Source organism: Stegodyphus dumicola, chromosome 6, assembly GCF_044657685.1.
Source record: "Stegodyphus dumicola isolate Sdum_Otavi_A_Nest chromosome 6, ASM4465768v1".
Classification (NCBI taxonomy): domain Eukaryota; kingdom Metazoa; phylum Arthropoda; class Arachnida; order Araneae; family Eresidae; genus Stegodyphus; species Stegodyphus dumicola.
Genome location: NC_140773.1, coordinates 93,581,382 through 93,653,470, shown reverse-complemented (window position 1 = coordinate 93,653,470; position 72,089 = coordinate 93,581,382).

The following is a 72,089-nucleotide window of genomic DNA, read 5'->3' as shown; positions in this document are numbered from 1 at the left end:
GATTAAAACTCGAAATTAAGTGGTGCAAAAGTAAATTCCATAATTATTTGTTGTATAATGGAAATGATCCAAATAAAGCTGAAAAGCAAAGCCCAGTTGACGCAATTTTAAGTGACTCAGAAAACAATGCAGTGTAATTCTCCCTCCAGCATCAAAAAACAGTATATTGTTGCTGACATGCTCAGTTATGGCCAGTTCAGTAAATCAGTCAAATATTTCAAAAACTGCATGTATTTTGTTAGATAATGGATCTGAACATTTTTGTAGTACCAAACGTTTAGCTCATTCCTTAAAATTAAAGCCTATAAGAAAGGAATGATTATCAGTTTATTCTTTTGGTTCATCAAAAGCAACCGAGAAATTATATGACGTAATTTAAAATAAAATTAAAGAGCAGGTACAGCTCAGATACATTCATTGAAATCGAGGCATTAATTACTGATACAATTACGGCCGCGCCAATTGCTATTCCAGATGATAAAATACACAGTTTTTTGGAAAGCCCGAGTATTATTTTAGCTGGTGAAGGTAAAAATGATGATCACTCGGTAACCATATTAATTGAGGAGGCATAATTTGGAATATTACTGAGAGTTCTGGGTTTCGAAAAATATTGTTACGAAATGTAAAGGCGCGGTGAGATGGCTTCCCCGCAAAGCAGTTTTAGGGTTGCCATAATATAGCAAAAAGGACAGGGTTGCCACATTTGGCGAAAAATGGCCCATTTGGTGACATTTGGCGACAAAATTGGTGGACGGTTGGACGGTTGGAGAACTTTCTGGAACGAATTCTTACCGGTTTAGTCGAGAACGTTCCCGAACACAAGCCGAAAGCTATATAAACCCTGCTGGTCCGAAGTCAGTGAGTGTGCTTCATCGAGAGGGAGAGTGTGTCTCTCATCGAGCGTGTGTGTGCCTCGTCTAGCGAGTCAATCCCTGCGGAGTCGATCGAGTTGACAGCCGGGCACCGAGTGCCGAGTGAGTCGTCGAGTCCACTGAAGGAGTCTGTTAGTGTATCGTGGTTAGTGCATCGTCGAGAGAGCGTGTTGAGCTCCGGAAAAGACTGAACCGAGGAGTCAAGAGCTGTGCTCGTGTGTCGTCGAGTGCATCGCGAGTTGTAGCGTGGAGAGTCTCGAGAGTCGGCAACTGTACTCCGGAAAGTAGAGTCGGCTGCTTTGCAGGAAGCTGTCTCCACCGTGATAGCCTGATAACCTGAAGGATGTGTCGCTGATCGTGTCAGCGTGTTTATAGTAGTTCATCGACGACTGTAAAACGTGTTTTGGAGCTTTCTTGAAAATACTGGCAAATAAAGTGTGTTTCGATACTTCATAAAGTGTCGTCGTTATTCACTCCAAATACGCGAACCCCGTACATTCGTGAACGAAGAAAATAACGCAACAACTGGTGTCAGAAGAATTAAAGGAAAAACGTAACAATATGTAAAACTCTTAATTGCAAATTTGTAATAAAGACCTTTTTTCTTCTTTATCATTATCTTTTTTAGATGCGTTGTCTTTGTTTGTCTTTGTTCGGTGCCTGCCGTTGTTTGTGGAAGGAGTGGGAGGACCCAGTTATGACCATACGGTCACATTTGTGGCTAGGAAGGTCAGGTCGCCTCAGCATATTAACTGATAATTTTTGGTTTTACTCTGCAGGGAATTCATCAGGCGTGCAATAAATCTAGTTGTGTAAATATAGTATCTTGTAACTTGAGTATAGGAAGTGATGTTCAAGTTTTGTGGGAATTTGAAAGCTAAGGCATAAAAGATAGGGATGGATTATCTGTTACTGACAAGTGTTTAATTGAACAATTCGAAAATAATCTGAGATTGGTTTTTGGTCGATATGAAACTAAACTGTTATGGAAAACATTGCCTTCAGAATTAGAAAATAATTTTTTCATAGCAAAAAGACGGTTCGACGATTTGCGACAGCGTTTGAAACAAAACTTGAGTGGATTGCGAATAAGCAAATATTTTGCTACCAAGAGAATAAAGGAATTACCGAAGAATGTGGGAGGGATTGTAATGAATATTTTATGCCACACCGAGCAGTTTTAAACAGAAACAAGGCTACTACGAAAGTTCTCGTTGTATACAGTTGTAGCTCGAAAACTAAGAAAGCTAGATCATTGAATAATTGTTTCTTTTATTGTTCATAAATAAAAGGGTTAGGGTAAATAAAGTTACAAAGGCATTGTTTGTTGAAGTATGTGAATCGTCAGGATGCCGAACATGAATTGCACGCATTTTGTGATGCGTCTCCAAATGCTTATGGAGCCGTTGCTAATTTTAGTTATCAGGATAGTTGAGGTAATATAAAAGTGTCATTTGTTATGTCAAAAAATAAAGCTGCTTCTTTGAAGAAAACTACATTACCTCATTTAGAATAAATAGCAGTTTTAAACGGTGCTCGAGTTGGAAAGTATATTTTCAGTCTTTTGGGGGATTTGATCACTAACCAGGTATATTGGACTGACTCGGAAATAGCTTTATATTGGGTCAAGAGAAGTGCCATATGTTGGAAACAGTTTGTCGCTAATTCTGTTTTGGAAGTTCAGGAAAAAAAACAGGTCCTAAAAGTTGATTTCACTGCAGATCTGAAGATAAAATGGCAGATTTAGTGACAAGAGGTATATCAGTTGTAGGTTTGATTTCGAGTGAAAAGTGGTTTTACGGACCTTATTGGTTACCCAAAAGTAAGGAATGTTGGCATACGCAATTGAAGGAACCTCTGTTAGATAAGGCTATTGTGGAAAAGGGGATTATAATTAAGAGTATGGTGATAAGAATTTCGACATTTCTGGAATCAATTGCTTAGGGTTATAGCCCTATGTTTGAGGTTTATTTGTAATGCCAGGAAATCTGAAATTCTGACATTCTACCTAGAAGTATCAGAACTTAATCAGGCTCACAAAATTATAATTATGGCTGAAAGTTCTGAATCTCGCGATGAAATTGCTAAGTTAGAAAACCATAATTCCATGTATATCTCAAATAACGTATATCACTTAAGCCCTTTTTTGGATGAAGACGGACTTGTGAGAGTTGGGGGAAGATTAAAAAATGCAAATTTGCTAGAATAAACTAAATATCCAATTATTCTACCAAAAATCAATCATGTAATGAACTTACTTATAAATCATTATCATTTGAATTATCAATACTGAGGTTTCCAGCTGACACATTCTGCAATTTCTCAAAATTATTGGATTATTGGAGCATGATCACTAATTTGTTGAATTATAAGAAACTGTATAATGTGCATTCGTCATCGCGGGGAACAGTCTTTGCAACTTATTAGTGACCTTCCTGCATCTAAAGTAAATGTAGAGAGAACATTTTCACGGACAGAGACCGATTTTTCAGCCCCATTTCAAGTTTGCTATAAACGTGTACACGAAATGAATTGAAAATGTGGACTTTAAAAACCGTTGGGGATTTCTTAGCAGATGAAAAGATTGAATGGAAACTTAATGCTCCTTCCGCCCCTAATTTCGTGTGCCTCTGGGAGGCTACAATAAAAAACATGAAATTCCATATGAAAAGCGTGATTAGCTCACAGATATGAACCATCGAAGAGTAAATATGTATAATTTAATACATATCTTGCCGAAACAGAGGCAGTGATGAACTCCCGACCCCTCATTTAAGCATCCGACGATCCTGATGATCTATCCGTACTCGCTCTAGCACATTTCATCATTGGTACTGAAATAAAGCGATTTCCTGAACCTAATGTTATAGATGAAGAAATTACCATGCGCGAGCGACGGAAGCTGGTTACACAGCTTTCGCAAGCCTTTTGGGAAAAGGGGCTAAGGAATATCTAACGCAGTTACAATTGAGAAATAAATGGGAAAAAGCCATGACTAACATGAAAATTAAAGATTTAATGTTGATTAAGGAGGACAACCTGCCTCCCTTAAAGTGGAGAATGGCTCGAATGATACACATTATCCTGGCAGTAATGAAAAGATTCGAGTTGTCAAATTAAAAACTGCCAGCGGTGAACTAATTAGACCAATACACAAACTGGTACTACTAATTTCTGAGAACTCAGCTATATATATATATATTACTTCCTTTCTTTATTACGATTTGAATTAAGTTTTGTTTTGTTTTGCAGTTTAGATTATTTCTACATTACTGATTTATGTGGAAAACGCTCATTTACTATGCTAATTTTGTATAAATGTTATATTTGGTGTTTTGTAAAACTACATAGGTATGTACATTTTATTTGTGTAATGCTACAATATATTATGTCCTAAAAGACCATCGGGCTCCAGTATGTTTATTTTATGCTCAATGATAACGATGTTTATTTTATGCTCACGCCAAATCCGGCGCTATTTGGTGTCCATAAGATTCGAAGCTGAGTAAGTCCAAGTATTTGTACAAATTGTTGATTCCGTGCGCTGTTGTTCAGTATTCTGTGCCGTCAGTTATTGTGGTCTTATGTTCATGCGTGTCTGCCACCAATTTTTCCCTGGTCCTAAGTAACACTTGTGAATGAAATATTCTTATGTCATAACATCCGTGGAAATCGCTTGAGAATCAGTTCCATTTGAAACTAAAAACGATATCCTAATTAACTTCATAGTAGTATTTATCAGAATACCACACCTACTACATCATTTTTGATATCTGAAAGAACTGGTATACTGTATGTTCAGGTATTTGCCTTAGATCGATCATCGTGCCATTTTTAATTTGAATTGTCTAAAGGGATCGACTCCGTAGAACTCTCTTGATTGAGAAAGAATAACGGTGTGAGAGGATGAGAAGTCTGATGAATAAAGTAACTGCGGCTTTAGAAAATTCTGCTTGAAATCTAAAATGCCCATCCTTCTTTACGGAAACACCCGTTACTCAAAATATAGTTTGCGCCAAATAATCGAAGTTATTCAAAACGCTCTGACAGGCAAGGCCGTATATATGCTGCCTAGGATATTTTGAATATTTTATGTGTCGTCGTTAATAAAGTTTACATACGTTAACTGTGAAATAGGTACAAGAACTTAAGACTATACATTAAAAGTAGGTAAATCCAGGTGTAAAATACTAGAGGTATTTTGGCATTTAAATCAAGAAAATACCTCATTCTCACGGCAGTTTTGGGAAATCTGGCCTTTTTAAGTTAAATCCCTCGCCATATATAAGGCTGATTTATCTGAATCATATCTGAAGAAAATCATAAGCCAAGGAAAATATCATTTTACAATTTCTTTCTTAAGCTGCAGGTTTACACCATGTCTCCATCAAGAATATAAATTCAAACAGCTAGTAGAAATAACAAAATGTGCACCAAAATAGCGAAAACACGCTTTGAATAAACTTTCACTGTTTTAGTTTATATATACTCTTGTTTACCTTAACTTATTTACATATCGGCAAGGAAACACAAGAGAAACAAGAAGTGATATTAAAGGCTATGAAAATTAAAATAACTATTAGGAAAAATAATATAAACCATTATAATCTCTGATCGTTTAAAACAAAATGATCAGAAAAATTATGGCTATTCCGGATTCGTTTTAACTATTAATGCCCGGATGCGCATTTTCTAAGTTTTAAAGCGGAAATTTTTTTAACTACTTTATTTATTTATTATTTTCATTTTTAAATCGAGACAATCGACGGCACTGCATACTATATTTAAGACATGCACACGAGTTAGAGATTCAAATACTTCTGTGTAGTATCCTTCAAATCAGTTTATATTGCTTTTAATACTAATAAATAAGCTGAGCTCTATCTCGTAAAAGAAATGTAAGGCTTGAGCGAAGAGTTGTACATATTCAAGTTTTCTTAGAAAAAGATAGATTTTCCACCTAGACAACTAATTAGTTCCTAAGGGAATATTGCACATTTTTTACCAATAATATTGAAAAGAAATTTCAAATTTTAAGGCAAGAAAGGTTTTTAAAAGCTTATCAAACCATTTGAGATAATTTTTTGAGTTGGTAGAGGCTGTTTTAATTATGTCAAAAGTCAAAAGGAACTAAATATTTCATAAATTGATGCTCAGGATAGCAGAGTGTTTATATTTTAAAATCCTGTTACATCTTGGAAGATTACTTTATTAAAATATATAATAAAGCTGAGAGCTGTATCCACATATACCATACGTTGCAAATAAAGTAAAATTTAGTTAAGCTAATTTCCAAAATGTACAAAAGTGTGTGTTAGACAGAAACTATTTTCGCAATCTCAGTTGTTCCCAAGATTAAGTTTTTCGCAAGACAGTTTCATTGTCTGAGTATAATTATATACGTGTATCAATTTCATTTTGAGTCATGGTATATAATGCAGGTTTTTTCATTTCATACAGTTCATTTTAAACGCTGCTGAAGCATCTGCGGCAGAACTATTTTGCGTCGGACTGGTGCTGGTTAAACTTACTGGCGGTATTTCTATGAGTGGTATGTAAAATTCTCGGAAACGTTTATGATTTACTGCATCTAACTCATTCTGAAATTAATTTAATGTGCTCTTGTTAAAGAAAATTTTGTAAAATATCTCATTTGCTTAAAGTTGCTCATTTACATTAAAGTTAGACTTTAATTACATTCTTTGAATTCACATTATACTTTCGTTTATATTAGTTTACTAAAACAAATTCTGTAATAAATTAAGAACACAGAGTGTATAAAATTTTTCTGATTTTTAAGGAATCTGTGATCATAAAATGTTTTTTCAAAGTGTACTTAATTGTTTCATATGCATTGCTAAACAGATTACAATTTTATTTGAACATACATAATTAGAAACATTCAGCTTGCTCTAAGAGGTGATTTCAAATGCAACGACGTGATATGAATTTTTATAGAAATGAATGTGCAATTTGCATCAAAGGTACATTACTTTGAACGCGAGAGCTGTTTCAGACGTCTTAGAAATGCTTAAGCTTAGTGCCTTTTAAAGAATAAAATTTAATGTGTTCCTTTCATGTCAAGTGCATTTTTCAGCAAGTCTTCACTCTTTATAGCTGAATTATTTCCACCTATTTCATAACAATTTTGCTTAATGCTTTAACCAGCGGTGAAAGATATGTAAGGGTTCTGAGAATCTCAAATCAATGCCTTCCTGACCCTACTAGACAGACAAGAGAGTGAACTCTTTGGTCTGAAGCAAATGACAAAATCTTACGATGGTTAAAATAACCTTCCGATTATCACTTGAAATTTAATAGAAGGCACTAGTGGTGATGCAAAATGGAATTCTTCCGATTGAAGGTATTTGAAGTAAAATAAACTGTAATTCAAATTCAAATAACGTAGTTGGAGACTATACACAAAATAGCCTAATCAAGTTGGCTTAAGTAATTAAAGGAGCGCTTTTAATATCGGCTAGCAAAATGGCTAAAGTCGAAACTTCAACAAGTACGTAACTAAACATTCTCACCCTCAACTGAAATACCCTACAACTAAAATTTGAATTCTGGTGAGGACTACTAAACGAGGAAGTAAAATAAAACTTCAAATCTTAACAACCTGATCAGAACAGCTTCCAAATAGGGTGCTTCATTTACTATTTCTTTTAACTGTAAATTGAGAACACATTATTTCACCAGTCTTATTCATGTATGTAAAGAAGTTCAGAAAGGTTGTGTTTGTTGTAACGTAAATTTTATGTGACAATTTCTAAACGCTTTAAGTTCCGTTACATGCATTCTATTTCACTGATAATTTGCTGTAATTACACTCCAGCATTTGTTCGAAAGCTATCTTGCCTATCTGTTTACCATTCTGACAGACACTTCTGTTAACATATAAATGTTGTATGCAGAGATTCAATCTATAAAGCTGTATTTTTTCTGTTATATCATCTTTCATTTTCAGCAGTTTTTCAAGCTCTTCATATATATTTTCCTTTACACAAGTTCTTAGGTTTGAAACCTTTCAGAATTGAATTATTAGTTTGTAATTATAATTAGTATTCCGTATTTCCTTTTTTTACATTTCGTATGATTAAATTAGTTATTGTATTTATTAAAAATAATTAATTACTATTCAAAATTAATTTATCCTTTAATAACTAACCTTTATATTGATCGAAGCGTATAAATTAAAAATTTCAGACATTTGCAATGAAGATATTTGTAACAAGGTTTCTCTATATTTATTAATTGGAATATAAGTCTATTATAGATTTAAGAAACAATATAAAAAATAGTGCGCTTCATTCGTCTGGATTTATCTGAGACTGTGGGAATTTCCCTTTTTTGTTATTTGATGTATGGTCGGAAACCTCCTCTGGTTCGCCTGGAATTTCACGCATTAGTCTGGCTCGTCATCCATCGGTCGTTTGCGGTATAAATTCTGGCTTCCTTGTCATGTCCTTTTCCTGTAGTGGTAAACCTCTATCGTAGCTGGCCTCTTCACTCGTTGACTTCCCCAACAGTTGATGCTGTTTACTCGGTCATTTCTGTCTCCTTGGCCGATCTCCGTAGCTTTGCTTTGTGCAGACTCTTCTAACTTAGGATTTTTTTTCTTTTCTTTTTCAGGACGCACCAGCGGCCGAGCGGTAAAGTCGCTGAACATTGGTAGTTGGGTCCGAGGTTCGAATCCTTCGAAAGTGCTGGCTGCATGGGCGTTTTCGTGGTTTTCCCCATGAATAACGTGTATACGAGCCAGTTTCCTTTAGAAAGTCCTCCACGAAGGCATCCCTCCCCTTAGGCAGATAGCCCTCGAGGCTTTGCCATAATCACACATCTTGAACCTCCACCTCTTTTCGTTTTCACCATTTCCGGTCTCCTTCCTTTTCCTTTGAGAAACTTGTATTTCTAATGTTGATGCAGTATCTACCGCATACCTAGATAGCCTTTCGTTGCTCACAATTTGGTGATTCTCCCGAAACATCTCGCAGCCTGTGGCTGAATCGGGAAGGGCCAAATCGCACTAAGCTCATATACATACAAACAAGACTTACGTGTGAAACAAATCCCCACCTTGCGTTTTCGATTAGCAATCAGCCTCCACTAATCAGCATGTTGCCCAAGATGGTAGTTCCACTTAATGAAGTTTAATTTAGGTTTCAATTACTATCTGTAACAGAATGTTTATCAATAGTACGATACTGTTAATATTTCAAGATAATTGCTGCAGCAAATAACTGCGCTTGATTATAATTCATTTTCATTTTGATATATTCTAAAATCGTGTTTGATCTAATAGTTTAGACGTTGATTTATCTTTGCATAGAAGGGCCCAGTTGAAGACCTCTACCTTCACCATGCTAAACAAATTGTTGAGTGACTATTTGGGGATTGTTCTGCCACTGGATTGGTTTTAGTAAATTATATAATTTAGTGTCTTGTTTCTTAGTTTGTAAAGTCATAAATGATCGTTTTGCCAGTTTCTTTTCGATTAAAAGTATTTTTTGTGGTATAATTCACCTTAAATTTGGGTAAATATATAACCCAGTTTAAAAACTGAATAAAACGGATTGTAATTTAAACATAAAAATGATATTGTTAAGAAAAGGACGGAGAATGTTTGAGATTAAAATATATCTTAACACTTTCACAGAAAAATGTGTTTGATTCTTAACTGGAAAATGCCAGAAACAAACAAAACTTTGGGATCAAATTCCCACAATAAAGAATCGTAATGTAATTGCTACAGAAGGTAATCTACAAGTAAGACTTCAGATAGTTCCTTTAAAACATAATATTTTGTTGTGCTTTGCACAAAATAAAAGATCACAATAGCAGTAGTAAATAATAATAACTCTGTTCTAGAAAAGAACCATTTTTTTGTTTAATTGAATTCTGTTATAAAGTTGGCATATGTGAAATAGACAGACATCCTCGTGTGCTTTGTCTTGATCAATTTATCAATCAGCATACTAACGTATTACAAAGGAACGCTTCTGTTCAATACTTAGAAATATTCAGTAGCTCCGTGTTTATTGATTTAACGAAAGGGTGCTAATAGAGGAGGTTTAAGAAAGAATGAACTGAAATGATAAGTGTACCATTCGTAGAGAATTTCTATGTTTGTTCTGTCTAGAATCCAACCAACAGGTCTGCACCCTGTTTTTCTTTTCTTTCCTGTTTTGTTAATAGCAACTTCACAATATACAACCTTATTCTTCTTACTCCATTGAAGAATGCAGAAAATAATTGATAAAGGTTTCTAAGTCCAGATAAGTTAGATAAAAATGGCAAATTAAAATGTCGTCCAGAAATCCAGTAAAACGCAATAATTAACAATTGGCATTCGAAAATATCGAACTTAGTATCTCGATGAAAACATGTCTATAAATCAGGATTATACAGCTTATATTATACAGTTCTGTGTGAGAGACGAGCGCATAGGATTCTTTTGCTCAAGGGTCAAAGAATTTAGAACCTTGATTCTTGAGACTCGACTGTTTCAGCTATAATTGATGAAAACTACAGTCAACTATAGTTAAATTTATAATAGGTGCAAATATAATTCGACTCAGAAAAAGCTGTAAGTTTCTATTTAAATTAAAGTTACTTTTGTTGGCTGGAACTTTGCTTGAACTGTGAAGCAACTATTCGCTTAGTTGAACTGTATCAGTAAGAAAACGTGCAAAGGGTGAAAACTCAAGAACATTTTTACAGTCGGCACTCCGGTTGCTTACAAATCTATGCCAATACTTCTGGCTGAAACTCAAAACAGAAATGTGAAATTTAAAATTAAGCTTAAATGAAATAATCAGCCGAAGCTGCACAGAGATATTTAACGCGTAGTTGACTCTTGGCCCTACCACTAGGCATAGACTAACCGGCAATTGATATGGAGGGCCGTAATAGCAAACCTAAATAACAAAGAAACATCATCGCGGAAAGGCAGAGCACGCTCTGTCTGAAGTAACTGAGACACCAGCTTAAATAATACCTTTCTACCCTACTTTGAATAAATAACACGCAAAACTGAAATCTTATTCTGGCAAGAAAGCGTGGGTTGACCACACGAGCATTAGGAAGGGTTGCTTCAAAATAAAGTTAACTGTTATAAATCCCCGGAAAATTAACATAAATTAGGTAATATAGTTAATAAGTATTTAAATTTAAATTTTTGAAAATTCAAAGAAATAGTCCCATTGAAGTAAACTTTAAAAGTAAAATCTGATTATCATGCTTTTCACAAACTTTAAAAACTTTAGAAAGGTTTCTAATCAGAGAAATGCATTTTATTTTCAGCACTTCAATAAGCCATATTCCTTCTCTCTTATTTTATCAAATTTTGGTGTCGTATTTGAAGATTTAGCATTTGATTACAACTTCAAATACAGTATTCAATTTTGTAAGCCAAGTTATCTTAGCTGTAAATTAATATTAACATTAATTTAGATCAGCTGGTAAGCACCATCTATTAAATCTTTGATTTCAACAAGAAATGAGGTTTAAACCAACTTTACTTGAACTTTGCCTGCATTATTAATTGCGTTTATTCGTAACACCGTTAAGTTAAACGAAAGACGTTTTTCTTACATCTTTCTTTCATCATTAAATGACGTTCATTGGACTATAATTTTCTTTTTTATTAGAATCATATGCTGCAAATTTTCAAACATAGTAATTTGATTTCAGTATTTTCACAAGACATACTTAAATGAAAACAAGCATACTGTTTATTTCATTTGAAAGTTAAAGACATTCAGATGGCTTAAATGTGACAATCTCGGTATGATTAGTTTTATTTAAATAGCAGAGAGCACAAATTGTATCACACGTGTATTTATGTTAAACAAGCCTGCTGTAGACGAATTCCTACCATATTTATTGAAGGAAATAAAAGGTAGCTTTATATTTAAATGAGTACCATTCTTACTAAAATTTCCCATATACTTTAATGGGAAATTTCTTGCTAAAATTTCCCATATACTAATAATTCATTAGCTTCTCTCATCCTCATACTCAGGATTTAAACGGTTAAGATGTATACGCAAACAAGCTTCTAGAAAACCCGAACATCTAAACACAGCAAATGAGAGCATATTTCTACACTACATAGGTTCTTGGCCTTGGGAACACAGTTTATAAACGTTTTATCGACTGAATATGGGCCAGAAGTAAGACGCTGGATAAATCGGTGTAATGAGAATCTGCGGCATTACCGTTAAAGTCGTAATAAACCATTAGCGTCCCGTTAAACTAGTGCAAATGAGTAAGTGTCTCATCAGAAGCTACGAGATGATTTGCGTTTTCCGTGTTGAAAGTGCAGTTGATTACAGAGTAGATGGTAAATAAAACTTCCAATTTAACAACTAGACAATCGGGTTATTTTACGAAGTTAATTCATTATAAATACATAGATCAAAGAACATGTATATATTCTTTGCACGTCTTAACGTGTATAATATATTTTGGACTATGTTAGTTTACAGTGCGAGAAGGGAATACTTTATGTGACAGAAATATTACCAAACGTGCCAGAACTTCGTCTCTATATTATAGGAAAGCATTCGATCATCAGAAGCAACTACTGACATTCTTAAATGAAAACAATTTAAATGTTACTGAACAAACTGGACTTTTCATTTTATACCTCTTTACTGCAAATCTAGATTGATTATTTCCTCAAAATGTTTGTAATCACTTACTTTTACTTCTTTTTTACAAGACTTAGACCTAATGTATACCGATTAGGATCATTCATCGTGAAATAAAAATATACTGATAGCCTGCCTTGCATATAGTTAACATTTTTGGAAACATTAATGCACATTTTTTTTTTTTTTTTTTTTTTTTTTTTTGTGTTTTCATGAAAGTTTTATGTGACTAATGGTTCACAGCTTTTCTATAGTTCTAGGAGAAAGAAGATAGGGGCATGGACGGTTCAGAATCTCGACGGAGTTGGAGATGTAGATTTTGTAGTATTGGCGACTTTAGCGACATATTACAACAGTTTGAACATTTATCGCTTATTCATTAAATTGTAGAGACATTAGGTAATTTGGAAGTACGCAAGACGAAAAATGAGCAACAGCCTTCGCCGGGAATCGAAACGCGGACCTCTGGAATACGCGCCCAGCATGCAGACCACCACACCACGAAGGCATGCCAAGAAGGCGGGAGAAGTACATTATATACTTCCCCTTTTAAAGGGGGACTGGGGTTTTAGGGGACCAAATCGCCAAATCTCGGGTAGGGAGAATCATTATCCACCACCCTTTTAGTTCGGGCGCCACTGTAGGGACATTAGGTAATTTGGAAGCAGGAAAGATGAAAAATGAGCAACCGCCTACGCCGGAAATTGAACCGCGGGCCTTTGGAATACGCACCCATCGTGCTGACCAACACGCCATGAAGACATGCCAGGAGGGCGGGAGAAATACCTTATAAAATAGCATTATAATACATTGATCTGAATTATGAAATTCTCCCTTTACTTCATAGGTAACGAAATGTAAGGTGAGCCAAATACGACACAAGTTATTTTTTCTTTAAAAATACATTTAAATATACGCATTTATGCCCGAAATGAGAAACTTTCATTGTAGTAAGTAAGTGCTTTTTAAATCTAATATATGTTACCCATAAATATTAATACTATGATTGAGAGGCTAATGCTCTTTTTTTTTTTTCAGAACAATTAGTAAGCATCGTTTATTCTTTAATTAAATGTAGCGTCTGTGTTTACTGTATATGATATGCATTGTCGTTTTGCTTGATAATATAAAAATATTGATAAAACGCAGTAAACAAAACTTATTTTTAAGACATTTTTGTCGTTAAATATAACTTAAATTTCAAACTTCTAATTTAGGATAAATCTTAAAACTTAAAATTCGCTTTAGTTTAAGATTGAATTTTACGTAAAGAAGAAAGCTTCAAGAAGAAGACAAAGAAAAATTTTTATGTGCAGATAATACAAGAGGATGAATGAATACATGAATGGATACAATTTGAAGTGATTTATTTTCATATCCTAACCTATTTGTAGGATAAAAATCTTAAATGTATTAAAGTATATACTTATTTAATTTAAAACAGGAGACCAACATAAAAGGGGAAGTAATAAGTAGCAATTTCATGGCTTGCAGAAATAGTAATAACTATTATTACAACAAAACTTTTGAATGGAGTAGACAGTCATGGGAAATAACACATTTACTTCCCGACTATCTATAAAGTAATGTAACACAAAAAATCTTTTCATTGTACACATCTAAGAAACTTTTCTGTTAACGAAACACTTTGGCAATTAGTAATCAGGAAACTATTGATGAAGGTAAATTCACAAAGTTTGAAAGTGAAACGTGCGTAATTTGAAAGGATTGAACTACTATACTCCATTGAATATGGAGTGTATAGAAGCGCATAGTACAAATTAGAAATTTTAAAGAAAATTCTAAGGGCAAGTCTAAAGGAAGTTTTAAACCTTAGGAAAAGTAATTAAGTACGCTGAAAGGCAGAATATAATGGACCATATAATCCGCAAATCAATAGATTTTATATTTAAAAGAATACGTCAATCCTTTGTCCCATTCAAATTAAAAAACCTGCTATCTTGTTAGAATCGTCTTTCAAAATGTCTGATAACTTATCTAAAGATAAGATTGGACAAATGTTACATAAAGCACATTACTTTTTGACAACGATCTTGTTTCTGGATCGAATAGTTACTCGAAATATGCTTTAGGTATAAAAATGATAAATGTGCTATAAATTACGGAAGATATTATTTTCATTTTTTTCTTTTATGTTTTTGAAGATTTTTTTTGAAAACTTATAAAGAATATTCTCCTTTCTTTAAATGCGATACACAAATTCTATAAAATTATCGGAAATTTTTGGTAAACTTGTGCGAAGTACAAAAATGATTTATTGTTAAAACTTTTAACGAATAGTTCTGATATCGCTTGAAATAATTTAAGTAAAAATAACTTCATTACACATTTTAAGAATTTTAACAGAAAACCGTACAAATGAAAATTATAAATGTACCTTTCTTCAATGTCTTTTGTACCAATTAATTGCATCTGAATACAATATTTGAATTTAATTAATTTATCGCACTTTTCTCTTCTATACTCTGAAATTCCTAGATAATACTACTTTGAATTCTAATAGTATTAAAATTCTAAACACCTCATATGCATCATGGTATTTAGGGAACGCTATTAAGTTATAAAAAATATATTCTCAGGAAGTCTTAAAACATCTATGAGATATTCACATAGCATATCCACGAGAGCACTACCGTATATTATGGAAAATCTCAAAAACATTATTCTTTAGTACGCATAATACATGTAAGAAATATAAAAGAGATTTTAAAATTTTAAGAAAGGTGTTTTAAATATACTCTATGGAGCTTATTTTTATATTCTTGAATTTAAATGCCAATAACTTTTGTTTGAACCAGGTATTATATTCACTTTAAGTGTGTTTGAAAATATATTACGAATTTAATGGTTGGACATGTTTAGCACATACAATTATTCATAAAAAACTGCTAAGTTAAAAGAAAAAGATATGATTGTAAAAATATATAGTGTCGGTATTGAACAGTTTTGAATCTATTCACATTTCTCTTTGAAAACAATGAAATCGATAAATTCCGAGAAAATAATTTCTGCTTTATTACTCTGTTCATTTTGTCAGTAAAGTAATGGTTTTCACTAAAACGTAATAGCAGTCATTTGTATTTCTTCGCAAAGTAGTTATCTAAATGGGCTCTCATTTATTTTTTTAATTATGGATGGTGAAGGGTTACGTAAATTTGGGAGTTTCAAAAAGGATTCATTTGAAGAATGGATTTAATAATATCAATAAACATTTTTAGCTAAGTTTGCTTCAAACAATTTGCAATATTACCTTAACAATGTGTACAAATATTATCATCTGAATAAATGGGAACAATTCTTAATATTAATTAAGATTTATTCCTAATAGGATTTGGTGATTAATTATATTTTAATCATCAAATGACTACGGATTGCTGCATAATTCGCTTGTCATTCTTCTTACTAATTTCTCATTAATATACGAATTCACTCTGAACATGAAACTGCTAAATGCAATCTCAGGTTTGAAATAGTAACTAATTCATACTTCTGAAAAGCGAAGGATATTTTCGTTTGCTTTGACAATTTCTCAGTTATTCCTTAATTAATCCAAACTTTCGGGTTCCATTAATATCCGTGCTTATTCCATTGAGGTCAATTTCTCTGAGAACAGTTTCAACAAAGTGTGTTTAGAATCTCATGGGAAATCGGAGGATTAAAATTTAATTAGAGAGCTTCTCTATCTTTTCTCTGATAGTATTGTAAATAATCTGAGAATAAATCTTGAATGCATTTGCACTTTATATACACGGAATGTTGGAAATGCTTATATAATGTTACTTATTAAAGCGTTTATTGTTTTTTCTACTTCACTTATGGGGTTCCTTGTCATGGACAAAATGCCGTTTTATCTGATAATTTAGGTTATTGAGAAACGATTTTGTACACACAGTGGTTTTGGGTGACAATAGAATATTGATAGAGATCTATTCAAAAGTCTATTTCCTTTTTTTATTTAATTAATGTTGGGACGAGTTTTCTCACATATTTTCGTTTTATGAGTAAACTGCATATCACAGTATTTCGGAATTTGCGCCATTGGATAGCCAGGAAAAAATGGTCTTTTATATGTAATTTATACGAAACTTTTCAACATAATTTCTGACTCTTTGTTGGCGAATTTCCGACTGTTCAGCGTCTATAATTTCGATTTTACAGCCTCTAAAAATGTATCAAATACAGACTTTTGGAATTTTTATAGGTTATAAAATACTTCGCCCTCTAATAAATTAGTGATAAAAATCAGAAATTTTAAATCTATCGGAAAATATATTTTAATTTTAAATCTATCGGAAAGTTTAAAGAACTTCTGTTTTTAAATGTTTTTAGTCCAAAGGAGCATTGGCCTAAATGCTCTCGAAAATTTTTTTTTCAATCACGTTGAAATGCTTTTTTGAATGTATCTTCGATTAATGAATAAACTAAAATTTTCGAAATTTTATTGTTTGAATTATTGAGCAGAGCATAAACAATCCTTTAAATGAAATGTATACGACTTTTCTAACTTAACTTCTGTTTCTTTACCCAAATTTCTATATTTGCGAGGCGCGTAACTGAAGAAATCTATTTATTGAATTAAATTGTCAGAAGTATAAGCTATCATGTTTATAAATTTATGAAGGATGCCCCACGCTTTTATCATTCATGATATAAAATTGAAGATGTATGTTGTAAAGAGAATTATTTATTATTATGTGTCATTAAACTATAAGATAAATCATATTTTTACTTTTAGAAAATGATTTATATTACGAGTTTTAATGTAAAGGTTATTTCATAAAAATTTTAACTTCTTTTCTTTTTTTAGACAAAATACAAATTTTATTAGAATATCTTACTAGTATACGAAAGATAATAATAACTTCCTGTCACCTTTTAATTTGTATTTACCAGTGGCCAAAGGAATAAGCTCACGAAATAGTGATTTGCTCGAACTAAGTTGAATGCTGAGCAGTGGGATTTACATTTGGCTACGTGAAAATTATGAAGTTTATAGTCATAGGAAAAGTGAACATGAACAAAATTGCTTTAGACAGTACAGCACTTAAGTTTTTTTTTTTTTTTTTTTTTTTTTTTTTTTTCAGAAGATATAATTTGCTCGCTTTGCCAACAACTTTATTTGGCAAGAATTAATAACTAAGCTACTATGAAAAAAATTATAGAATGTTAAATGTATCATTTTATATAAAAGTGCCAGTATTTGCACATCATATTTGAAGCTGGGTTTTCTCTCAAAAGGCTTTTGTTTTGACATCTCCTTCGCTCTTCTTAGACTTGAACTGAAACGAAAAATGAAATCACGAAATTAAAATCCTGTACCCATCTATAATGATTACAGCATTGCCATTAAAATGTTGAAACATTTTTAATTTGCCAAGGATTTGTTTGTAAGTATTGAAATGGCTTGCGAATGTTACCACATGTAACGTACAACACATCACCCCTTAGAAAACTTACTCTTATCTGCAAAGGAATACCTCGCCTCCACTGATCCATGAAATAATCCCCCACCTTAAGTAACGGCCTTAAATATGAGGCCATAAAATAAGATATTAAATTATTTGATTGAAAAACAAGACAAACAGAAATAACTTTTAGCTATATTGTTCATCTATACAAACATTATTTTCAAGATTTTTCAGACGAATTGTGTTCAATTCCCAGATAAATACGACATTTCAAATAATACTAATCGGGTTTCAAATTATAATTATTCTAACAAAACAAGATTTTAGCTTATTTAATTAAAGAAGAAACCGGAAAATTTGGTAAAAGCTTGCATCGTTAGCGAGTTTATAACACTTTTACAACATATTCTTAATAACACTGAAAGCTGTGCTGCGAGCAGAGCCTGAAAGAAAAATTCCACTGTCTACGAATAAGCGCACTAATTCACCATAGTAGTCAGTGGAATGTACTTCATAATATCTGCCTTTAAATATAAATGCCCGGTTGTCTGCTTGCACTTATTTTTATTTGTTGTTGAATAGTGGTGTCCGCTATATTGCAGCTCTTGGCTCACTATTGGTTTTACGTCCAGTTCATACGGTACTTCGACTAGAATTCAAGCCGAGTTACTAATATTTTATCATATCCTTACCTCATCTTTTTTTATTTTATTTCCAGAATTATCCATGTTTTCACGGAAGTTTTATTATTTGTTTAGAAATCCGTGAATGCCTGTATAAATTACGAAAGTCAAGTGCTAATCCTTTATTTTATATAAATTAGATTTTATAATAAAAATTAATAATAATAAACTAAGGCGCTAATGCCAATCATACTGATTAAAAAAATGAATATAAATGAATATGAATTACTTGTAACAAACAAACAACAAAAATTTTATATAAATTACTTGTTAATTAATATAAATTATTTGTAAAACAAAAATAAAATTAATATAGATTACTTGCACAATGTGTAACCAAAAATTATATCATGTTACTCACCCGCAATTTTCTTATAAAATGAGAAAACATTACTTTGTTTTTAGTGATTGTTTTATTCTTTTTAATACAGTTAATTACAAATGTAATAATTTTCATAAAATATAATTCTGTACCAGTTACTTGTAAATTCTTCTACAATTATTTCGTTCTGTTTGGTAAAATACAGCAGTAAAACTTGTGCCGGCTTTGCTTCTCAGTATAACAGGTTCGAATTAAGGCACTTAATATGTTTCGGCGTCTTGGACAGAGGACTTCTGCTGCGCCCTTTCACTTTATGTTATAGAAGTTACCTACTTATTCTCTTAGATTGTCTAAAGAACACAATGGAAATAGAGATAAATAATAATGATTGATAAACGTGGATTTTAGATTGATTAATTATAAGTAACATAATAATTAGAAAAAAAAGACATATTGTTGTTTACATCAAAAGCAAAAATCGCAGTCTGATAAAAATCACGCTATTATTATTATTTTAGGAAAAAAACGAGCAAAAAGCAATGGTATACAAAATTATAATTATTAATGGGATACAAAGTCATTATTAATTTTATTAAAATATAGAGTTTAACAACAAAATGTTAAAATATTAATAAATACAATACATCACTTAATAAAGTTTGGAATTTAAACTTTAAAACATATATTTGTATTTGATAACTCTTAGACAAAACATTATTCTCAAAGAGTATGTGGGGCTAGAAATGCTTCGTTTCATACTGATTCATAAAAATGTATGGTATAGAAGACGCTAGACATTTTAAACTACAATTTTTTAACTACAACTTTTCCATTAGTTAAAATTACAGGAGAATGCAAGATATTGTTTATATATGTTTTATCTCAGATATATCGCTAATGCATTCTTTGAACTCATAAACAAATAATATTTTATACACTTTCTTTATTTAAAACGTATTATCTGCTTTTAAATAGATAACCAACTCTTTGGCTTGCCTTAAAACACCCAAAAATTTATTTAATTGAAAACGATCAGAAGAACTTACATCATTTGTTTATACCTTTTACGTAAGTTATGTATTCGAAACAATGCATCATAACAAACAAGCAACTCTAAAAGACAAATCTCATGATAAATCTTATTAACTGTTATTGGCACAGCTCAAGATGCTGAACATAATGCAGTGTTAATGCGAAGAAATGTAATGCTTGAGAGAAAGAACTCACAGAGTTCGAGCAACTGGTTGTACGAGGAACAGCTGTAAGGCAAACGAAAAGGCTCTGAATACATTTTCACATATCCAAAAATGTGTGTAAACGTGTTTCCTTACTTTCTGCTGCCATCCGTACCTTAGAATTTACCTCTACGACTATCCACATTACCTCTATTATAGTGCAAATTGAAATTCGACGAAAACGTATTTTTAGTCTCCTTGCTGATTTCATCAATTATCTGATATGCTACGAAATATTCGTTTTTACATAAACTGCTTGAGATGAGTGTACAAATCTGTACTTAAACAGTAGTAATCCCTTATAACTGGCATTAGATATATACCTAAGAATAATGAGAAAATGTTATTTTTTCTTTGGCCCATAGGGACACTTTGTTCAGGGCTATTTAATTTCGTCTTAATATTTTTCGTTGATTCACTATAAACGAGGAATCATTCTGAAGGATATCTGCTGCCTCTGCTTTCAGCCTTAGCTTGGAAATCCCATCCATTAGCGTCCGCCACTATAAAAAATTGTGTTTTGAACACTTATCAGGAGGTCTTTCCATCATATGTGGATAACTTCAAATAGGGATGAGAAGGCTTGGATAAAAATGTATAACGATCAGAATTGCTTTCTGCAGTCGCTATGCATTTCTTTTAAGGCGCCAACGTCTTTGGCGACAGCAGAAGAAAGTCTGACTTCAATTTGTTGTTCGATTTGTCTTTGAACGGTAGAAACTCTTCCTTCAGTTTCCCCAACTCTGTTTTCCACCTTGTCTATTTTGTCGCCCATACCTTCAGAAAATTTGCTTTCTATTATGGCAGTAATTTTTCAGTAATAATTTATTATGGCAGTAAATAGAACACTTCAGAGATGTGGAACTTTCCACAAAGATAGTCGTACAACTCTTTACAGTATCACAGAGAGCAATCAGTAGTTACACATCAAATTATTATGTACGTTAAATACAACGCTATGCAAAGCGTAGCTACAGAGAAAGCTATCGGGAGTTACCTTAGTACTGTGAACTCATGCTGAGCTAACAGCTAACAACAACAACTGAGAACAGATGCTCTCTTCGGCATCACATAATTTTTACCCAGCAGTACTTTCTGCTTCTCGAAATTACTGGAAGGCAATATGAGGGTCAAATTACGATTACAGCTAATATAGTGATAAATTACACTTATTTAATTACAGTACTATTACTGTGAGAGCGGTACCCGACCCAAATGTCGCCAAATGGTGGCGAAGTTTAGCGACCTTTGCAATTTCTTTTTGCGAATTTGCGACCGAATTTTGCTACATAGTTTTACCCAGCGCTACTTTCTGCTTCTCGAAATTACTGGAAGGCAATATTAGGGTCGAATTACGATTACAGCTAATATAGTGATAAATTACACTTATGTAATTACAGTACTATTACTGTGATAGCGGTACCCGACCCAAATGTCGCCAAATGGTGGCGAAGTTTAGCGACCTTTGCAATTTCTTTTTGCGAATTTGCGACTTTGCCACAAAAATTAGTTGCCAAAACCACTGCCAGAGAGCGATATCTAGCCAAATTACAGAAATACCGATTTCCTCTATGTTAGATAGACTTGCCCCTGTATTCCTAATTTTCTGGCATAGCTTGTCTCTATACAAAAGACATCTCTCTCATGTTACTCTATACAAAAGAAATACAACAGTATAATCGTATCATATAATTGCACAGAAATCGCCTATGTACAAAATTTGTAACATTATGTATCTTATTTCTCATATCATCAAACTATTTTACATAGGGGCATTTTTAAATCAATAAATATAATAAAAATAAAAGAAAATGTATGTGTGTGTAAAATACTTCATTGGTTTTATTTGTTTTTAACATTAACACATTTCACTGAACACCAGCGGATCTTTAAACAGAAAGAGAGAGCCTCCCGTTGATTTTCTTTTTTTCTGGCTCTAAAATGACAATATAAATTGTAGTGTATCAACAAAGGCAACTGTCAAAATTCGCATTCAGTACCAAAGACCAGAGTAGTGTGCATATGAAGTTAAATCCTGTCATTAAAAATTTGTTTATTTATAAAAGTTCTAATAATATGATTAAAATAACGAAACCTGTTTTAACATGTTCCTTAATATTCTGTTAACAATTATATATTCAGATTTGATAATTATATTATTCAAGGTAAAGAAATAACATGTTAGAAGATTAAATTTAATGTGGATATTTTCAATTAAAATTTGAATTATGCATTAAATTTTCTGTTTCAAAAATATATACAAAATCTCAGTATATCCATTTAGTGAAATACAGATGGTGTGCTTGAAAAAGTCTTGAAAGCACAATGAAGGGAAATTCAATATAGTTCTTCAGCATATCACCAAATATCAATAGTAGATAATTTCGTTATTTCCGGAATAAATTGCAGGTCAGATAAAAAGTTTTCGAAAGGAACTACTTATTCCGTGTGAAGCAGCATACTCTTTACCCAAACCCCTGAATGCCATCACTTTCTAAATTTAATTTCAAACTTTCTAGGAAGGAAATTACACCTAAAGGTTATTCTTCTGGGAGTTAAGTTAATAAGATTTTCAACGTGTTATCGAGAAAATGTATTCATCGCTATTTCCGTAAAAGTATGAAGGTCAAGCATATAATCCTTTAACAGGGAAGAGAATCGAAATCCGGTATCATCCAATCAACTACAACCGAGAATTCATCCCTCAGGGTGCGGAAGCACAACAACTTCCACTAGAATGCGGTGTACTTGATTATCTCTTGCCTTTCTCATTGCGGAGTAGTTCGAGCGAATACCGTTAAATTCTCAGACACGTGTTACCCTCTCCATTGAAAATGGAGCAGCCTTACCGTATTTGGCTACCTAACCGAGAACCAACTTGAAATTCATCGGCATCCTCTAGTAATTACGTTTTGGCTCATGTGATTATAAATGGATCATTATTTTCATAAGAGGGAAAGGATATGAGATTTTAAACCAATTATTTATTGTTGATATGAAGATATAAATCTTATTATTAAGAAGTATATCTCGTCTTTGTTTGAGCTCTTTAAAACATAATAAAAGTTTGCAGATTGATCTTCCCTTAACAGCTCTTCTGTATATTTCGAAGGAAGATACATTTATCGTCAGAATTCACTGTGAAGAAAAAGACAAGAGTTTCCACTCGATTCGCTATAATTAAGTGCTTGCAAGCTACTGCTTCAAAGCTATCAAAAGACGAAATTCTACAGGGATTGAAATATTAATGCTAGAGCGATGAGAAAGCTTTCAGACAATATTTAATTCAAGGATAATTTAATTTTTCGTTTGAGTCCGGATGTTCCACCAAAAACTTTTTTCCGTTACAAATATCTCCTTTTGTTTAAAGAAATATCAGCATGATTCTCGATTTGACCTGAAAATGCAAAAGTAGTTTAGCAATTAGACAAATTTGGTTTTCTCCTGGGGAAAAAAAAAACAAAATTCCAGAATTAATGTTTAGTATTTTTATTAAATTTATTTGAAATCTGCCATTAAGTGTTATTTTAACCAATCTTTTTCTCATTCTTAGCAGAACGCTATGGGCTTCTGTTACATATTCTTCCTTTATACGAATAGAAAATTTTGTAATGAAGTTTTCTCCAAGAAACCTATTTCGTTCAATAGTTATTACAATTAAAGTATATATAGTAAAGCTAAATTTGTTCGTCAATACTGGAAAAATTCTTAGTTTCCTTCTATTCAGAGAAAAAATAGTTTTAGACAAGTTTAGAACAAATTTAGATAGATAGACAATTTTATAATATATGAAATAATCAAGAAATAACTAATAGTAAGTTCATTTAAAATTGTTATGAATTCATTTAAATTTGAAGATTAATTATTTGAATATAATTTTCAAAATGAAATATCAACATACATATCATATTGACATATTCTGTTATTAATAAAATATTATTATATAATAACCCTTACTCTAAAATTATTACACTCATAACCTCTTTTATAGTATACACCAGGGATGTCAATCTCATAGGTACATTTGGGCCAAGCAAACAAGGTTTAACTTTAGGCGGGCGAAAAAAAAAAAAAAATCGAATAATACAATAATAAACATATATATATATATATATAGAAAAGAACAAGAAAAATTTAATGTTTACGTCCTGATACTTGACATCTCTTCTCTGCTATTATCTTTACTTTCGGGAGAAATTTTGTTTGCAGGGATAACTTTCAACGCTGACCCAAGATGAGCATCATTAATACGGTTTCTAATAGGAGACTAATTACCTTTCATGACTGAAAATAACTGCTCGCACCGATAAGTGCTACCAAACATGGAAATAATTTCATATGCGAATTTTCGAGTATTTTCAAACCTGGCTGGTAAATATTTGTAAAATTCAGGCACGCCCACTTCAATGAATTTTGCTTTCAAATTTAAGTTGCATTGAATCTCGATCACCTCCATTTGCATATGGCTGGGGTACTGCCTCGTTTCAAAATGTAGAGAATTTGTCTGATAGCGTTATAAAAACTAGGTGAATGATTTTCTGATTTATGGAAATCTTAATTTTATTTGATTCTGAATTATTTATTTTAATGCTTTAATTTTGGGGAAAAACAGATGCTTCTGGGAATATTATTTAGTTTAAAAGAATATTATTTATTTTTCTTTTATTTGCAATTTTTGTACAAGCTTTAATTCATTGTGAAAAGAAGCAGGGAAAGGGAGGCAATTTTGCTAAGTCATGATTTCGCGCGCTTTGTCCTTTAGAATGTTCTAGAAGAAATTTCATTGTGCAGTTGACCTTAGGACAGGAAGTACGTGACAGAAGGGTCACAGGTTGCCACTTGACTTTCGATGTAAGTCATTCAGGTTTTGGCGAGTGTGGGTCCGGTTGTTGGCTAAGTGGAGAAAGGCGCGCATGCGCGATCACCCTTATTTCCGCATTCAGGGGTTGAAAACGCAAATTTTGCCATAATTAAGGGGGCGATAATTGAAGCCATAGTGGGAGCCCGCGTTTGTGGAGGACAGGAAGAAAATTCGAGTTTTAACCACTTTTTCGTGGGAGACTTGCTTGCGGAGCTTACTTTGGACGTCATTCTTGAAACTTGCTTTGGGGTTGAGCTTTCTAAACGATGTAATTTACGAAGAGAGATGCTCACCGGCCGCGTTTTGACTAAGAGGCCAGAGACTTTACTCACTTACTCTTCTTACTCTTGGAATCACTTACTGGGTGGACTTGCTTACTTTTGGCCTAAGACTGTAACTTCGAGCTTGCTCTTGGGATGAGCAAGAAAAGGCGAGCCGTAATTGCCTTGAGAGACGTTTCCGGCCGGGAGCGGCAAACATGCTCCCCTGCCGCGTTCTGGTTAAAAGGCGAAATTGAACCGGGCGAGTGACTTAAGACTTTCAAGACCAGGCGGACAGCCGTGCTGGGCAGCAGTGCTCCTGTTTCTGTTTTCCAGAGTAAAAATAGCTTCGTCGTTATGAAAACCAGTTACCTGCGTGTGTGTTCGCCAATAGTGCCAGGACAGGACGATGTCTTCTGAAACTTCCATTTGTGACCGTAAAAATCAGCCCCGCCCACGTCAACGCTTATTAGGATACGAGTCCTCCACTTCAAGACGTCCTTACAAGATAAGTTCTATTTTTTGTGTTTGAACTTTAAGTAAGGTTTCAACGACTTCCTTGGAATGTAAAATAACAACGTCGAATCTTAAATTAATTCTCAGGCTTTCAATTGTTTCCCTTTCCCCTTCTAAATTACCGAGACAAACCTTAAGGTTTTTATATGAATTAGGATGTAATAATTTAAGTTGTTTGTGTAATCTTCCTTAGAACAGATGTGAATTGCAAATAATATGTTTTCCTTAACCTCTTAGAAATTATAGAACGGCTACCCGTTAAATTAAAAGAGTCATGTAATAGATTTGCAAATCATGAATTTAAATGTAACAAAAAGTAAATGACAAATTGAAGAATTCCCCTGTGTCTAAAATAAGTAAATTAAAGGTAACACAAATAAGAAATTAGACTCTCTGATGAGGATAAGATTTAATTTTTATTGTGAGGAATTTGAATAAACTGATATTTAATCTGGAAACCTATTACTTATGTGTTCTTTATATCTGTTATGTGTTTTTCTTATATATATATTGATTTTACATGTTGTTTATTCCATCCTCTCACAGCGCGGTCCCGGATGCATTTTCACAACGCATTGCATTAAAAATTCACTTATACGATCACTAAAAGTTTGATAATTAGCAAACTCTTAAGAGTTTAGTTTCGCAGTTGATATTTAGATAGTTACGGCTTCACCTGTCTGTTTCTGCATTAGTTTCCTCCCTAAGAGGAAGTAGTAACAAGGCATTGGTGCCCATGATTTTTCGGCAATGTATAGAAACAAAACATAGGTTTCTCTCTCAGAAACAGAACATTGGTGTAGTAGCTATTTAACACTACGTTTTACTGATATTCCATGGCTGACGCGTCACCCAATTTAATAATGTTTTGTTTCTTCCTCTGAGGCTGCCTGAAAATAAGAATTTACAGAACTGGTTGTAGTCCGGGAAGGAATGATACAATACTTCAGGCCGTTTGTAGAGAGATACAGTTGTACTTCATTGTTAAATTTCAAGACTGCACATGAAATGAAAAGCAATGATAAAAGCATCAACACCGTTTTAAAGCTTTTTTAATAACAGTATAAAATAGTGCTCACATTATGTATAATAGCGTTTCATACTAGTGTATTTCTTCAACACATTGATAATTAATAACTTACCCATCTCACTGTATAACGATAAAGAATTATTTTAAAATAATGATTACTTCACAGGGGAATGATAAGAAACCCTTAAAACATGTATGCCACTTTATTTCAGTGATAATGAATAATGAAATGAGCAATGCGAAACTGTGAGTTCTATACTGCTAAAAATTAAATATAATGGAATTCGCATTTCTCATTTAGAAATAATTTTCTAATTTATGCTTACATTCTTAATAAAGTCTTCTTAAAAAGGTGTTGAAATATACCAAACGTTTTATGTTTACTACAGTTACATATGTAGTATGTTTTATGTATATGTAGTGCTATGTTTTATTTATATGTAGTAGTATGCTTTATGCATATGTAGTAGTATGTTTTATGTATATGTAGTAGTATGTTTTATGTATATGTAGTAGTATGTTTTATGTATATGTAGTAGTATGTTTTATGTATATGTAGTAGTATGTTTTATGTATATGTAGTAGTATGTTTTATGTTTATTATGGATAATTATGGATTTGTAGTAAAGGAAAGGGATTAGAAAATCATAATTATTAAATTTATAATACTCTCTGTGGTACACTAGACTATGCTAGTTCATTGCATCTACCCCAATTCACGGTAATCGGTTAATATCGGTCTACAATTAATGATATATCTTCGATAACGATTCTGAGAATCAGACGGCTAAATGAACCATGGGTTCGAATATTCCGATGAATGCTTCAGACAAAACTCTCCGACCATGTACAAAGAAAATATAAATAAAATAGTGTCATTAGTAATAATAATAATAATAATAATAATAATAATAATAATAATAATAATACAGTTTGTAGGAAATAGTCTGCAAACAAATAATATAACTGAAATTGATAAAGATTTTGTCTATTAAATAAACCCTTGCATTAATAAAAGAAAAATATTAACAGAGAATTCGAATTAAATAAATAAACGTGAAAGCTTATCAAGTATTTTGCATCTACATACTTTTTACGAAGTCTTTTAGTTTAGTTTTCGCTAGTAAGTTAAATCCTATATCATGCAACTCTCTTGAATAAACATATATTATAGAATTGGAATTTTACGTTTGAGTGCGTAAAATGAGCCTTATTTTAAAGAATGGCATATTGCATACTTTCATTGTTTAGTAATTTATTTTCATTTCCTCAGTAAAATTTTTGCGCTCAGAGACTTTTATATCGTACACGCAAAATGATCACAAAAATATGTAAACATTCTTAAAGAGATAGAAACCACTCTCATCTATTTGCATTCTCGGAAATAATACCTTGCTTTTATATCTTAAGTTAACTTGGAAAGTATGTTTTTTTTTTATTGTTGCGCTAACTTCCATTTTGAATATTTCAATTTTCAAGTTTATTTACTCTAATCTAAAGTTTGCATAGATGTTAAAAAAAACAACTTTCTTCCTTAAATTTAAGTTACGTTACGCAAGTTTCTTCCTTAAGCATAAGGGAATGCAAGTGCAAAGATACTCAATTTTAATTCAGTAACTCAGAAAATTATAAATGTCTATAATAGCCTTAAATTGTGAAAAGTAGCAGTTTAAAAGTTAGAAAATGTTTGCTTGAAATAGTTTTAGTTCACAATTATCAAGATAGTTTCAGTTCACAATCATATATTATAGAATTGGAATTTTACGTTTGAGTGCGTAAAATGAGCCTTATTTTAAAGAATGGCATATTGCATACTTTCATTGTTTAGTAATTTCTTTTCATTTCCTCAGTAAAATTTTTGCGCTCAGAGACCTTTTATATCGTACACGCAAAATGATCACAAAAATATGTAAACATTCTTAAAGAGATAGAAACCACTCTCATCTATTTGCATCCTCGGAAATAATACCTTGCTTTTACATCTTAAGATAATAGTTTTAGTTCACAATTATCAAGATATTTAATTTTTTTAATTACCCGATACCTAAAATTTAAGATCATGCATTCATATAATTAATTCTATTGCTGTATTCCCAAGAAATAAATATCCCAGTTAACTTTTATAAAATCAGTATATGTTTTTCGCAAGACTCAGTAGTACATATCAAATAGATTTCTGAGCTGCACTGATAATAGATAATACGACTTAAGCTAAAATTGCAATATGAAATATAAAAATCAAACAATTTTCCCCTCTTTCAAGCTACAGCTGTACCCAGTCAATTTATGAAAATCTTTTTGGTATTAAAGAAAACTGAGAATATCTTCTACCAACATCAATCTATTCAGACGTTTTATTTGGAGAACTCCAGTCCTACACCAGAGAATCTACAATATTGCTAACATTGCTAACATGCTACAGAATTGGATACTGTGGTTACGAACTGTATAAGATCTCTCAAAATTCTTCATAGAACACATCAGCTTGGAAATTACTGTCTAGGAAATCTTGAGAGCATATATCTCTTAACCAAAGCACTTTTTATGCCCCTGAGAATTGTTCTTACTGTTCTCATAAGATGGAACCACTAGATGGACATTAAAATTACTTAAGAACACTTTATTTTTATAGGAAACCTTCGAGCATCGACAAATGATGGGTAGCCACAGGATACTTCAAAGATACTTATTATTAATGATTTGCAACACTGAAAGTTTCAAATACGAGTACAGGTCTAGTTTGCTTACACATATTCCCAGTGTCCCATAAATAGGACCTTAATTAACTCATCAAAAATGGCAATCGTGATCACTTTGCCATCTAAAGTGTATTTTTAGCTTTCATATTAAGCGATATAAGTTCATTAATAAAGAATAAAATTGCCAAAACAAACTTGAGCATAAACGGGTTAAGGGTATTAAAGCATTATTTAACGTCTGAATACTATGCATATAAGTATTAATATTCAGGAATTAATATTTTTGTTAGCATACGGGTTCTTAATAGATTGAATGCACTAGTCTGATAGTAGGTTAATAATATCAAAAGAAATATCTCAGAACTCTGGAATTTTCCTCAGACATATTCATACAAATCTTCAAAATATCACGCAGTATAATCAGTAATTATACTTTAAACTACTAAAATTGCTAACCACAACGCAATGCAAAGTGCATTTAAAGAGAAAGCTAACTCGAATACGTCAGTTCACGCGGAACTAAACAACTCGCAACAAGAATAACTAAGCAACTGAGGGCAGATGCTCTCTCTTCGGCGATAAATAGTTTTCATGCGGCCGTGAGATTTCTAGTACTTCGTGCTTCTGGAAATTACGGTAAAGCTATAAGAGAGTGAAATTACAGTTACAGCTAACAAAATAGGCAGTTACATTTAGTCAATTTTAATATATATTAAGGTGATACAGAGGCCAGACCAAAATAGCTCCAAAACCGTTGTCAGCTAGGCGATATCTCGCCAAACTATCGAGTTACCCATTTATGCAATGTTAAATGCTCTTGCCCCTGTATTCTTACTTTTTTCTGCATAGCATTCTCTTAAAATTTGTCTCGTGCTATATTACACAGAAAAATGCAACAAGTTTAAATATAATTCTACTAAAATTATCTAATTACAAAATTCGGAACAATACATGTACGCATTCAATGTAAACTATGATACTCAAGTATTTTACGTATCGAAGAATTAATGTATATATGTATATAAGTGTTACCAAACTCCTATACCACATATGTTACACCATATATAACGTTGTATGTTAACGTAATCCTTTATCTATTGTGTCAACGTACTTTACTCAAATAACACAGGTTCTCCAACAATTAATGTAAATAGGTTTAATATATTCAATTTTGTCAAATCCATTTTAGCAACTGAAAAATTCATTGTTCAAATCACAGTGAGAGTAATGTTAAACTTTCACAATTCCAGGACCTAATCATTAGTTGCTCACTGGGTAAACCGCTAAGTAGCTTGACTTACGGTCATATTCCCTTGATAGTTTGGCTACAAGGGTTTTTTCGGAGTCTTTTCCGTGGGTACCTTGAATAGTTTCTATTACAAGGTCCTCCACGTTTGCTTAGGCACCTTAAGCAAATATCTAATAATTCATGTTATGTGATCGAAAATGTCTAATAAACGCTGCATATAGATAAGAATTAAATACAGAATAAGTAGAAAATAAATTTCAGGCAAAGAAAACAGTAATTCTGTATTACACTGAGCAGTAATTCTATGCTAATTTTGTACAGGGTACTATAGGCTTTTAATAATAGAATTTTCTGGAATTTCTGTGAGAAAACAGAGTAAGTAAATAAATTAAACATCTACGTAAGAGAGTTTTACATTGCCCGGGAAATCAGTTTCAGTCAATCATAGCTGAATATTTTTACTTACTGAACTCTTATCATTGATACATCTATGCAGTAATGCCATATTTGAGGTGGAAAAAAGAATTTAATTCTATTTGGTGTGGAAAAAAAATTTAATTCTGTTGTTAGAATGATAAATATAGAAGAAATACCAGTATCATTCGCATGGATAATTTTTTTTCGATTCTCTGCTAAAACTTAGCCAATAAGTTTCCAATAAAAAAGGGGAAGATAAAAAGTAGTTGACGAAGCAAAGCTTTTAAAAAGAGAGAGCATTCAAAGATTCTTTCAAGAAAAATCCGGATATTAATTGGGGGCGGATTTAGGCACGGGTTTGGTAATTCGATTGGTAGAAGCTTAGCAAAAACGTTTCCTCCCTCATGCTAAAGGGAGCAGTTAATTTGATTTAAAAACTGCGAATAATTTTATTATTAATATCAAGTTGTCACAAAATCCGCATCGGAAAATTGAGAGGTTACCTTCATGGTATGACTAGATAACCGCGTTTGTCATATAACACCCTTTCTCAATGAAAGGTGTTATATGACAAACAAAACATTGTATGAGATGGGACAAATATTATTATAATGCCGTGAAAGATGCTTTTTAATGGCATCAGGTGTATAAATTCGTGCTGCATGAATCGCCTGAGTAGATTTAAGGGTTCTTTATGGTTAATTATCAAGCTATCAAAAACAGTTTCTTATTTTCCGACTAGTACCAACTAGGAAGCATTCAGGTCTGAAGTATTTAATCTTTTCGATGAATTCTTCTTATCAAACTTAATACAGAGGGAGAAACTCTTCAGTTATACATATTGATGATGCAGAGGCAGTCGAAGGTCACTGCTGAAATTAACTATTATATAACTAGCTGAAATTAAATATGACTAACGTTTTGAAAGAAGGGTCTTACGATAATGTGTGAAGTTTAGAAACCCATCATTAATCTCTCCTAAGGTTGGTTTCCTGAAGAAAATAATTGATACTTTTATTTCAACGACGTGCAGAGACAGTAACATTTTGATGGATCAATAACTCTCTACTGAAGACATGTATAAGTGCCGAAGCCTGGGTATGCGAAATGACATACTTGGCATACAATTTTAGCACAAATGAAAGAAACTAATCTATTATTGTAAAGAGGTAATGCCATAATTGTGTATAAAAACATCGAAACATCTTCTTTCAAAAGGAACATGAGATGGGAATGCATAGAGAAGAAGTTATTGATTACTACCCTCTCACAAAAAGCTTCTTGAAAGACATCAGAATTTAAGAAAGTTTACAAAACAATATTCATAAGGACTCGAAGTAAGCAAATAAGACTTGTTTACATATTATTCTCCAACAGGTTAAGATAAAGTTCGTGATAGATTTAAATGGATACTGAATGTCTTCATTTGAAACAAAAAACCGCCCAGCTTCAATTCAGAAGAATACGAGATCTTAAAGATGAATTCAAAATCAGATCTCAGAGAGCAAAATTAATATATCTTCCTTACTTATCAATTTGGAGTGAAATTTCAAAACAAAATACAGAAGCCTCTCAGATATAAAACCAGACATTATCATTCCATTATTAAGTAAACTAGAAAGCCCGGCGGTCATACGAAATACCGCTGTTCTAGATATTATAAATTGTAATTAAAATGATTTGTGCGAAGGTGTCTGCTAATTCAAACTGAATTACCCAGATCGGGCGGCGAGGACGTCCCTTTGCTTACTGCCCCACGGGGTTTCCCATTCTACTTGCTTAATTGCTTAAAATAGAGTGCAATGAAGGAAACCACTGGCGGTACATTTCTTAAGAGCTACCGCTAGCTCAATCAATAAAGGGGATTTAAATAATAAAATGTTTATTCACATGTTAAAGATCTCTTTGTACACATTTCTCGTGTAGATCTTTCCATCATTTTTAAGCTCTCCTTGCAGAGGACCATCAATTATTTTTAATTTTACTTCCGCAACATAAAGTTGATCGTGTCCAAATGCAGGCTCAGGTAAAAAAAATGCCTTAAGCGTTTGGCCCTGGAACTTATTGATGGTCATAGCAAAGGTAAGTTTTACAGGAGATTGTCTACATCTCAATTGAAACGGCAACCCTGTGCCGTGGCAACTACACCCCTTTGGCTAGTACAGTTACGCAAGCAACCAATAAACTATCGGCGACAAACAGACACTTAAGCAGCATATATATGTGGGGTGAAGTAACATCATCTCCTTCGAAACGGCTGGCTCCCGGGCTTAGCGAAGCACACCGTTGGATTCTGCAGGCCCGTGGCACGCCAATTTGATCATTCGCGTCTTCGTGGGACTTTAATAAGCCGAGATATTAATTAAAACCAATGTTCCCCCATGTTTTCCTTATATTTTCCACTTTCTTTCTTGGGTTTTGCCTATTACAGGGATTTGGCTACGTGCCAAATTCTTCTTTCTCGAATATCTACGGAACGGCGCCGAGTTGAAAGTCGAGTCGCGTATCCTCAGATTCCAAAAAATTCTCCGAATCCATCGATACCGTTTTAATCTTCGTACGACTTTAATCGGCCGAGATATTAAATAAAAACTGCGCAAACATTAATTTTCGCGCTCATTTTTCCGAGTGGCAACAATAAACTATCGGCGACACACATTTTAGCCGCTTATATATATAAAGATTTATAATCAGAAATATGTGCCAATAAAGGCAATCACAGTATCACAAATAGCTTATGGGTTATGTCTTAATTTAGGCTTACTACTTGTTTAAAATGCAGTCTAATTAACAATATTTAATTGTTTCCCGCAAGGAACAATAAGAGTTTTGAGCAGCAAATAATGAAAAAATATGTGTAAAGCTATAGAAAATCTAGCCCACCAGCGGCCGAGCGGTAAAGTCGCTGAACTCTGGTAGTCCGGTCCGAGATTCGAATTTCGCGAACGGGCTGGCTGCATGGGTGTTTTCTTGGTTTTCCCCATGTGTAACGTGTATACGAGCCAGTTTCCCTTAGAAAGTCCTCCACGAAGGCATCCCTCCCCTTAGGCAGATAGCCCTAGTGTGCTTTGTCATAATTAAATACGCCACACCACACCTATTAAAAATCTAGCATGAAGCCATGTATTTTAGATTAAGAGTGCTTGAGTAAATTACACTGTGCGTTTGAAAGCGTTAACGGCCAGATATTTTAAACGTCATCTTTCAGAACCACAATTTTACGTAACTCAATTTAAAATGTTTTTGAAACCAAAGTTATTAATGTTCAATTTGTCTTGCTTATTGATGCAAATTTGTACAAATATGTTCTTGCATTTTAAAGTTAATCTGGTTTCATTTATTTTAAAAGAATTTTCACCCTTTATTATTTCTTATCCTTTCGTAAGTTAATTTACTATAAATGTGGTTGCATTTCGTTTGTTCCTATTTTAGCGTATTTTTTATGTGTGAATAATGATTTTGCTTCTAATAAATTCTGATATGAGTAGTTGATTTATTATGTGTTAGTGAATTGACATTTGCACACACAGCCATTATAAGTTTGTAAAAAACTCGCATAACAAGATATACTCGTTTTAAATTTACGATCTTAGAAGAAGGATCTTCTTAGAAGAAAATTTATTTTCTTCCTCTTCTCACTGCAAGGAAGGAGAGGACAAATGAGGACACATCGCAGTCATAAAAGTGCTCCATGGTTTCAATCTTAGCTTTAGTGAGCAAGTTTGTGATTCTTTAACCCATCAACGAGCCCGCCTCTCGGAACGAAATGCTTCGAAAACGGTCGCGTTGTCAGACAACAAACCCCTCCAAAAAAATCGCTTTCGTTTTCTGAAATCTCTCTAAGATGGCCCAGCCTAAGGCAGTATGTTTGCTTCCCCTTAGTGTGATGGATAAGCCATAAAATTGCCTCCCCGCTATTGAATGCCAAGAAGTAGTTGTTCCGTTTAGTTTCGTCTCCCTCCTCTTTCTTTGTACTAGTAGCCTGTAGACTTGTTTCTTTTAACATGTGACTGCCGAATTTTCCGAAATCTTTTTAGAATTTTAGCTTCCAAGCTTGTGAACATTCAATTATTCGACATGTTTTATTGGGCAGTATTTTAAGAAAGATCATTATTTATTTTGTTACACAATTTTTTTACTATTTACTTATCTATTTTATTTAGTTTTAGTAAACCAATTTATTTTGGGAAATTAAATTTTAATCCATTCTTTTACCGACTCAGTTTTCATCACATTATAAGTCCATACATATTTACGATGAGAGTACAATATTTATCAGAAATTTTTGGAAAATTTCGCATATGCATTTATATTTTAGCGTTGAATTTTTTCCACAAGTTGTTCGTTTACTGTCGAGCTCATCTTCGTCTTTTCAGCGTGGAATTGGCAAGCATAATCTTCCTAATATTTTTCGGGATTTTATAGCAATTTCTAGAATTTTGGCGGTTTTCTACAAATATTTTGGTAAGTTTAGCTATTATACAGTTGCTACTAATGTAGAATTTAAAGCCAAAAATGTATTCCTTCGTTGATTTGAGAGATCGCATTTCGAATTTAAACGGAAGTTTAAATGAATTTGATACAATCTTACCACAGACTAGAAAGAATTATTTCTCTGTGTTGGATGGGTTTTTCTCACTTTTCTGCATTTGATACATTAAATGCATAAAGCAGACACTCACAAATAGAATTTAAATAAATTTATTTAAATAAATTTCTCTTTTCATTTAAAATTTGTCATTATTAGCACCTCCCGCAGTTTTATGCAATCATAGGATTTTCTGAATTCTATTAGGTCGTTAACATAATTTCAAGGCCTAATAGAAAAGTGATAATATGGAAAGACTATGTCTTGAGTACCAATAGCCAAGTATTTGTAATTAAATAAAATAATATTGAATACCAGCCGCTTTTTTATTTATTTTTAGTCATATAACAAAAGATAAACAAGAATACTATTACATCTAAGAATTATTTAGTAAATTATTTTGCTAATGTATTATGAATGAGGAAACACGGTAAAAATGTTTTAATGATTGAATTCACCGTTAAAAATCAAACAAACCCCAAAATTCCTTTTTCCCATAACTTCGTAAAATGTTTTGATTAAATATGATTTGAATGAGTTTTCTAATTCTGTTTTGAGTGATATAAATATTATTAAATTAGGATATAAATATTAGGATATAAATTATTATTAGTAATAATTTTTGTATTATAACTTAGCAGAATATCGTTTATCGTTAAAAATTATATCTAAAAGAATTAAATTTTGAAAAAGAATAAAAAATATAATTAACTTTTCCATTTTCTCCTCTATGCATCTATTTATATAAAAAAGGAATCTGGCTAGGGAATTTACGACTTGTATATGAACTAAAAATTGGTATCTTGACAAAACTTGTCAGAGCATAAAAAGCTTACATTCTGTGATATTAGTGTATTAATCATACTTCTGTATCCGTAAATGCAGTTTATAATTACCAGCATAAGTATCATAATGGATTTTATTAAAACGACAAAACTGAATGCATGATCCTAGCATTATCAAAGTACGGCTTTTTATCCCGTTAAGAATTGCTTGGTTCGTAACCAACACGAGTTTTATTTTTGAAATGTTATTCCAAATAAAACAGGAAGCGTTAAACTATATGCATTTTAAACAGTTTTACTTTTTTTTGGAAGGGAACCTGACTTCCGCAGGCTTACTGACACTAAGGTCTCGAAAGACTATTTCTAGTCAATAGAGTTTTTTCATTCATTTTTTTCATTCATTTTCATTCTTATCTAGAGCTATCTTTTTTTCTAACCATTGTAAACTACAGATATAGTGGGAAAAAATTCTCATTTTACATAATTTTCGGATAATTACATTTTACGTTAAATAATTTTAGATTTTGATTAACGCAATCGATGAATATGGCAGAATAATAGTTTGTTGTAAACATTGTAAATTTCAACGTTTTTTAAGTAAAGTTTTCAAGTAAACCAAACCAAAGATTATTAAATTAGTTTTATAATGTTTACTGTTTGGTTTTCAGTGTTCTGAATTTGCATTTAAAAAAACATAATTTAAATAATCTTTCTTTACGCTAGTCGCTTTTAAAATGTTTACCTATGTAAACACTTACTAATGTTTAATGTAGCAACTTTGTATGTACTTAACGAAAGACTTAGAGGAATTTATAAAGAAAACTAGTTCACACGGAAAAAATCACGAAATCTTCCCTACAGCCAACGTATTGACCAGAAACCAAAACCAGGTCAAAAAATACTTATGATCATCTCTTTTATCCATATAGCCATTGGTAAACTTTTCAAACTTATACTTGTTCTTATTGCAGTTATAAACAGAAATGTGAACACTCAGATACTGCGCTTGTTAAAGTTAGTACAGTCTGCGGCTGATTCTATATCTGCCGAGGTGTTTTCGAAAAAAACTTGAAAGATTATGTTACCTGCTGAGTCATCGAAATATTATATATTTGTTTATTGAAACTGAAAATTTTATAATTTTCTATAAAACTGCAATGGAATTATTGCATTGAGTAATCTTCAGTGTGATGTAATTAGTGTCCTAAATATAAAAGTATGCAAAAATCAAATTGGAAATTACAGCAAATCAGTCCCTAGAAATATGCTATGCCTGTATTAATCTAGTAGCAATCAATTATTCATGAACATTATAGTATGCATGCCATATAACAATTTGTCAGCAGTACAGGAAACAATTTCGATATGCGTGCCTTTTCTTTTAATAGTTTTTCTCTCGTTACTTTTAAGATAAACATATAACTTGAAATAGTTTTTCTTCCTCCAGCTTTCACTTATTTATTTCTTAAAATATCTCCACTAAAATCAGAGTGATATTATTAACGATTTTTCTTTATTATATAAATATAAAATTTATCCTTTATTATATAAATAATTGAAATGCTTAAATTTGACATTCTAATAAATATTTTATAGTAACTCTCTGAAATTTTAACTTCTTTTAAAATGTATGAAAATGAATTAAATCGTGTATTTTTTCCAGTCTTAATGATAATAGAATTTTAGAATCGTCAGTTATATATCCGTATTGATTATGAGAAATTATCTCATTCTTCTTTGAGCTGGAAATTGCTCAATGGAGCTTCTTCCAGCTAGAATTTGAACTCGGGGTGTAAGTGATAGTAGATCGGACTATCAGTCGGAATGCCTGTGGTTCGTATTCCGCTGATAGGATAACGGATTTTTCGTGGGTTTTTTTTTTTTTTTTTTTTCTCATAAAAACGTTATGTCTCTTCAATGGCACCCCAACGAAAACATGTCAGACGATAATTCGTTAACACATGAATTATTCCGACAGTGCCTCGTGCTTCTTCTCTCTCGCCCTTTAAATGAAAACAAATAATAAGGAATTATGCCATTCTCACTATCTTGTTATAAATGGAAGTCCTTCCAGCTAGAATTTGGAAGACCTCCTTATTAGAAGCACAAAGAGGGCACTGCTGAATTTTCGCATTTCTTGCTTCGAAAAAAATCCAATGTATCTGCATGGTATCTTTCTATTTGTGCAGCATTCGAAATTATTCCGCTTTCGCAAATTTTTCAAATTTACTTTTTCTTGTATCGTTATTCCATTTGTCGTATATTGATAGGTGAAACAATGCAGATTTCTGTCTATTTTCTTAAGTTTTCGTATCGGCAGGAAAATATACTGTCACACTTAAAATTGGTTTTAATGCTGAAAATGATTTGATTGTTTGGTTCTATTTTTCCTTTTTCTTCCTTTAAAGATTTATTTTTCTTCCATATACTTATTTATTTATTACATTTTAATCTAATAGTCTCCCAAAAACTAAAGCGATAAAAAAGTTCTTTGATTCCAAGATAAAAGAAACTTTCATTATGCTTTGAATTTCTTCAGCAATCTTTCACCAGTAGGATTTATTTTCTTCTTTCACCTACTGATACTATGTGATTCTATATATGTAATATATCTGATTATGTATGTGTGTGAGTGTATCTAAAGGTTTAATTGATATATATATATGTCATCAATGATATATATATATATATATAATCAATGATATATATATATATATATGCATTCATATTTTAGCATATGTATATATTATAATGCATATATATATATATATATTGCATTTTATAATTTCATTACACAAAAATTTTATACCTTAGGGAGTATATCTTTTATAGTAGATTTTGGGAATGCTTGAATTTTGAGTGAAAAGGAAAGTCAAGATTTCTACTACTTTACCCCGTTCAGTGCTCTCTCTTTTACTGAGGAATTAACATCATAGGAGGGCTGTTTTTGCCCAAAGGTTCGGCCTTTGTGGGAACGGTTAGGGGAAACCGGAAAAGCAAGAAATAATTTTTCATTCATGAATTGACATCTTCAAGAAGCATTGACTCTCAGTGAGTAAAAGACAAACATCTGGAAAGATGTATTTAAGCATAAAATGGTTTTCGATTCCAAATAACATTAATTTAGAGAAATTTTTGTGGATGCAATATATAATATTGAGATAAAAGTATAAAAGTAAGTAAAAGAGGGCGATGTAGGGTGATTTCATTGTTCGACTGTTCGATACACTATTCGACTATGTTAGAGAAAGGCCTCAAACATAGTACTGTCGGCCCTGTGTTTAGATTTGCTAAATTTACTAAAGCACACGATATCTATCTACCAAGATAAAGGTATTCTACTTCCGACGAGCTTTCTAAGAAACACTTACACGCATTTAGTTTACATGTTGAGAAAAATCATAAAAATTCCATGCAGTTGATCTATTTCGTCGCTGAAAATAGAAGCCAAGAAGAATCGATAGTGTTCTCTGGCTTCAGGCACCTAGATTTCTCACTTTGAATTTGGAACTAGAAATATAATTACAAATGTCTCTACTAGGGAAGATCAAAATTCATTATTTTTTCACACATGTAAAATCTGGATAAATACGTTTTCTCGTTTATATATTACAGAAGATTTTTCAATAATTCCTGATATTTTAAAGGAAACTTTTGATGTATTTGTTTCCTGTAACAGGTCTAAATAATCATTCATTAAAGCCACACTAATTTTAACGATCTGAAAATTAACAAATGAGTTGAACTCTTTCATAATTATAATAAAAAACTTAATTTGGGTTTAAGATTACCTCAGAAGTGATTTTTTTTTTATTTCTTAATTTAGATGCCTTACAATCCAACAGTTATTTCCCCTATTCAACTACGGCCATATTAGTGGCCGGTAAATACTGGTAGTTCGATTTGCACCCTGACGAACGAATACGATGGCTGAATGGTATTTTTCCATGTTTTTCCCTATATATAACATGAATATGAGACTTTTCTCGTTAAAAAGTCCATTACGAAGGCATCTCTTTCCTTAAAAGCAGATAGTCCTCGTGTGTTTTGCTGTATTCAAGTAATCCTTACCTTCAAACTACGGCACCTGTCACACTAAATCAAGATTAAAGGTTTCTAAACAAGATTTTTAATCGGCCTGCGGTGCCCAAGCGCTAAAACCGCTGAGTACTGGTAATCCTACATAAGTTCGAATCCTGGTGAACACGCTTGCTTGTTCGGTGAAAGTTTTCTACGTTCAATGTGAAGGAAATCTAGTTTTCCTCAGAAAGTCCTCCCTGATAGTTCCCGTCCTCTCGCGCAGATGCCAATTCCATTAAATTTTCTGCATTAAACACAATTGTAATTCTTTCTTTTTAAAGAAATCTCAGGGGAAATAATTGTAAACATCAGATTCAGTGCGATTATGAATTATTATTTTAAAGTAGTTAAAATTTTGAGTGGGAAAAGCATTTTTAATACGCTCATAAACAACCCCTCCTCTAAACTGGCATCAAACTGTGTCGATTTCTAAAACAATCTATATAAATACGTTTCCAAAAAATTCTGCTAAAATATTAAAAGTTGTATTTGTAGAGCATTTATTAGTTAGATTTGTGACTACCTACTGAACTTTTGGTTTCTGTAACCTATAAGGTATTTTCTCCCGCCTTCTTCGTGGTGTAATGGTCAGCACGCACGGCGTGTATTCGAGAGGTTGGTGGTTCGAGTGCCGGCGAAGGCATTGCTCCTATTTCACATGTCCTGCTTCGAAATAACCTAATGTTTCTATAGTGGCACCCAAACCAAAAATAGGTGGTGGATGATGATTCTCCGCCGCAAGGATTTGGCGATTCGGTCCCCTAATCCCCAGTCGCCCTTTAAAAGGGGGAGTATATACGGTATTTTCTCCCGCCCGTTTTAGCATGCATTCGTGGTCTCAGTACGCTCGGCGCGCATTCGAGAAGTCCGTGGTTCGCGTCCCGGGTAAGGCATTGCTCATTTTTCATGTCTCTTGCTGTTAAAAAAAAATGTAATGTCTCTAAAAACCTTCCATTCATAAGAATAGTAATAAAGTCATGAAGCATAGGGGGTAGGGGGGAAAAAGGAATTTTAAAGAAAAGATTATTTTTACAAAATGATTCAAAATTTCTTGAGACAGTATAAGTAGTTATATAACTCAAATAATTAAATATTTGACCTCTTAATTTTACCAGTATTTCTGTATAGAAATAAAACATTATTAAATATCTTTAATGAGTATCATAGATAGTGGAGCACATCGAGTGAGCTTCACAATATTTTCAAAAGCAGCCACTTTGACAAATGAACAGAACTGTCGGGAATCGCTTATGAATGTCACTTACACGTTTCATAATGCCAAGAATGTTATAAAAATAACGGTTATGCTATATCAACAACTTACCGATCTTTCCAAAGTGCTTAAAAATAGAGCTGTTCCAAAAATTGTATTCAGTTCATTCACGGTGTTTAATCAAAAGCTCGTCGTCGATTTTTGAACTGCTTATCGATAAGCTATTGAATTCAGATTTTGTACAATTACGTTTACGGATGATAATAATTCGATTTAGAGTTTTTAAAATTTAATGTCGAAGAAATTTTTTGCGCATATTTCCATGTATGAATAAACTAAAAATCTTAAATTTTTAAGTTTGCATCATTTTACAGAGCGTAAAATAGCTTTTGAAATAAAATTTGCATGAAATTTGTAACCTAATTTCTGATTTGGGGGCGAATTTTGTTTTAAATTTATATATTTTTTCGATTATTTGAGGTAAAAGGATACTTGGAAGTAAAAGACTGAACCAAAAGTAATAATAATAATAATTTATCGCATAGATTAATGGTAATAAGAGATTACTTAATAGCTTCTTTGCTAAATTCCTGTACAGTTTTATAAGAAGAATCATAGGCTCTTAAATTACGAAATCAAATAATTGAATCGCATTGTCAGATGTATAATATTTATAAATTTATCAAGACAGCCTCACGTTTTTATTATTCGTGATATAAATTTGTAGAAGAATTTTTTAAAGAGAATTATTTAATCTCGTATTCCCATTAAATTACACGATACATTATTTTTAAAACAAAGGGCGTTAGCCGAGAAGGTCTATTAACTTCATTTTTTCATTTTCCGTTGAAAACTATGTCAATTCACTTTTCAAACTGTTGCTACCACATATTACAGCCCTGTATTATATTTAAAGAAATTAAATAATGGTTTTAGTTTATTAGATTACGGCAGAGCACTCGAGGGCTATCTGCCTTGAAATTAAATAATGAATAATCTGCATAAATATATGTATGTTTCTCGCATTGTGATAAAACAACGGCACCTAGACCCATCCAATTTTAAATAACGTACATTTCCACCCGAATATGGGCATCTCGAAGCCGAGATTTGGAATTTGTTTTATTATATGTTTCCTATTTCGTAAAACTTCAATGAATTTTTTATTAAGAAACTCAACGATTTTAAAGCGAGCAAAGACAACACTGTATGAAAATAATAATATAAAAAATTATCTTCAACGGGCGAGACTGTGTATCGTAAATTCTAAAGATATGCTCATTTAAAATTTATTTTGCGGTATTGATGTTTAACTGAAGTTTTATGGTTTAAGTGCGAAGAACATGATATTTAAAAATAAAGGTAACCCACAAACCGTTAAAAAAACGCCCTTTGGGCGTAATGTAAAATCTGAAAGATTTGCATTCTCAGATTTTTATGTTTGCATTTATTACTTTTATTTTTCTCGTTTTAATTCATTAATGCTCTTATAGGTAAACGTTCATTTTGTAAAAAATTCTATTTTTTATTCAATAACTGCTCTAAAACAGAAATTCTTAAATCCCTTTATATATGCATCCACTTTGTAACTGGTAATAAATTTGTTTCTTTAGAGTCAGTGTAAGGCCTTTATCCGAAAACATCAAGGAGATTTCTCCCCACGCTAATGACAGCCATTACCCATTGTCGTCAGGATTGCATGAACCCTTGTCCCCTTAGGCATTGGGGGTTGGAAGACATACATAAATACGGGCTAGTCCTTTTTGGCGTGTTTTTTCGATAATACAAAAACACGGGACTGTCCGTTTTCGAGGGTACATTTAAACTAACAATAATCCGTAACGAACCGTTAAGAGACCTGCATAAAAGAACGAGAAAATCCGGGTGAAACCGTTAATGGGTTAAATACCTGTGATCCACATGTGTTCTTCTGAACTCCGACATTGTAAATTTCCTTTAGTAACAGATTCTTAACTTCAGAACAGTTGTTGCAAATTTGGAACAATGAATCTGGAATTTGCAATATTTGTTTTATTGCTAAGTATAATCAATCCTTAATACCCCTAAAATTTTATCTCGCTTTTTCTTCTTTTCAAGAAATGTTTTCACATTGAGGTGCATTCGTGAAGGATCAGTTTCCTAGGTTTAGGTTTCTCATCGTTACCGTTTTACACCATTTACCTATATGAACCGTCAGATTCTCAGCACGCTTTAATTATATTTAAGGAAATAAAAGTATTAATGAAACATTTCATAAGAATATAAAAAAGTGTCATTGGTATAATATATGTTAAAAATTGAGTGTTCTCAAATTATAATCAGTGTAAGAAAAAATCAGTGATTGATGCCCTTGCATAATTTTTTATATACGATTAGGAAGTGATCAATAATTAACATGCAAATATAAAATTATGATTACGTAAGCACATGATTATTCAAGTATAAAATCTGTTCCCTTGTATTAAAGATGATTTTGTTGGAAACGTTAAATATATTTAACATTTCTTTTCAGGCATTTCTTTTCCAGCTATAATTTATTGCAATTATTAAGATTAGATAAAGTTTTCGCATGGTAAGTAAAATATTATTTGCGGCATCAATTAAATTATGTCATTTTTCATATCTTTTCGTAATCATCAGTTGAGGCAATTTTTCAAATGTTATTTGATAACTCATTCTTTAATTGTGTGTAATTTTCTCTTAGTGATAGAATGGCCTGAAAAATTATTGAGATATGAATAAAGACACATTTCTAGTGGTATTTGAGTTGCTCAAAATATCATTATCTTTCTACTGTTATGTTTAATCCAACACATTAAACGTATTTATTCAGCTAACAAAATATTAAATTAGTCAACTACAATACATAATAAAACACATTATGAAATTCATATCCTGAGCGCAAAAATGTTCCTTTTGTGTTCGGGTAATAAATCAAATTAATGACTAAGAAGGATTTCTCTCCATTTCTTTTTGTTGGAAAAGTAAGACTTTAAAGTAATGTAATTGGTTCTGACTTGAATATATTTGAAGAGAATCTACCTTAAAAGTGCATTAATATTTATCATAGAAATAGCTTATTTAACGCAAAGCAGTATATTTGAAATTCCAGTATCTGAAATTCAAAACATTTTTGTTAAATAGTGAAACAGCTTGCTGAGGTAACTGTATACATAGTTTGAACTTTGCATATCAACATAGCTATATTAAATGTTAACTTATTTAAAACCGCTCTATAGTATTTTTTGTAGCTAAAAATCAGCAATGCCATATAAAGGCAAGGGTATTCAAGAACAATAAAAAGCTTTAAGCTTGCAATCTATTTTAAAATTATGATCAAATTCTAAATAGAACGGAATATGTCCATATGATTTTCATGGCATACTCATGAAAACATTGAGTTGCCGTAAATACTCTCGATCTGATTTCCTGTTTCGGCAGCATAAAATATCTTCAACATTAAAGTGCATTTAACCAAAAATGAAGAGAACTGTGAAATGATAGATAAAAGGTAAAATTACTGATACAAGTTCGCAGAGTATTAGAGATCTTACTTAAAAACATCTCATAAAATAGCAACCCTAATATTGCAAACAGATAGATGCGCCACTTTATGTATAAATGCCCAAACCACAGCATAGTCGAACAAGTAATACAGTCATGACCAAATTTATCTTTACATGCACAAAAATACTAATATTCCATGGAATACGCAATATATGTGATCCATTTTTCCAAGGAATATGTGAAAGACAAGTCTAATTATCATTATCTAGTCAAATATAATCTGAATAAAGCGCTTTACGTAAATTGAATATTTGAGTTTGTAGAGTCATTAGGTTAACTGGAAGCAGAAAAGATGAAAAATATGCAACCGCCTTCGCCGGGAATCGAACCACGGACCTCTGGAATACTGGCCCAGCGTGCAGAACCACTACACCACGAAGACGCTAGAAAAGTGGGAGAAATACCTTAATACTTCCCTTTTTAACGGGAGACTAGGGTTTTAGGGGTCCTAGTCGCCAAATTCTGGGTGTGGAGAATCATCATCCACAACCTTTTAGTTCGGGCGCCACTGTAGAGTCATTAGGTTAATTGGAAGCAGAAAAGATGAAAAATATGCAACCGCCTTCGCCGAGAATCGAACCACAGACATCTGGATAACCGGCCCAGCGTGCAGAACCACTACACCACGAAGGACGCTAGGAAAGTGGAAGAAATAACTTATAAGTTCACTTATGCAATGCAGCGTTTGTTTTCAGCGTGCAAGGATTCAAAACAGTTTGTTAGGTCTTTGAAGCCTCAGTTGGAAGAATGCATGAAATAGCGAATCATCAGCTGTACAGGAATAGCGTAGATAATCATAGAAATAGGTAGATGCGTGAATATTTCAAAATAGAAACTCTCTACGCTAGGAAAACAATTTCAGAACTTTGGAATTGATGTAAGGAGGCGTGGATAAGATCATTGAAGAATAATAACAACTTCTCAAGACTGATATCAGACAATAACTGCCCGTCGTTACAGGAACTCTGTTGTGCTCGGCAATTAAGTTCAGAGCTTGCAGCCATCACCTGAGCTGTCGTATTACAGAAAACTATATATAGAAGGCTTATTGAAAATGTTCTTTATTCCAGAATACCATTGGTACGTCTATCACCTTTGGGACAAAGGTGTGGTATTGTTAAGACCAAAGATCTTAACAATGTAATTTATTTATGGACGATAATGTTCATCCACACCGAGAAAACCTCGATGACAAAGTCCTTAGAAGTGAAGACAAAGTGTCTATACAATAATGGTCAACGACAATTTAAATACGGTACAAAACTTATGGTACTACATTAGAAAAGTAGTTGGATGGAGACATTCTTCTTTTAGAGATGTAAATGCCTTAAAGACAGTATTGCTGAAGGTTTAGCAATGGATTCCTTAAACGGTGGTTCACAGTGTTATTTCAGTAAGAACATGAGTTAGGATAAGTGTTTACATGTCAGAAGAGATCACATTCCATATAAAGTTTGTATGATTCCTAAGTGTTTTAATCTATAGCTAAAAATGAGGAACCTTAAGAACTGATAAGCGAATAATCGCTTGAGTTCGTGAGACAGAGAAAAAACGTGGGAAGGGTTGAATTACCCTTTACTATTCCAAATAAAGGTTAACAGATGACTCCCTTGTTGGAGTTACAATAAAGGCTCCACTCGGGCTTGAACTTAGGATACTAAGAACTAAACTAATCTTAACTAAAAGCATATAGCCGAAGCTATCAAGATTCTAACAGAGTTGGCCCCTTCACGCTAATTAACGGCGAAGCTATCAAGGGCCTAAGGTACGGTTGAGCGTAGTAATAGCTTAAGAGAGAGAGTAGCCTAAAAAGGCGAACGCGAGCTAATCAGAATCACTGACTGTCAGTAGAAATTCACAATTAAATACTTCTCCTCATTTGCATTCAAACGTGATTCTGAAAATAAGTTCTGCCTGGAAGCTGTAAGCTTGAAATTAAGAAAGGATAGGAAAGTAACTTTAACTCAAAATTTAAATGTTAGATAAATTAACATAATCCTTACAATCCGTAATCTTTCGTTTAAAGTTATCGTTTTTCCTTAACACTTCTTGTAGCATATTATTATTATATTAGTTCCATGTTAATGCTTTATATCGTATGGAGTGCTTTTAAATACTTTCCTTTGCATTTATGTGTTATGATGATGTGAGTAATTCCAGGAAGTTTATAAAATTCTAATTCACATTTTCTGCGAAATTCGTGATTTCGTACATGCACAAATATTTGGGCATGAGAGTATAAATAAGTGTAAGGCATTGGAAATATTTATCAGGTTCCTCAGACCTGTTTGATGTCATTGTCTAAGCGTTACCATGAAGTTTATGCTCTGACTAAAACAATATTTCTAGCAATAAAAAATATTATCTCGGAACTTGGACTGATACACTTCTGAAATAGCACGCTTTAATGCTGCTTAGGAAATCGCAGAGCAATGATACGCGTATGTAACTAATACTCACTTGGAGAAAAGCTTGTAAAAAAGCTTTAATTTGGAAAACTAACAAACTGTATACTTCACGTAAGACAGTGCTAAAAGAAACAGACTAAACTCTTTCCCAACCCAGCATTAACAGCATTTTCCAGTTTTGGTACGAATTTAAATTTGTCAAGATCTTACTCTGCATTGAAATAATGAAATACTACAGTTACGTCACGAAAAATATGCAACTGATGCCATTGGCCATGTCTATACTTTCCATCCCACTAATGATGACTAATGCTGCTTGAGAATGGTGTTTCACATTTTAAGAGGCTTGACATTATTTAATAGTCTGCATACTTTCAAAGATAAATTATCTGAAAGTATTCGAGAAGCATGTTAGGGACACGGAGTGCTTGAAAATGATCAACATTTGAACACACCAGTGGCATAAAATTTGGTAGGTGTTTCCGAAAGCAACTCAGGAATCTTGTCATTATATAATCAAGACATGCGCTCCATCAAATCCACAAAGCCTTTGAGACAAATTCAAAATACATGTAAGCAAACATATTTTCAGAGATGCAGAAAGATCTATCTCGTTCCTAAACTCGAGATACACTGTTGGAAGTTTGAACCAATTGCTTATACGTTCTGAGTGTTTATCTGTTAATGGTAAAGATCGCTTGTAGTAGATCGCTTGATGTTAACGGCACCACATCGAAAAGTTCAAAAGGTTCTAGATAGGGAGGGGTATGTGGAGAGAAAGGAATTGCGCGATTAATGCACTCCAAACATTTGTTGAAAACAAAAGACCCTATTGCTTACAAACCACAGATAAGCCTATGATGAGCGTTTAAGCGTCATTCAGGCTTTTCCATATATCTTGAATATTTTCATTAAAATTGTATGATTTTTTTATTACATAGTTCTCCACCAATTAAATAGTATGTATACTATATATATATATATTAAAAAGACGGAAATTTAAAAGTTCTAGGTTTTTAAATCAACTAAACTGTTATTAAATTCCGACTAAAATTAACATTTTAAAGCAATTCTTCAGAAAATGTATATTTAAATTAGCAGTGTTTAAGCAGATATGGTAATTCACAGATATTCTTAACAAAGTAAGATAGCTAGTCTTTGCATATATCAGCGACATAAAATTCTGTCATCAAAAGTTTCATAAATAATCATTTTATTAAATATATTGAATGAAAAATATTTGAATATTAACTACAAATATTCACTGATGTCAGAAAAAACATTTCTGATACATAGCGGTAAATGGAAGTAAAGAATTATTTCTAGTCATGTTTTAGAAATTGTATCTGGAATTACGTTTATGTTATTTTTCGATACTCTTAAGAATATTATTTTTATCTTTTTCAAGATGAAAGGCTATTTCAATTCACTCTTAAAGTATTCCCCTAAAGCGCTATGCGTCGGTAGCTATAAATGTGTACCTTTTATTTTCATCCAATAAAGCAAAAGTGCAGTAAATATAGCATTAAGAAACTAATGTTTATCGAAAGAGAACCCGGGCTTCTTCAAGCGGTTTAAAATAATCTTAAAGTGTACCATCCAAGTCTTTTATCTTTTCTTAAAATATTGATCATTATTGATTTACTTGTCGATGGTGAGCTTCAGTTACTTTAAATTTATAAAGAAGCTCCAAAAGTCTAAGGCATTGGACAGATATTTTATTTTCCTTCACCTCTTATTACTTTTGCTTTTTAAAAAGGTATCTAAGAGCTTTGAATGGATTAAGTGATTTGATGCATAGTTATTTACCATTCTTTGACGTTAGAACGGAAAGAAGCCATATTTTATGCTCGAAGCAAGATGCTTATCAACAGGCATTAGGTATCGCTTAGGTTAGAATTAAATTTGTCATTTTGCATTGATTTTTTTTTAAATTTGAGAAGCGTTATTAGTGGTTAGAGGACTTACTCATAATGACTACAAAAATGTCGAGCAATAAGTTATTAAACTAATATTTATCATGAATTTATTGGAACTCAGTATTTTTGAACTACCTGACAAATCACCTAACAGTTAGCTGAAAACATGTATGGAAATAATGCAGTTATAATTCAACCGCCTTAGGCGTGATCATGAAGGCAAACACGCATGCGCCATTTGTACCGATTTATTCTCAAAATAGGGTGGATGGAATCATGTCGTAGGGAATTTTTTCCGTTCTTATTTTTCCCCTGTTTATTTTCACGGCGTTCAAAGGGCGCAGATATAAGAAGGGAAAATTACTCTTAAGTAATCTAAGCTGATATGCTGGAAACCTATTGACCGGTTTCCTTTATTCACTATAAAAAGAAACTTCCGCTAAAGAATATATTTCTATGATTTTTAGTGCCTTTATCTATAAAAAAAAACGATGAAATATGGATTGTTCATTCAAAATTCAAAAATTATTAAAAACATTCATATTTTTGGTTTCGGAGATGCAGAACAATTCGCATCTTAGCATTTATTTCTGTAAATATTTAAAAAAGGAAAGAACACGAAAGCTGGCAATTGACAATAGCTTCACCCGATTACGTTGGGACTTTCTTCGGCCGTATAAATTCCCTCTTTCCGGCGAAGAGAAATCTTTTACCTCGTGGCAGATGACTAACACCTCATTTGGACTATTCATTTGGACTAGAATTGCTAGCTAAGGTTGCGTTTAAGAGGACCGAACTATAATAACTTAGAGTTGCTTGTCTAAAGAGAAGAAGGTAGAAGAATCCACGTTAACCTATTTAAGTCTCGGAAAAAAATTATAATCCACTGAGTACTGGGTGTAATAATAGCTGGGTTGTAAATCGGAGGAACGGGAGGAGTATGAAGCCAAAAATCGGGAACAAAATTAAACGTGCCTTTGCTCGGCGTTTAACTCACTGTCATGAAATATTCGAACTGAAGTGAAGATTGTTACATGATAGTTATGCTTTGAATTCCTTATATTAAAATAAACTTCAGATTACCAAAATAAAACTTTTTGAATGATTAACGGAAGCCTATACTTGTAGACTTCAGCATATACAACTATTTAACAGTAACATAAAATATCATAATCGAAAATAAAATCAATTGTGTGACTATTTTTCAGTCTGCCATCGTTAGTTTAATACAAATTATATTTTCAGTTAATTAGAAAATAAAATATATGGTTGCCAGTACTTACTATAATGAAATGCGGAAAGTTCATTTATTCAACATTCTTGTACAGATTTACAGGTTGTTTTAAAACACGCAAGCGAAAATGTATTTCTATAAAAAAAGTTAATTTATTAAAAATATTTTAGCACAAAAAATTGATATCTTCATTTAAGTTGCTTAATTTAACAAATTATCTTTATAGTCGTTTGCACCAATTAAGCATTATCTTTTTCTTCTTGGTTGACGCAGTTCGTCATGTGCCCTCAGCGGAGGAAAATAGTTATAATTCTTCGTGCCGTCAGCGTAGTGTGACAGACCTTGGTGGCATTATGATTCTGTGCAATCATTTTCAAATATTATTGATACTGTCCGTTTTTCAAAGTGCAGTATGAACTAACAATTAAGGTAAGATGTAAGGAAAGCGTTGGGTGAGTTGACAATTCTTGTTTATAAGCAATCTTTAACTTATCGTGATGTTTGCAAAGAAACTCTGATTAACCATATCCAGAAAAAAGTCTTACTGTGAGATAATAGCGTCTTCTGTTATCTTAAAGAATAATAAGTAACACACATCAAACGGTTCCGTAATAATCGTGGATGACAACTGCATTTGGGACAATGTTAATAAACGATTGAGTAAAATTGATCACAAGAAAGAAAAAAATGAAATTCGATACATTAAAAGTATTATCAATAATAGAAATGATTAATTATTCATCAGAAAGGGATAAAATTATTTATTTGCCAGTATTGAGGATAATTCAGCTGTTTTGAAACCAATTGTCCCTAAGCGGAAATATCCAACTGCATTAATTAAAAATTTTCCGAATAATATTAAAAATTCAGAAACATTGGATATTGTTCGCAAGCAAAATCAAATTTTTCTGAATTGGCAGAATGTTGGAGTGTATCAAGATTTCGTTTTATTCTGAAGCAATTTAACGTGTATGATCTGTTGTCATTGAAGTGCATCCGAAAATTCGGAAATGTTTTCTTGCTTTTGATTCCGTGAAACTGTTGTGGAATATGGGAAATGTAAAATATTATTATCATTAACAGGTTCTTTTCCTCTGTCGGGTAATATCATAGAACTGTAGACTGTAGAAACACTTTATCTTGCTATTTTTGCTCTGGAGAACATAAAACCTCAGAAGGTCAGAATCCCAATCAGTAAGTTTACGTCAACTGCGTAAGGTATCGTAAGAAGTTCAAAAGTAAAATTAAAAACGTAGATGTTAAATAGAAACCTTACTGTAACTGCTTCCCTAACCACATTATGAGATAATGAATGACTGCTCGTATTGATTAAGTCTACTAAATTTAAGTAATGCCTGAGTTTTGTTCAATTTAACCTACGTAGACCAAAATGGGCTGTCTACTCCCCAGCTTGTTTTCAATCTTGCAAATAATAATAATACTGCCATTGTTTACATTTCCTTTAAAGGATCTGAATTCACTCTTTTGTCTTGCTGTTTTCAGATTTCTGTTAATACTGATACTGATCTGTGCAAAATAGATCAGAGTTTTTCAAATAAAGTCTTAAAGTACTTATTTGGTGCATGGATGCTAACTGTAAATCTGTTGTTTGGTTTAATCCTGTGACTAATTCCAGAACTGAGCGAATTCTTTAGTACGTAGCAGCTTTTTGAGATTAAGGAAGGCTATGTATCTAACTTCTGCGGATCTCAAGGAAATATTTATATTGATATGAGTATTGTTGAACAGAAATTTCGCAAGCATGTTAGGAAATGGTATATAACAAATTTCTCTTTTTATCTTATAAAGATTAATTTAATTTTATGAACAGTTAAATTTTGAGTTAAACTTCCTTTCATATCGCTTCTTAATTTCAACTTACCACTTCCGGCCAGAACGTAATTTTAGAATCACGTTTGAATGCAAATTGAGGAAGAGCGGTATTTAACCACGAAGTTCTACTGTCTTAGTCAAAGAGAACCAGAGATTCTGGCTAGCCCGCGTCCGCCTTTTAAGGCAACTCTCCCTTAAGCTATTATTACGCTTGGCAGTACTGTAGGCCCCTAATAACTTCGCAGTCAGTTATCGTTAAGGGGACAACTTCGTTAGAATCTTGATAGCTTCGGCTATATCTTTTTAGTTAAGATTAGTTTAGTTTAGTTCTTAGTCTCTTAATTTCAAACCCGAGTGTCGGCTTTATTGTAAAACTCCATGACAGAGTTCTGTTACACCTGATTGGAATAATAAAGGTTTATTTCACCCTTCTATCGTGCTTTCTGTCACACAAACTCAAGCGATTATTCCTCTTCAGGTCGTCCAACTGTATTTTCAACTGCGTCCATTCTGTTTTCCATAGCCTCAAATTTGTTTTCTATTATGCAAGTAATTTCTGTTTTTATTTCTTCTTGACCTGCTTCAATCTTTATTGAACAGCTTGCATCTCCTCTCTAACGGATTCTTGGTCAATTTTCATCTGTTCTTGACCAGCATCCATCTTCTTTGACTGCTTTCATCTCTTTTTTAACGGAATCTTTTATTTCTTCTTAAAAGGATGCTTGACCAGCTTCCATCTTTTCTTGGAATGCAGGAAATGAAGTTATCAATTGCCTCAGCTGTTCTGCCATCGTTCCAGTTATTGGCGTTCAGATCCCACGTTTGACACCAAAACGTGTTGCCTGCGTACTGTTTCGTAATAAATTGAATGCACAAGTCCATTGAAAAGTGATTAAAATTTATTCTTATCACAACAAATAAAAGAAAATGCTTAAATTTCTTCAGAGATATTCGTAAAATATCGCAATATCTCACAGTAGTTATATTTTACACTACTAAAACATTAAATAGAACTCAATTAAAAAAAAAAAAAAAAAAAAAAAAAAAAAAAAAAAAAAACCACTGAGAAAGCTAATCCGATCTCACCGCGAATGCACTACAGTCAAAAAAAGCAATAAGTAAAGAACTGAATTGAGGTGTTTTATTCTGGCTTGACCAGCTTCCATCTTTTAGCTTTTTAAGCTTTTTAAACTGTCACGAGAAGCTTCTCGTAATTTCTCCAGTTTTCTGGAAAGCTATTACAAGGTATCTATTCATTAATGCTCGTGCTCCTGCATTTTAACTTTTCCGGCGTAGATTTCTCTTCAAATAAGTCTCGTGCTGCATTGCACGAGGATATAAAGTAATTTTAATTAATTCTACTAAACATAGCTAAACAAATACAAAACCCGTAACACTATTTATTATATTAATGTGTTTTTTTTCCTCTCTAGCGCTAGATAATGTATTATTGTTATGACAATTTTATTGGCTTATTTGCTTACTTCCGTAAAACTGTAGCCTCATTAGGTTATTTTAAACAGGAGATGAGAAAAATGTTTAGTGGTCACGGCTAGAGTCGAACCTGAAACTCTCGAATACGCACCGAGTGTGCTACCGTTACACCACGAAAGCATACTGGAAGGCGGGAGAATATACCTTATAAGCCTCCTCGTATAGTTGAGGAACACGGGGAGTTTTGTACTTGTTTTCTTTAAAAAATAAGTAAAAAGTAAAAAAGAGCAATTTAATGATTACTTTATGTTATATGTTCAAAGCTTATGAAAGGACCGCTTTGCGAATCAAATCTGTGATGAAAATTGCAATTACTGATTGTTATTATTGAAATTGCAAGAATAAAGGCGCTTTCTCTATCATTTAAATTAAAAATATTTCAGGTTATAAATCAGTAAGCTAAGTGTTGTATATTGATTAAAATGTATACTAATCTGCCATTGAAGTATCAGATTAAGACACTTCTATGTTAGCATGCGAAGTTGGTGCATATTAAGACGTGATACAATTTCCCAGTCTTAAATTTCCTCTAACTATTCTGACTTCAATTATTTTATCAATAGTTATAACTTGGGAATAGAATAGACATTTCTTTCGTATTGGTAAATGATGTCACGATGTAATGCGTTTTTTAAAGTATTAAAACTGATAAATCGCTCGTTTGAAATTTCTGCTTATAAAATCGAAGATAAAAGTTTGATATATTCTGTTTATCATTTTATGATTTTATTTCAGAGACATATAAATAGTTGCCATTTCTAATAATCAGACTACATATTTATCAATATCCGTTTTTATATAAAAGCTCGAAATTAAATAAATGAATAAGTAAATAAAACCCGATACTATCTACGAAGTAAAGTATTAGATATACCAATTTCTGTCAGTCAAACTATTCGATACGTTCAATTTAAAGTTCTTACTTTTTTTTACGGTTTCCAGTCAAGTTTGACTTCCTGATGGAGAAAACCTAAATTTGCTTGATGGAAATCCGATATATTTCTCTGAGTTTTAAGTTACTAAAGGTTCTCAGCAGCCACTTTTTCACCAGTCTGGCAATTGGAAAATCACAAGTTTGATACACTTCGTTGATTTCATGAGTAATTTATGGAAAATCTATGAAATGTTTGTACATTCTTAATGCTTTTCGTTGGAAATTATTAATCGAAAAAAAATATTACAGTTGCTGTATAAACAACTAATTTTGCACCAATACATCACATTTCGAGGAAATAAGTTGAGATTACATAACAAGCTGAAGTTTTCGATTAAACATAGCATAATTGTTAAGAGAATTAAAGTTGTCTGCCAAATGTAGCAAACAATACTAAAACTTCGATATTTAATAAATTACTCTTTATTCTGTGATTAATTAGTTTCGGTATAAACGTCAAAACATTTCAGCTTTTATGTAAAATTAATGGCATTTCGTTACCGTTTAGAAAATTGCTCCCATTTAGAATGCGAATATCAATTAGCAGCTTGGCAGTGCTGTTATGTGCTGCCAATTAATACGGTTTAAATATTAAAGAAATCATTTTTTGCTAAATGTTTTATTTTACAAAATAAATTAGTTATATGGAATATTATAAAGTTTAAAATTGAAAAATAGGTTGGCATGATTTTCAAAAAAAAAAAATAAAAATAAATATTTCAGCTTTAAGACAAATGTATCGCAGATTTAATGTGGGAAAATACTGTTAACTCAAAGTTTTTCTGTTCAGTTTCGTCATGAAAATTGAGTTCAGTGAAACATTACAAAATGCAACTAAATATTTTAAATGAAAATCAAATTTGCACAAATAAGAAGGACTGAAAAAAACCATTTCATTACAAGATACAAAATGGACAGTGTATACAAAATAAACACAATAAAACGCTTTCATATATAGAACACACTGTAGTAAATACAGTTTTCAAAATATCATCCATTTACGCTTTTAATTTTAAATATTTCAATTTATTTTCTAATATTAATTACTGGAACTGAAGTTAAAATTTCAAATGCTGTAGTTGATATACGTTTATATAAGTGCATGTTTAAAAAATCGCAGCTCTTTTTAAACTTAAACTGGTGTATTTTAGTCTTTCTAAATATTACATTTGTATTTTATTCAATGTATAATATTAAAAATATCAGGTTCAATATTGAATATATTCATGTATTTAAAAACACTATACTGTTACTATGACAAAAGATGTGAAATCATCTCCCGCCGTTAGTTAATGTTTTAAATTTTAAAGTTTTAGTTCACTGCCGTCTAGACACTGTTACTTAGTTTTTTTTTATTTACTCTTGCTTTTATTATTTAATTATTAAAATCTATTTGCTGCTGCAGTGCACAAAAGGAGTTAACGTTTTTAATTTTAAATATTTCAATTCAATTTAATTTTTAATTTTAAATATTTAAATTCTTATAAATGGCTACTTGATTTTAAATAAAAGCAGTTTCCTTACTTGATATTTAAAAATGTGAAAATCTTATTATATTAGACATACGGCCAACCAGTGACAAAATGGATGAAGCCACTGGACATTATTATTAGACATGAATTTAAGTCCTTACAAAAGCTTAAATAGCTGCATGAATATTTCCGTGGTTTTGTGCACATGTTATAATCTAGTTTTCACAAGACAATACTTTACGAAATCTCCCTGCCTTTAGCGGATAACTATAGTATACTGTGTCTTAACGGAATAGTGGAATCAATGCTTAAGGCGCTAACGTCAGAATTTAAATGTTACACTGACTTAATTCAAAATTTCGAGACTACAACTAGGAATCACCAAAGAAAAATATACATTAGCTGCTGGTTTTAAACTTTAAAACAGATTTAGAACTTACTTCTTGAAAAATATTTGTATAACTTATTTAAAGTTGGAAAAATTCTGAAGAGCTAAGCATACAGTATGAATTTTGTGCCTGCATCTATAATATAACAGAATAATAGGTTTTTCTTCATTTAGATCTCCTGTACGCCTAAAAATTTTATTATAAATTTAATAAAATCGAAATATATTTGCTTAAAGCAATACTATAAGTAAAATCTAAATTTTCTAAGTGGAGAAAGTGATTGTGTATTATAATTCTGACTGCCGATCTTTGTCTAGTTGAACACATTAAAGAGCAAGCTTATCTCACTAGCCTGACTTATAAGAATTTTATCACGGCAAAGAGAGGAAGATTATGTATGCTCTTGGAATGAGCCGGAGCACCAGAAATGTGACAGTACGACTTTAGCCAGCCGTCCCAGCTTTGAGGTAGACTCCCCGGGATGACGGATCAGAGGTCAAGAGGACTTTCTGCTCACTATGGAATGTCACCCATTCGCACAGACACTATATATTAAAAAAAAACCCCATGCCTTCCCCCTGATTTAAATACGTGACAAAAAGAGATCTAGCAGCCAAGAGTACTGACTACTATGTTAGTCAAGATGGCTACTTAGAATGCTTCACTTAAATAAGAAGTTTTTTGGTGATTTCTCCAAAATAAATCCAAAACATGCCAAAAATAATCGTGGGATTCTTAATAATGATGAGTTCCTAAATTAAAATTGTCAAAGACATAAAGTTAAATAAGTTCAATGTAATCTCACATCACATGTTGGATCAGAAAGTGTTGCAAGTCAGGTGGCTTCACGCACCTCTTTGTTCTGAGGTATCTCGTTGTTAGATACCTCCCGTATTTCTTTGTCACGTACCTCACGTATTTCTTTGTTAAAATAAATAGAACGTACAAATATATTTTTTCTCCTCATGTAGAAAATTAAATAAATAAAAGAAAGAGAAAAAGCTGTCATTTTTTCTTCTTAGGAGTTTTCCTTTTCGCAAAGAACTTGGAAGGTGTTGATAACTATTTTTATTTTGCGTTAAATGTAACCTGATTAGTGATTTATTCCACATGTTAGAATTATTTAAATAAATATCATTTCGAAAATTAAAAATTTAGCTCTAAATACATTTAATTTACAAGATATAATCAACAGGAATTTCTTGCTTAAATTTCTTATTTAAATAAATATCATTTCGAAAATTAAAAATTTAGCTCTAAATACATTTAATTTACAAGATATAATCAACAGGAATTTCTTGCAGGTTTAAATTTGGATTAGATTCTACTAACCTATAGATTTTAGAGAAAAAATATATTTAAATTTTAACTTTTTCATTTTTTACAATTAATAATCTTTTATATATGCTTATATATTATATATGTTTTGACCATGTATTAACCTTGCATAAAATTTAAATCTGAGATTACTGCCTAATGAACCTATTTACTAATTCAATAGCTCCCACTACTGAAGCACTACAAAAATTTGATACTCTCCATTCAGAATATTTAACTATCAGAAATTTTGCAACTAGAACTTCATGCCTATGTTCACCACTTAAAGAAACAATGTTTGTAACCACTTTTCCGTACACATCGTATACGTACATGTAAAACTCTCTATACGTGACAGCTATCGTTCGCTTCGCCTCAATACCAATTTGGAAGAAGAAATTAATGTTAGAAAAAAGTTACCAAGATCTTTACTCAGGAATTTAGGTTTTTTTTCGCATAACTTTTATTCCGTTACTGTGAATAGAAGACGGTTCCTCCAGTTTCTTCTAACTCAAAAAAGGTTTTTCTTTCAGTGTATGCAAATGCTATTACAGATAATCAATAGAATAAGTTTATTTTATCTGTCATTTGAATAATAAAAGGGGTAAAGGAAAGCTAACGGAACTACACGTGACTTTCTGTTTTTCCGATTTATTCTCTGCCTTCTAGCAATTTAAAAATATCTAAATTATTTTTTTGAATTCTCTTGTTACGCAAAAGAATATAAAGTATTAACTTCAGCCCTTCACGTTCAGCCAACACATACGTATAAGCAAGAATGAAAGTAACAGATGAACTAAATGACGCTCTTGGGAACAAAGAAAGGTTAGAAAATGTAAATGATTGTTTTCAAACGCATTTCTCTCTCAAAATAAATATTTCTTTTGAGCATAACAGAAAGGAAATGGGTTCTACAAGTAAAAAATCGTGAGGATTAGTAAAAAAATGAACAATGTTTTCGAGAACAAAAGGGCCAGCTTCTGGCTTACTTTTCGTGAGTGGTTATTTTTGTTTTTATTCTTTCTTGCTCCCTTTAATTAAAATCAGCTTTTTGACTACATGTTTTTCAACTGTTTTTTTTTTACCCAATTAACATTTTTGCGGAGTTACGGAAAGAATTAGGAAATTATTCATGTGTTTCAAACTGATTTTCATAAAAATATAATGCCCTCTAAAATACATATTATTCCAATGTTAAGGTTTAGAAATTGTAATTAAATACCTAATCTGTTTCTTTTATTCTGAATTTTTAAATGGCAGAATGCTCTTTTATAAATACTGCATAATGAGGCGTTTAATGTTTCATGTTCATTAAGGAATATGTCATTTTGTACTTAAGCAACGATTTCTTCAGTTCATTAACAAAACAAAGGAAAAAAGGTCTTTCGAATCGAGAAGGAAAGGAAAAACTATAAAATTAAGCATTTCTAAGATGAGAGTGTGGTTTATGGAGAAGTAAAAACCGCATTTCGAAAGAGTGGTTAAACATTAGTAAATAAATTATTGTGCGTGTAAAAAGTAATTAATTGATTAGCATTTTTCACAGCTATTACATAAATTGTTTAGTATTTAATTAATCGTAACTTTGTTTTACTTAATTTAATTGTTTCTACAGTTTTAAGGAAAATATAAAAGCCGTAGTTTACCTAATTAAAGCAGAATAAATAATAAGTAAAAATAAATCTTCAGAAGAGGAAACCAACTAAAGCAGATCAAATTAGTTAAACTGTCATAAAAATCATGCTTATTTTATTGCTTTTGTTGAATTTTAAGCAGACAGTTATAATTTAATTAATTGATTTGTGCTAATATGCACCGACTCAAAACGAAAAATGCAACAATTTTCAATAAATTCTAACAGTTATTTTGAAACTTAAACTTCTAAATAAATTTTTACTGAGAATTTTTCATATAGAATTCTTTTATTCTCATATACACTGAAGTGACAAAAGTCATGGGATACCTCCTAATATTTTGTCGGTCTTCCTTTTTCCCGGCGAAGTGCAGCATTTCGACGTGGCATAAACTCAACAAGTCGTTGGAAGTCCTCTGCACGAATATTGAGCCATGCTGCCTCTATAGACGTCCATAATTGTGAAACTGTTGACGGTGCAGAGTTTTGGGCACGAACTGACCTCTCGATGATGTCCCATTAATGTTCGATGAGATTCATGTCGGCTGATCTAGGTGACCAGATCATTCGCTGGAATTGTCCAGAATGTTCTTCTAACCAATCGCGAACAATTGTGGCCCGGTGACATGGTGCATTATCATCCATAAAAATCCCATCGTTGTTTGAGTACGTGAAGTCCATGAATGGCTGTAAGTGATCTTAAAGTAGCTGAAGGTATCCATTTCCAGTCAATGATTGATTCAGTTGCACCAAAGGACCGAGTCCATGCCATGTAAAAGCAGCCCAGACCATTATGGAACCACCACCAGCTTGAACAGTGCCTTGTTGAAAACTTGGGTCCATGGCTTCGTGGAATCTGCGCCACACTCGAACACTACCATCAGCTCTTACCAACTGAAATCGTGACTCATCTGACCAAGCCACGGTTTTCCATTCGTTTAGGGACCAACCGATATGCTCACGAGCCCACGAGAGTCGTTGAAGGCGATGTCGTGCGGTCAGTAAAGGCACTCGAGTCGGTCTTCTCCTGGTATAGCCCAAGAAAAACAAATTTCGCGGCATTGTCCTATCGGACACGTCCCTCGTATGTCCCACATTGATTTCTGCGGTTATTTGACGCAGTGTTATTTGACGCAGTGTCTGTGAACATTGACAACTCTTCGCAGACGTCGCTGGTCTCGGTCGTTAAGTGCAGGTTGTCGGCCACTGCGCTGTCCATGGTGGGATGTTATGCCTGAAATTAGATACTCTCGGCACACTCTTGACAATCTCGGAATGTTGAATTCCCTAACGATATCTGAAATGGAATGACCCATGCGTCTGGCTCCAACTACCATTCCGCGTTCAAAGTCTGTTAATTCTCGTCGTGCGGCCATAATCACGTCAAAGCCTCTTCACATGAATAACTTGAACACAAATGAAAGCCCTGCCAAAGCACTTCGCATTTATACATTTTCTACACGATACTACTGCCATCTGTATATTTGCATATTGCTATCCCATGACTTTTGTCACTTCACTGTATATTGATAATATATTTATTAATAATATATGAAAAACTAATTTTAGCCCTTGTACGAAGTAAATGAAGTTTTGTAATCGCAAAACTTTGGGTAGCGTATTTCAAAGATAATATCCATTTTATCCGTTTTCGAATCCATTTGAAAGATGTTTTTTTTCTTTTTTTGCGTGGCATTTGTACGTACCGACAGAATAAAGGACCTTTTTTTCCGAAACTGATTACAAAATGGATTTAGAATAGATTCAGAAGAGATTTTCTTTGTGATGTCTGCACATACATACGTATAACTGAAAATGATTAGCCGCAGAACATTGAAATTGCTATTATATCTAGTTGCGCACATACCTTTTTGTTAATCGGCCGCAACCAACGTATGTATACATATACATATACTTATCCTCTTATTCAGCTCGATGAGCTCTATTTTAAATATGACAAAGCACGCAGAGGTTATCTGCCTAAGGGGACGCATTTCTTTATGGAACAATTTTCTAAGGAAAAGTGGCTCTTATTTATTTTGCACATGGTAAAAATCACGAAAACCATGCAGCCTCTTCTTTTGAATCAGGAACAAACGACTATAAAAGCCTTCTCTTTAATTACTTGCCATACTTGTATTAAGAGAGATAGCTGCATCAATTTAAACTCCGGCTCGTTTCTGTTTTTATTTTTTAATACACTTAGATTACTTAATTTCCATACTGCCAATATACACTAAAACTTCAATAATTTGAACTTTAATTAGTCGAAACGTTTTAGGGAATAATTGTCAGAATTATAAATTCGACGGTAGGTCAAAGTAAATATCAAAACATACAACTCGAAACTGGTACTGATTCGAATTGAAAGTCGAATTTTCAAATATTTATTTTTTGAAGGGTATTTTTGCTTTCAAACTTGACACTATTTAGACTGACCTTTCGCCTTTTTTCATAAAAGCGATAATCTAAAACACAATATAGCTATATTGTAATGAGCAATTTCCGAAGTATTTAACAATACAAACTAAATTTAAAAGCTGACAATTGTGATCGTGGATGATATCTCATCTTTTCGTAAAAAATATATGGAAGGTTAATTTTATATTAACCCTCTTAAAAGGAATATTTCAAATAGGTAGTTTTTCGTCATATTATTACAGATAATTTCAAAACAATATGCTCTTTAGTATGTCATTTACTGGTCTTAAAAATTGTAAAAATTATATGATTTAGAACATTTGCACCCATTATTAATATCGGATCAATAGGTAGTACAATATGGATGCTATATACTGTTTGAACAATATGTTTAACAAATGGTGTCTGGTAAAGACGTTTTGACTCAAATATTTGCTTTTCGAATTTTACTTTAAACGCAATTGCAGAAAATGAAACGCAGTTGCTCTTCTACTCACTCCTGCTAACATTAATTTTTAGTCTTTTAAACACTATTATTAAGCATCGTTTTCTTCGCACATACGCCATGTAAATTTCAAGAGCACTATCGCAAAATGTTTCCAAACCACTTATCTTTAGAATTCTTAATAGAGTGTTAGGGGTTGCCATACATTTTCTCCTAATAGCTATATTAGCTTTTCGAAAAATAGCCCCTCGAGCGTGCAAGGACGTAAAAGAGTCATCATAAAAAAGAGAAAAAAGTATATACTATTTTTAATGAGTTCAGCTAATTCATTTCATAAAACTATTTAATATTTTTAATTAGACATCTCATGATTTAAATGTATTATGATTTTAATCAATCAGATATAAAAGAAGAAAATATACTTTCAAGAAGCGCATTTATTGTTTTACATCTTTTTACTTTTTTTTTTTCCAATGGCAAGCGCTTGCCTAAGCCGGCATCCACCACTCCTCAGTGGCGGGTGTGGTGGTCTTTTTGCTATGGAGGCACCTTATCGGTAGGCCATCTTTGCCTCCTATGAAGGAACAATTTACATCCATGCCTTCTCCGGGACTCGAACGTGGACCCTTCGGTCTCGCAGTCAGTCTCTTCTAACCACTATACCGTCTGGGTGAACTGCTTTACCACTTAGTTTACTACTTAGTAAGAGAGAGATTAAATTTAAAAGTTAAATAGCTTACCCTTTACTGAATGGTTACATGTTCGTGAGGGAGATGGCAAGTATTATAGTATTATAGAGGCAGTAGCAATACATTGCTTTGCAATAACCGAATCTGTGGATTAAAACTGAAAGATAAACATGTTTTATTGCCGAATGGTAACAGTCAACCACACTTGGAGAAAGAATTCTTTTATTTCGAACAGGGTTGCCACTTCTCCCTTTCAGATAGCTGAGTTGGTTTAGCAAATCTTCTTTAACCTTGTACAGAATATGAAATAAATCAAAAACAAATTTGGAATTCAAAATTCGGGTTTCTAGGTGTCTATGTGCGGGTGGAGGGCTACGTGTATTGCATTTCAGTGGCTGTAGGCGCCGTCATTACTTCACAATGCGAGGAATATAACGCATGCATTCTTCCTTATTTATTTTATGTTTTTATTTATTTTATTTTTCTAAATAACACATCGTGATAACATTTGGTGTCATCAATTAGAAAAACGATTGGAACAAAAAGATGATATGGACAAAAAGTGTATTTCGGATCTAATAACGCAAGAAATAACATCGCGAAGGGCAAAATTTTTCACTGAAGGACTATGTAAATTTAAGTTACGGAATGTTATATTACATCACAAACGGAGAGACCAAAGGTGCCTCAGCTGAATTTGCTGAAGATTGAAGAATTTGTGAGAGCATGGATATAAATTTTTTATATAACATAAAGTGTATGGATATCAGCTAATTATGGTTTCAGTACTGATGAAACTAGACTTTTTTTTTCCAACTCCTGCTTTACATTTCATGCACCACGTTTGGCAGTTATTATATGTATTAGCTGATACCTGATTGGGAGAAGGGTATTTTGTTTTAGTACCAGTAGAATGCCTAAATCAGCAAAACTTCCTGTTTTGTTATGAGGCAATTTTTGCAGGTTTTACGATAACGGTCACAGTCATTATTCAAAAACGATATCCAATACAATTATCCGTGTGTTAGAAAGACAACAGAAATCTGCTAAAAAATGCGCTAAATGCTGTTTATTTAAACAAACATTTACGCAAGAATAAAATTATTCATCTTGCATTTTCATTTAAATTAACTTAAATCACAAGTATGTAACAATATCAGATATATGCTAATTCATTGGTAAATATCTCAATTATGTTAACAAAATGCTAATATAAAATACTGCCATTCACATTTCTGTAGCTCGATGAGTTAAAAATATTTAACTTGATGGAATACTGGATGTATTGTACAATTTTTTACCCGCGTCAGAAAAAAATTTAATGAAATTGGGTATTAAAGAATTTCCTCTGAAAATATAACCATTTCAATATGAACCGAATAAGATGATCTGAAGATCTATACGCGAATGTTAGGCGTGGTTATTTGGCGGCGGCTTGGAGACTTTGAATTTCCGTTGGGGTTTCAAAGTGGTGCCTTTGGCGAGTTTGCTAACAGGAAGGAATGCTGTAGTTGCAACTGGTTTAACTATTGGCGACGAGGGAGTTGTGCCAAGTTGGAGTTCCGGCGCTCTACCTTTTAACGGGCTGTTTTGTGGGACGAGGTGACTTTTTGACACGTTTTTGACTGTTTTCACTTGCCGAGAAGTGGAGCTAGCCGACAGCTGATTTTGTTTCTGGAACCATGTTCGAGATGAAAATTTCTGAAGGGCCATTGTTAGGCCATTGCTTCCCGATATTACCCTAATGATGTTGGCTACAGTAGCCGTTTCTCGTGGCACTCTCGTGGCCCGAGAAAAATGTTCGGCATCTTTATAAAGCGAATTCCGACAGCATAGATAATAGCTTTAAAAATGAATGATCCGCAAATTAAATAATTTTTTTCAACATCGATATTAGCTACATTTTTCGTTCTACTCATGTTTTTTGCAATAAGTAAACAACTGCTTCCAACCATGGTTAACGGTCAACGGTAGTGAAGAATCTGCATGGATCCACATTTAATGCCTTATTGATTCCTTTACCTTGCCTTATTGATGGAAATTCATCTCAACCCTATTCCGAGTCTAATTCAACAAAGTAATGGTCTCCTGCTTTCACCGATGCTTTGTCTCCCAGTATGGACAATGGACAATTCATCTTGCTTAGTGAACTGCCGATTGCACGATAGCTTGATTCGTAATAAAGAGGAGTGCTACTTCATCGGAAAACGACGTCCATTGTGTTCGGGATGGTTGTCCTAGCTGTCTGTCTGGATGTAAAGCTAAGTTTTTTTTATTTTTTTTGTTTGCTTAACTATTTGAAAAAATAGATTTTTTTGCCGTTAAAAGGACTGAATTAACTTAATTAGTTGAGCCTTAATTTTTTTTGTAGTTGATAAATTTATCCTAACTCTATAGAAATCATATTTTTTTTGTGTGTCGATTAAGTAAAAGCATTAGATTAAGAAAGATTTATAACCTTATTAAAATTATTGTAACTTAACTTAATAACTTAATAAATCCTGAAGAAAATTAAGTTCTTCAGGAAATTTATTTAATTGAATTTTTTGTTTGAGTTACTTTCTTGGTGGGGATTTATTTGTAATAGTGCCTGTATTAGAGCATTTTTGCTCCTCTCATGACGAACATTTTTTTGTAGAAGTGTAATAGTGTCACAACTTATCTTTATCCGGTTAAACCATATTTTATTAATCAAAAGAAAAAAAATAAATGATAAAAATTATTATGTGCAATAATAGTATTTAAATGATGGTATTGAGTGCAGTATTATGCAATATTTTTTTCTGTAATTGATCAATTCTGTGTGAAGTGGAAAGTGTAACTTGTTAATTTTTTTTTTTTTTTTTTTTTTTTTTATTTTTTTTTATTTTTTCTTCCCGGGGAGGATACTGTTTATAAATTTATAGTATATTTTTGGTATGTTTTATCAGATTTGCAATAGTAAATATTATAGAGATTTAGGGTTGTTAAGAAATAATTACTCGGTAATAGTTTGATGTGTAAAACAATAGTACAACTTTTGTTGAATATATTTTGATTTTTCCAATTAATGGATATATATATATATAATTTGCATTAAGAGTTAAATAAATAAGTTTTTCTAGATCAATCAATGGTTAAATTTATTTTGTGTGCTCGTGATATTTACCAGTCTTTTACTCAAATTAATTTAAGGGTTAATCCGGAATAAACACAACGCAATAATGATAGTTTTTATTGATACTAGTATGTTATGGTAGAAATGAGTATTTTTATTGTTGTGGTCTACTACTAGGGTACCTTATTGGTAATTTCAGAAAGACACAACAAAATTGGTGCCGTTCCCTTTCGAACCAACTTAGCACTTAACAATTTTTTTTGTGCTGTGATTTTTGCACCACCTTTTGGCTTGCACTTATAATTGAACTTAATTTTGACTTGTGACTGGTGATTGTCATGTGTAGTATTGCATATTTATGTGAAAGTTTTCTTCCACATGTCTAGGCTTTTTACTGAAACCCTACTCGTTAGTTGGTTACAGTGACAGGCCTATATAGTGGTCGTATTTCTGTGCTTATTTTATACTTATTGTTTAAGGGAGCATAACAGTATGCTACTGATACACTTATGGACTTTTGAAACTATTGTATCCAAACACAAACATTTTCACGCAGTACCTTAATTGGTTTAGTTAAGTATTTTCTTTATGTGCAAAATTTTGTATTGCATTTTTACATATTGAGTTTGAGGATTACTGTTTCACACATTTTGCAACTGTATGTTTGCAAAATAAGGTTAAAAGGCACGCTTGTTAATCACACATTCGGATACATCCCTACTTTTATGTGCTGGTAATTGCTGATTGCAGTTTTAAAATGCCAAAGAAAGTGTCAAAACGAGCAGCCAGAGCGACTAGTAATAGTATGATAGACTGGGTGGAGAGTCAAGAGGTCATGGCTCTATCAGTTTTTGGTTCTGATCCTCTGGATTATATTCCTCTGTTCTCAGATGCAGACAAGGGAATTAGTCTGAATGACTTCTTAGACAGGATTGATCTCATTGCCACTCATGTGGGTAGGTCGGATGAAGAGAAGTTAACAGTGATCAGAGTCAAGGTGGCAGGTGAGGCTGCTGAATTAATTAGGAATAATCCTAGGTTAAAGAAAGAAGCCAGTCTTGAGTATGTCGTGAAAGCGTTGAAGGAGAGGTTAAGTTCAGTGCACAATTTGCACTCTAACATCCGTGCTCTTATTCAGGCTTTTCAGAAACCACACGAGTCAGTACGCCAATTTGCAGCACGTATAGAGGCTCTTTCGTACAAAACTGTACCAGTGGAGAGAAGCAGTGACTCTGCAGCAGAAGCACAGAGGCAGGATTTACGTCTGTCAGTGTTCATCGAAGGATTGCAATTGCATTTGCTACGCTTGTTGCTGCCACAGAAACACAAAACTTTTGCATCTGCTAAACAGCATGCGATTATTGAGAAAGACATGTCGGCTAAGAGCTATGCTAGTAGTGATTTTGCAACAGCTGAGGTTAGAGCAGTGAATGCTGCCATGCCAGAAATCGAAAGGTCAGTTACAACACCATCAGTAACCAACTCAGAGCTCACTACAGCTATTAAAATGCAACAGGAAAATATAGCTCAGCTTATTAAAATGATAGGCTCTCTTCAAACACAGGTGCAGAGTTTAATATCACAAAGTACTCGTTCAAGACCCATACAGCCTCGTTGTTAGAGATGCAACAGAATAGGGCATGTTAGCAGGGACTGTTATGCAAATATTGTGCCTAATCAGCACTCTAGACAGGGTCAACAGAGATTTAGAAATAACCAAACAGCCAGGAGACATCCTAATAACACTACACCAGCTGTTTCGGGTACTCCAAATACCACAAGTGTGGCTACAAATGCTTTGAATCCCCAAGCACCAAGGTTTAATTTAAACTAATTCAGGGTGGGAAGAAACCAGTCTCCGTTTCGTATCCTAAAACCCTTTTAGAGGTGCCATCGGTTTTTACAGTATCCACTAGTGCGGAATCTTTGCCTATTGTAGAGGGATCTATTTTGGGGAATAAAGTTAAGATTTTATTGGACTCGCGCAACTGTAAACATCGTAGAAGCTAAATACATTAAATGTTTTGGAAGTAAAATCTCATTGGACTCATGTAACATATTTAAAGGGTATTGCTGCAGAAAAAGTAAAAATAACTAAGAAAACGAATTTAATAGTAGAATTTCAACAACAATATTTTGAAACAGAATTTTTAATTACTGACACACCTGTTTCATCTCAGTATGGTGCTTTATTAGGAACTAAATTTCTTGCAGACAATAATATGCATTTGGATTTCTTCACTTCTCACCTGTTAGGATCAAATGTAATTCTTAATTGGAATCTAAGTCAGCCTAGTGCTATGGATAGTAATGTTTTCTCTACTTCAGTTTCTCAGTCATTTTGTTACTCTGTAACCAAACATAAATTACCACCTTTTTCTGAAAATATCATTAAGCTCACTGCTCGTTTGCAAATTTTACTACTGATACTGTTTTGATTGAACCTTTAATAGAACATGCTCAAAGTAAATTTTCCATAGCCAGGTCAGTTAATCAGATTTCTTCATCTAAGGAATTTTATGCCAAAATTGCAAATTTTTCACCAAATACACTACATCTCAATAAAGGAATGAAATTGGCCAGTGCCCAACCTGTGAATGTCATCACATATAACTCTGAACGTGTAAACAATACCACCATAGAAACAGGTGAGGATTTCGAGTCTTGGTGTGGTGACTTTGATCTTACACATTTAACTGAGCAGCAACAACAACAATTATCGCACCTTCTCAATCAGCATAGTAACATATTTGCTGCCTCAGTCACTGAGTTAACAGGGTGTGACACCATTTTACACAACATCAACTTGCGTGATAATATTCCTGTTAAGCAAAAGCCTTATAAAGTACCTTACCATCTCAGGGATGAACTAGATAGACAGGTGTCAGAGCTGCTTGAAGCCAACATCATTCAAGAAAGTGACAAAACTTACAGTGCTCCTGTTTTATTTGTTAAGAAAAACGATAACACCTACCGTTTAGTCACTGACTTCCGCAAGTTGAATGAGAAAACGATAGAAGACAGTTTTCCTCTGCCTTCCATGGTTGAGTTGATAGAACAGTTAGGAGATTCGAATTATTTTGCCACACTTGATTTAACTTCAGGGTTTTTCTAGATGAAAATTCATCCTGATGACACCTTCAAAAGTGGTTTCTCGACTCCTTCTGGGTACTATGAGTTGTTACGAACACCTTTTGGTATGCGAAATGCTCCTAGTTCCTTTCAAAGGTTGATGTCTATAGTTTTGGCCAATCTTTCACCATTAAAAATAGGAATTTGCATTGATGATATTGTCATTGCTTCTAAAACTTTTGAGGAACATTTGGAAAAATTGAAGTTAGTTTTTGATAGACTAAAACAGCATAATTTAAAACTTAAACCTTTTAAATGTCATTTTCTGAAAGAACAAATTACGTATTTGGGATATAAAGTTACCAAAGGTATTATACAGCCTGACGATAAAAATTTAAAGACCATTCAGGGTTTTATTGCACCTAAAAATAGGAAGGAAGTTAGGCGATTTTTAGGCCTTATTGGCTTTTACAGAAGGTTCATTCCAAATTTTGCCCAAAAGGCACTTCCTTTAACTCAGCTAACTAAAGTTCCATTTTATTAGTCACATGAAGCTCATCAGACCTTTGATATTCTAAAAGCTGAACTTCTGAATGAACCTATTTTGGCTTTACCTAATTTTCTTAAACCTTTTTCCTTGTGTACTGATGCTTCTAATTATGCACTGGGTGCTGTCTTGTATCAGGAAGATTCTAACGGTTTCCAATATCCAATCTGTTATGCTAGTAGAAAATTAAAAGGTCCTGAAACACGTTACAGTCCTGTAGAGAGAGAAATTTTGGCAGTTGTTTGGGCCACTGCACATTTTAGACAATATCTTCTTGGTAAACCATTTACAGTATATTCTGATCAAGCTTCATTAGCTCATGTTTTAAAACTTAAAGATCCCACTTCTAGAATTGCACGTTGGATTATGGGTTTATCCCAGTTTGATTATAAGATTGTTCACAAACCTGGTAGATTAAATTTAACAGCAGACTATTTATCTAGAGCAGTAAATGTTACACAGTTAATTCAAACTTCTATTACTCCTGAATTGTTAGAATTATTCAAAAAAGAACGAGCTTCTGATCCTTCTTGCCAGCAGATTGTAAATGATCTTAAGAATAACAAGCATCCTACACCTAATTCTCAGATATTTTTTGTAAAGAAAGATGTTTTATATTGCAAATACAAGAAACCCAAGTCACGTTGGCAGAAACATGATAGGCTAGTTGTTCCTAAAACACTAGTATTAAGAATTTTGCAGGAACATCATGATTCTCCTACTTCTGCACACTCAGGCTATCACAGAACACTTCATAGGCTTCAAAAGTCTTTTTTCTGGAAGGGTATGCATAAACAGGTACACAATTACATTAAGTCCTGTCACTCCTGTATCCAGAGGAGGGGTCATAGACCTGCTCATAAGGCTCCCCTTATGATAATGCCTATGGCTACCCGTCCCATTGAGCGAATTGCGATGGATATAGTGGGTCCCCTTCCAGTTACTTTGGCAGGCAACAGATATTTTTTGGTCGTAACTGACTATTTTTCACGATGGCCTGAGGCTTATTCTTTGCAGGACACCACATCCATATCCATAATTGAGAAATTAGAACAATTTATTTCAACTGATGGTATACCTCAGCACATTGTTTCAGATAAAGGTACTAATTTTATTTCTCAAGCTACATTGGAAGTTTATAAGAAATTGGGGGTTACTGAGCATACTACTACGAGTTATCATCCACAGTTCTGATGGTGTAGTTGAAAGATTAAATGCCACTTTAATTAATTCTCTTAGCCACTTAGTTTCTCAAACTCAGGAGGATTGGGATAGACATCTGCCTTTTGCCTTATTGGCACACAGAACTGGTCGCCATAGTGCACTTCAGTAACGTCCAGCTTTTATTTTATATGGCAGGGATTTGTGTTTACCAATTGATTTATTATTGCAAACCAATTTTAGAACTTATGATGACACAAACAACTATTCTAAAGATTTGGTTTTGAGATTACAAAAGGCTTTTAAATTAGTCAATCAGAATTTAACGGAGGCTGCTGATAAGCAAGAAAATTCACGTCGAAAGAATTCTCATAATAAGGACATAAAAGTGGGAGATTTGGTGTATTTATACACTCCAGTAGTTCAGCCAGGTATGGCTAGAAAACTCTCTAAATTGAATCAGCGACTATTCAGGGTTATTGAGCAAGTGACTAAAGTCAACTATAAAATTTCTTCAATTACGAATCCTGATCGGATTCAGACGATACACGTGGACAG